General features: G+C 38.0%; 1 protein-coding gene and 1 pseudogene across 4 annotated transcripts; both read right to left on the reverse strand.

Annotated features, from left to right (window-relative positions):
* Positions 1–7,623: 7,623 nt before the first annotated feature.
* Positions 7,624–41,455, reverse strand: CPSF6 (cleavage and polyadenylation specific factor 6). 4 transcript variants are annotated; one of them, XM_086712853.1, is made up of 11 exons: positions 41,300–41,455; positions 32,850–33,059; positions 30,660–30,763; positions 27,394–27,539; positions 26,312–26,485; positions 26,071–26,181; positions 25,122–25,626; positions 22,775–22,890; positions 22,113–22,266; positions 19,193–19,382; positions 7,624–12,512 (listed from the first exon to the last, which is right to left on the reverse strand). In XM_086712853.1, exons 1-10 carry the CDS (start codon positions 41,357–41,359, stop codon positions 19,196–19,198), a joined length of 1,767 nt encoding a protein of 588 aa, XP_086568979.1. In that variant the 5' UTR covers positions 41,360–41,455; the 3' UTR covers positions 7,624–12,512; positions 19,193–19,195. The 4 variants fall into 4 exon arrangements, with proteins under 4 accessions (XP_086568979.1, XP_086568977.1, XP_086568981.1 ...); XM_086712851.1 differs by having other exon boundaries at positions 19,193–19,385; XM_086712855.1 differs by lacking the exon at positions 26,071–26,181.
* Positions 41,456–54,257: 12,802 nt separating this feature from the next.
* On the reverse strand, positions 54,258–54,605 carry LOC112863825 (mitochondrial import inner membrane translocase subunit TIM14 pseudogene; annotated as a pseudogene).
* Positions 54,606–72,089: the final 17,484 nt, after the last annotated feature.

Raw genomic sequence — 72,089 nt, forward strand, 5'->3', positions numbered from 1 at the left:
AAGCCTGTCTCCCTCTCCCTGTCTCTCAAAAATAAATTAAAATTTTTTTTCAGCCTAAAAAGGCAAGTAAAAAAGGTTTCAGTTGATTCCATAGGAAAAATAAGAGTATTATTTTTATGACTTCATTTTGGTTTGATTGTACTTCTGTGACTTAACAGGAATATTGGATCAGAAAAGAATCGTTTAGCTCTCTTTTGGATATTGGAACTTGGCTTGGATCTCTCAGTTCTTGTGTCTGCCCTTTATTGGTTGTATTTGGGTCTGAATGCATACAAATGAACTCAAGTATAAAATGGAATTACTGAATCATGACTTATTCTTTCCTTATATAAAGCTATCACTAGATGGCAGCACACTAACCTTTTAAGATGTTTTTAAGTTTAAAACTTAAACATTTAAAGTCACTGTAAAAATCACAAAACACTTAAAAATAAGACACCAGTTTTCACTTCCAAAATGGGTATATATTTTCAAAGCAACAATTATTGAAAAGTATGTGGAGAAATATGATTTTTCATATACAGTTGGAGTGAAGGTGATCAGAGGGCAACCTCATGTGTCAAAAAACCTCAAATGTTCATATTCACTGAATCAAGAATTCTAATAAACGACTTTCTGGAAAACAGAGATATACACTTAGATTTACTTAGGAGAGTCACTGCCATATCCTTCATACTAGTAAAAAATCAAGTGAAATAACCTGAATATCCAACCACAAGAACCGATTAAAACCATAAATTGAAATATCAGGCAGCCAGGCATTAAAAGTTTAAAAACCCAATTTATTGATCAGTACTGTGCATAAGTCACTTAGGCATCTTGTCCAAATGCAGATTCTGATTCCCTAAGTCTGGGATGGGGCCCGATTCAGATTTGGAACAAGTTCCCTATTCAGGTGATGCTGACATCGGTAGTCTGTAGATTACACTTTTAGACCAATTAATAAGAAAATGTTGATACTGTGAAAACACTCAAGTGACCCCATATAACCCACCTATACATTGTCTCTATAAAAGACTTATTCACAGAACATAGATGTCCAAAACCAACTACTTTTTAACTTTATTTTTTTAGTAATCTCTATACCCAATGTGGGGCTCAAACTCATGACTCCGAGATGAAGAGTAACACGTTCTTCTGACTGAGCCAGTCAGGCACTGGAGAATTTCTGCTCTTACTAATTATATGTTTACTATGAATCCGTTCTGTTCGCTTTTAGACTATGTCAATAATACTTTTTCCTGTGACTTCATGACCTTGTATTATATAAACCAATGAAATGTTGAGTGCAAATAGAATTGGTTCAATGAAAACTAAGTTTAAAATTTGGTAAGACTCAATAAAGATGAGTCACTTTAAAAACTGCAGTTGACAAAGACACACCACTTCATACCCAGTAAGATGGCTATTATCAGAAAAACAAAAAATAACTGTTGGCCAGGATGTGGAGAAACTGAAATTCTTATGTACTGATGGTAGGACTATAAATGGTGCAGCTAGTGTGGAAGTTTTGGGGTTCAGATTCTTGTACACCAATATTCACAGCAGCATTATTCATCGTAGCCAAAAGGTGGAAAAACCCAACGTCCATCGACAGATGAATAAAATGTGGCATATACATACAATGGATCATTCAGCCATAGAATGTGATGAAATTCTGATACATGCGATACAACATGGATAAACTTTGAAAACATTAAGTGAAATATGCCCGTCACACAGGACCACATAGTGTATGACTCCACTTATGTGAGGAACCTAAAATAGGCAAATTCATAGACAGAAAATATAGTAGAGGTTGTCAGGGGCTGGAATGAAGCAGGAACGAGGAGTTATCGTGTAATGGGTACACTGTTTGCTTGGGACGATGGAACAGTTCTGGGAATGGACAGTGGTGAAGCTACACTTTGTGAGTGTACTTACTATCACTGAAATGTACACTTCGAAAATGGCTAAAATGAGATTTTAAAAACTGTTCTACAATTTGAAAGATGCTGCTGAATCAGCTCTTACAACTAGTATTACAGGTTTCCCCGCTAACCAAAAATAGAGGTAAGACGGCATAAAGTGAAGGAATTACCTTTAATTTATATGGGAAACTTTTTGAGCATTCCCAGGCCCAAAAGATAACCTCAGGCTTAGGACACGTTTTGCTAGAGGATGTACAAAATAAATCAAGATGAAGCACAGATGCTCACAGTTCAAAGCATTGGCAGTTCACTGTGGAGCGTAGTTCCCCGGGAAGGAGCTTCACAGTACCACTCAGCGGCTCAGGGTGCATGCAGCCTCTTTAATGGCTTGTAAAACAAATGCTCAACACTATTTTCACCTTTTGCCTTTTTTCATCAAAGCAAAAATCTTCAGATTTCCTTAGGTTAGCAAAAACAGGCACTAATGTAGGTCTTTCACAACAGTGAAGCAGCATAAATGCAAACTTTTGCAAACTGGGGGATACCTATTTAGGCTTTGGCTAAAAGGTAATGTGGTAGACCTGCACTTGAGACATTAATTCATTCAAACATTTATTGAACGTCTATGTGCCACACGCTGATCTAAGAACTTGGAACTAAAATGAGGATTTCTGCTTTCGTGGGCTTCTATATTCTAATGAACAAACATACCATGTATTGTGTTAGGGAACATATGTTAATATATGCTTGGGAGAATAAAGCAGAGTAAAAGAGTTATCAGGTTTCTGTTCTTTAATAGAAAGGTGAAAATAAACCTCATTAAGATGACACTGTTTTGCAGATACCCAAAGCATTCCAGGCAGGGGAAATGGCCCCTGCAAAAAGGCTGAGAGGCAGAAGCATGTCTGGCCTATCTGAAAAAATGAGGCCAAAGTGGCTGGGATGCAAGGAGCAGGGAGTACAGAGTAGTATTGGGAGATCTGCTCAGAGAGGTAACAGGGGTCAAATCGTGGAGAAACTTTATATAAAGACTGGAGCTTTTCTGGTAAAAACGGAGACACTGTAGATTTTGAAGAGACATGATAAAAAATCGACATTTGTGCTGAGAAAAGATTGTACAGAAGCAAGAACAGAAAGCGGGGAGACCTCTTGGAATTACTGAAGTAATACAGGCAAATGACGAAAGCAGTGGAAGTGGTAAGTGGTCAGATTCTTGGTATTTTCTGACTATAGACAAAAAGATCTCCTGATATACTGGATGTGAGGTAGAAGACTGATTGCAAAGTTTGCACCTATGGAATGAAAATGATGCTATTGGGTGTTAGCTAATGAGAAAGACTGAGGGCTTAGCAGATGGTGGGGGAGCGGTGAAGAGTTCAGTTTTGGCATGTTGCTGGACGTGCCTATTAGATATTGAAGGTGTCTGGTAGACAGTTTGGGGAAAAGGTCTGAAGTTTGAATTGGAAATCTAAATTTAGAAATTGACAGCATACTAATACCCAAAGCCAGGAGACATCAGGGAGGCTAAACATCCTCAGAGTAACCCCAATTAAACGTCTAGGGAAGAAAAACAGCAAAAGACTAGGAAGGATGTAGGGAGTAATAAAATTTAAATGAAAGTCTCCATTTATGACTCCCAGCTTTATCTGCTTATTTATGCTAACAGATCAACTTCTGATAAAAGGGCATGTTCTCAGTATTTGTGTAAGCAGGGATAACAACTGGTAGAAGGTAACTCTAGGTAGGATCACTACCAGGTATCCTCAACGGAGATGAGAAGTTGCTCCTTCCATCTCCATCCTCCCTTTAGTGTCCATTCACATACTCAGATCATTTAGAAAGCCCAGGACAGCATATAACAGACTGCTATGGAAGCTTATAGGTAGGCAGTCTCCCAGTGGGCACAGATACACATAGCATTTTCATAAGTAATGTGAAATATGAAAGAGCTTAAAGCTTACAAATCCTGGAATAATTTGAGTTGCATAAAAATAACTGCAACAGACAAGTGTTTACAATGGATATACTATTAACTGAAAACCAGCCATCACTAAATTCAGTAACAATTAGCTCTAGCCTTCACATTCTGCAAATCACCTTCTAGAAAATTGAGCACATTCTTAGATTAGATGATTAGGAAAATTCTTTAGTTTGTATTTTCATTTAAGGTGATTCCCCACCCAACCCATCCCCTACCTGTGGAAATCCGACGAGGCAATAATGTAAAATGACTTAGTCAGTTTGGGGGATAAAAAAAACTAAAGTGATACACAATGGTACCAAAGTTTCTATACTGCACTGGGGTGAAGCCCAATTTCTTAGTCGATGCCCAAATTATACACATACATAAATATTTAATATATATAAATATATATTTAAAGTAGGTTCCATGCTCTATGCGCAGTGTGGAGCCCAACACAGGGCTTAAACTCACAACCCTGAGATTAAGACCTGAGCTGAGATCAAGAAAGTCAGACACTTAACTGACTGAGCCACCCAGGAGCCCCTAAAGAAGTATGTTCCTAAATGGTTACAGTTCAGGTATCAATAGCTTTTTAAATTAGCACTAATGGCAGAGCGGGGGCATAGTTTGATAGCATTCAGCAAATAACCGAAAAGTCATAAACACATCCTAACTTCGACTCACCATTCTGCTAGCAGTCAGGTAACTCTTCAGAGCCTACTGGCTCACTTGAAAAAGAATACTATCTATCTTTTACGGTGATTTAATAAACTAAGAGAATAGGTACTAGAGCCATTTCTAAAAATGCTGATGGCACCTTTCCCCCTATCAAACCAACCAACCAACTAACCATCAAGAGGGTAACTCTATTCTGCAGCTGGGTTGACAACCATTAAACAGAAAAGTGATAAAAACTATTATTAATGCCTTTCCCATCCCAGAACTTGACCCAACTACCTACCTTATGGGTGACTGAATGTGTTATTAAGTGGACTGCCACCACAAAAATGGAGCCTGCTCTCAGCTAGACTAAGTCCCAACAAACCTATCAACATCAGTTTATTCTCCCAAACTTAAACCACAAACCCTTGCACAATGTCCTCAACTGTTTTGAAGTCACTAGACAGGTCTTAAAATCTATACCACCTACTTACACAGCCCCCAAACTTCTGTGTGTGTGTTTTAATGTTTATTTTTGAGACACAGAGCACAAGCATGGGAAGGGCAGAGAGACACAGAATCCGAAGCACATAGCCTGACATGAGGCCCAAACCCACGAACCGTGAGATCATGACCTGAGCCAAAGTAGGACACTTAACCGACTGAGCCATCCAGGTGCCCCTATTTTTATCTGTTATCTTCCCTCCTGAGGAAGGAATGTTTCTCTTCTAATCCAAAGCTACTTCCTCTGGGCGCCTGGTGGGCCTAGTTGATACAGCACAGGACTCTTGATCACAGAGTCATGACTGCAGCCCCGTGCTGGGTATAGAGCTTAAATTTAACAACAAAAATTAGCTACTTCCTCTCCTACTGCTGATCTCAATGAGCATCATTTCCTAAACCAGAAACCTGAAGTTGTATCAGACTCATCCATTTCGATGGTTTCTTCTCTATTTTACTACAAAGTTATGGCTTTAACCCATGTCTTCAAAACTCCAAAACCATGTAACAAATTACTCTTGCTATTTCTTGGATCTCAAAAGGCACTAAATTCATACTATCTCCACATCTTTTTCCAAAACTTCCTGACTTGGGCAATGACATAGCATTACATAAGCTGTCAAAGTCATTTTTCTCACCTCCTATCTAAACATCCACTAAGTATATCAATTCAGTTTCCTAGGTCTTTCATGAAATCAACTTTTCTCTACTTCTATTATCCTATCTCCCTGTAGTTGAAGATTGCTGTAATGGCTTCACTGGTTTACGTGATCTATTCTTTTACTGATTTAATTTTATAGCCAAAAAGTTTTGAAATGCTAGTGACGGGACACTTCAAACTTCAACGATTCCACATCATGGGGGGGGGGGGGGGCAATCTTTTCTTTTTTTAAATTTTTTAATGTTTATTTTTGAGAGACAGACTGAGTGTGAGTGGGGGAGGGGCAGAGAGAGAGGGGGAGACACAGAACACGAAACAGGCTCCAGACTCCTAGATGTCAGCACAGAGCCTGATGCAGGGCTCAAACCCACAAACAGCGAGATCATGACCTGAACCAATGTTGGATGCTCAACCGACTGAGAGGGGGGGGGGGGGGGGAGAAGAGGGCAATCTTTACTGTGATTTACAAGCCCCATCGTCTTGGCTCTTGCCTTTTTCCTGAAACCCATACACAAGCTAATGATTCTCACTTCCCACTTGCGCCAATCTGGCATTCTTCCAATTCCTACTAATCTGCTCCCTCCTGCCAAAAGCCCTTTTGTGCAAACCTCTTGGACCAGAAGGGATCTCCTTTCCCCCTTCACCAAGTCTTATTCGTTCTTCAGGTCTCGGTGTTAACATTAAGGAAGTAAACCCTACTTTCTAAAGTTTTCGTATAAAGCTAAATATAGATTTTTGAAAGGTAAGATATATAATGTATATATCCCTTATCTGGCACTTACAACAGCAGTTGATGGGAACTGATATAAAAATCCAACCGCTCTGTTAGTGAAATATAAAAGGGAGACAAGATGGAAACAGAAGCACTGGAAACCATTTCTAACATTTCTTGTTTCATGGTAATGGTTAGGTAATAAAACTAGATTGGGAAAATTCTGTCTACAAATCCTTTAAAAGAAAAGGTCCATCTGGGGCGCCTGGGTGGGTCAATCGGTTGAATGTCTGACTCTTAGTTTTGGTTCAGGTCATGATCTCACAGTCGTGGTTGATCAAACCCCATGTCAGATTCCACGCTTAGTGTGGAGCTCACTTAAATACTCTCCCCTACCCTCCCCTGCTCGTTCTTTTTAAAAAAAAAAAAAAAAAAAAAAAAAAGCCGCAAGTCCACCTTTCACTAAATGAAGCCTTGACTGACTGCTATGGAGTCTTATGTGGCACTGGGTTAAAAAATGTTCCTAACAATCTTTCTTTCAGTCAAATACTCTCTGCAAGAGTCTCAACTGAATGAAAGGATGATCAATGAATGCAATCTTCTTCAAAATGTAAACATGTAAGAGTAATAGGGAAACTAACAAAACCCGAAACACAGTTTTAACGGGGGCATGGAAATGGATCCTAGTAATGGTAACTTATTTCCTCATATGGCTAGGACTGTTTATAGACTTACTACCTTCAACATACTTTGACGCATGCAGGTTTTCTAACCTGGGGCCTAATACCTGGCATACAAATCCTTACTGAAATCACAATTTGTTACTGTTTAAAAGTACTCTATATTGTCTCCAAGCTAGCTGGTAAAATAGTTTTGCTGTGATCTAGAAACATTTTTACTTGACTTGAGTCTAGGAAGGTCAATAATCCCCGAAAACTAGACAAACGTTATCTGAATCTTAGGTTTGAGAATAAGACAGCCTAGAACTGTTTTAGGTTTCTAAATCCTAATTTTAGGTTCCTAATCCTAATCATCTGCTTTAGAGACCATCAAAATGCCAATACAGAAGAAAATAACCAACTAGGAGGCTGGCTTAAAGACAAAATACAGATGAGAGTCCAACTTCTGTCATACTGTGTATTGCCAAAAAATATGAATTATTCAAACCAGACACAATGGTTAAATTATGAATCAAACAAAAGGACAAACTGTAAAGTATTATCAAAACCGTGTTTTATTTTTAATACAAGATAAATACCATGCTTGTTACTAGTGCAGTTTAAGGCCAACAATGGCCATATAGCAAACTGCTGAACAGTCACCTAAATGCTAAAGAAAGAAAAGACAGAAAATAAACATTAAACACAAAATTGCAATTACAAACATTTTAATAAAATGGAATGAGCTTTTTAATAGAAGCTAATATGGAAGTCTAGTTCTCATGGACACCAAAAAGATGTCTATTTGATCAAATATCACCTTACCTTTTGCACAGAAATCTTATTGTGAAGTCACCAGAGTCAATAGCTAAAATTTTAAGACTTTCTTTGGCCTTCTAGTATTAGACAAATTATTTACAAACCGTGATTTCAGTTAATTCATGGATACTGGGAATATGATACAATTTTTTTGTTAAGGGCTTTCCATTAAAAATTGTAAAACAACTATATAAGGCTGTACAAGGCTGTAAACTACTTTGCTAATATACCATGGGATGAAGAGGAAGAAGAGTAAGAATAGACCTTTTTTTAAGGCTAAAGTCATCAATGTTATAGATGCATTCCTTAGAATACATTATGATTTACCCCAAGGATCCTTTCCCATTAAATACCACCTGAGTACTACAATTTTCAAAGTAAAAAAATAAACATGAATTCACCATTGTATTTTAAAATAATATAACTTACAGAATGCTGAGAAGTGTTATGCAGTAACAGTGTGACCAAAAAAAAAAAAAACAAAACATCTTCAAAACGAAATGTTTTTACTAAATGCAGGGTCTGTCCAATTATGAAATTAATGCAAACATTTACACCCATGGCAGAGTTTTAGGATGCTCCCACATGAAAAACTTTCTGTAGTATTTACTATCTGCTAATACCATTTCAAGATTTGTGTGACTTCAGTTAAATTCTATCTAATATTTTAAAAGACTCCTATTCCAATATGTTAATATAGCAAGAAGTCTTTAAAACATGAAAATCTGTCTATACCTAACCAAGTGTTTGTATGTCCCATACAAAAACCACAATAGCTGCACACTCAGAATGAATGCCAACAACCTGAAATTTTAAAGAACATCGGTTAAGACAAACCTAAATCAATCGAAACTGGATACAATTGCCTGAATATTCATAAAAATCCATATTGCTTCTTTCTAATGCCAAGAAAGAAGAGTAAAAGAACTTCCTCCCAGAAGCCTAGACATTTTAACACATTTTCTATTTCAACTTACAGTGAAACTTTAATCCAGAATCTTTTGATTTCTCTAATCAAAAATCTCACATTACAAACACAAGGAATGCTATATGTAAGGCCACATCTTAAATTTATAATTTTTGGTTGAATATTTATTAAAAATTAGTCTAAGGCTTCTAAGAGTCAAGTTGCTAAAAAATGAAATAAATACTCCAGTGTTTAAACTGAAGGTTAATGTAAAAAAAACAACACACACACAGAGTAAGAACAGAAAAATAGAATGCTTTGCTACAAAAATCCCACTTAATATACTTTAGCACAAAAAATGTCTAATATGTACAATGGATAAGCGTGCATTTGAGTACATACAACTGCAGGAAACATTTACAGACAGCTATGGGATGCAAATGAACTTAATGAATAAAATTTAAAAGGCAGTTATCTGTAAAACAGTAAGACTCTCAATACTGTATTCTCAGTAAAGAATCAAAACATAAACTTCCTCTTAAAATAACAGGCTGAAGCTTAAAACACAAAATTGGAGTCACCTTATAAAATACAGAAAAATGCAATGACCATTCAGGTATGAAAACCAAAATGTTGAGAGCACTCCAACAGAAAGTTTCGTAGTAAGTAGCATTTCATTGTATAAAACAGTATGTATTTAGGTTATTGGCACATTTAAATACATGAGGGAAAGAGACGTCTTTACCCTTCCAACAATTTCCCCCTTCCACTATAAAATGTTATACAACATTCATTAAAATCCTGTGTTTGTTTTAAGAACTGACCTTAAACTAGTAAAAAACAAAGCAATATTCTCCACAGGAGAATTAAATGAAAATAATACCTTAAGCTACAATCCATAAGTTATCTGTGAACTTCAAATTGTAGTTAACTGCTTAAGAATATTCTACGGAAAGGGGCCATTAAATGGGCTAAACTATGATCAACAGCCATTGCAACTTACTCCAAATCTTGGTTATGAAAACTGACAAAATAAACACTTCCAAATTTACAATGGAATATCCTTTCCAAAATGTATGTCCTTTAACTAAAAGCAGCACATTCGATTGAGTGTTGCTTCAGAAGCAATACCACGGAGGTGCTGCATCAGTCATTCGTAACTTTACTGGCTGAAAGGAATGTCACTGCATAGCACTAATAAATGCCTATGGTTCAAAGTTAAACTCAAGTTTGTTTTCATATTCACTACAATTATTATTAAGAAATGAAAAGGTCTCTGAAACTCTCTTTCTCTCTGTCTTTTTTTTTTTTTTTTTTTTTTTTGGTGATGTATGTAATGATTTATCTCTTTGGATTGTTTTTACATGTTTAAAAAAAAAAAAAAAAAGAAAGAAAGAGTTTTTGAATAACATTAGCCCAGACAACAGAGGGGATATGAAGAATAAAACAAGGCTTGCAATTTTCACCTTTACTGCTATACATTCATGTGTTACCAGGTAGAAAAAGACTAAAAATTAATGGGCCAAACCAAAGTTGTTTCCTTCTGACATCATTTAAAAACAATGGGACTAGCAGCAAACAATTCTAGTACACTCACATTGTCTGCAACAAAAGTCACGTAATGAGATCAGCCACGTAGGGAGAAGAGTGAAACAGAATGAGCAATTAAAGGGTTCCACTGATAAAAAATGAAAAGGTAAATGAAGGATTTAATTAGTACAAAATTTCCAGTTCCATCTCAAGTTCAAGCGGTTAGATTTTTATAATTCCATTTAAAAACTCAGAGAATATCTTACTCTCATGGACATTTACTTACCTTTTAAGCTTACTATTAACTAATTTCCCTTGTAATATACTTATGTCCACACTTCTTCACATTAGGGCATTGTAATTAAAATATAATAAAGCTAAGGAATGACAAAACAACACCTATGCACAAAACAAGAAAACTGATTTTGATACAACTCTCAAATAATGTTAAAAAGGCAACTGCATTTTCAACAAGATAGAACACTTGAAGAATCTGAGAGCAAACAGTTCTGATGAATGCCAGTGATCTCATGCACAAATACTCCAATCACAAAATGTTTTAAAATAAAACTAGCAATAATACGGGTCATTTTGTGAGAACTAGTGTGATAGCGGACAAAATGAACGTGAAGAACTGCAGTGCAGATCTCTGGAGGGCTTCTACAAGTTGCACATGACATCATATCTAGGGTACCTAAATACTTTAAGCACTGTCCTGAAATTTGGCTATCTTTTTAAATACCCAATGTGTATTACCAGAGCTCTCAGATAATCAGATCTTAAAAACATTAAAAACAAATTAACTTGCTTAGGAATCCAACTCAAATTTCTGAAGTAATGATTCGGAATGACCTTCCTATACAAGTGTCCCATCAAGTTGACACTCTGCCTATGCTAATTTTGCAATTAAGAACACATGCTAGCCAAGTGCTTTTAATGTGGGTCTATATGCAAGGCAGATTTGAAAAAAATCTTTGATTAAGTAACTCTAGCATGAATCAAAAGGCTGCATGAACACACACAAGACTCCTTAAACTGTGGTGACAGGGTACACCTATAATCACCCATTACACATACAGGAGAATACAACTCGAGATCAGTAAGCATCACATCCTTCCAAAATCTATAGTAACCAGAAAATAAAACTAAATGCTCTCCTTACTCACATTTGTCTGCTGCACGGCTGTATTTACATTGCTCATGGCTTCAAAAATAAACCATAAGCACTATTAATATAAAACAGCAAATAACTGCCGCATCAAATCAGAATTGTCAAAATATTTCTTCAATGCTAGCAGTTTACAATTAAGCGTTTCAGTACATCTGTGTTGTAATTAAGCTGCATTACTGTAGCAAATCATGTATGGGTTTTTACTAAAATGTTAAAACCACAAAAATTTTTTTGACCCCTAACACATCGACTGGATTGCTATGTCTGTGAAACTTTACAAGTTTACATACCATTCAGCAAAATCACAAGCTAACTAGGTAAAAACAGCTAGAAAAGCAGAATATAGAAATATTAAATATCCATGTAATTCACCTATTCTAATATCAAAATCAAGGGCAAGAGACACTTAATTAGTATGTTTAATTCACTGAACGCAAGATTAGATTGGTGCATATCCAAAACCGCTATTGCAATGCTTTTTTAAAGGACAGTATAAATGTCATAGTAACATTATCTTTAGATATTGCTGAACACAAGACTTTCCCTGAGGTGTAAACATCAAATAACTTGAACAGCTTTACACATCAGCCCCATTGAACAGTTTATTACAACACTACATCTATTGTAATCAAAGTGGTGCTGTTTACAGACATTATCATATGAACATTTTTAACAAGAACAAACTACTATAAAAACAAGCATTTACTTGACGTTTTTTCCAATTGCTTGCACATTAGAATGGCCAAATGTATATAACCAGTAATAAAGTTGCAAAAGCTATAACTTTTTTTTAAATCACACAGGTTTCCTTCAAATAAAACAGTTAAGCAACATAAAAAATAAAAGTAGAGCTACTGGTTACCATTTATGCAGATTTGCTTTATTCAGATCTATTCCTGTTCATTTTATCCATGAATCCTTACAGGTTCAGTTCAATCACAAGAAGCAAACTGCTGGACAAGCGTCATTTTTCCCCCATGAAGACTGTTTTGTCTTGGAAGGTGTTCCTCTTCCTTCAGCTGTAATGTGTCAAAATTTGTGATGTAGATTTTGCTATTCCCCATAATACACAGAAAAACGCTGGCTTAACTATACATACACAAGTCGTGCATCTACTTCACTGTTACGTATTCTAACACAATAAAAGTTAACTGAAACAGTAGCTGCCTTCATGGTGGAGAAATGCTCCCAATTTATGTGATGATTAAAACGGACACATTCTCATTTCATTCTTCTTAGTTATTACTGCCTTATTAATTTAATGACTGAAACAGAAAGGAAAATATAGCAGCTGCTGTTTCTGTGATGATGGAAACATTTATAAGTCATTTTCTAAAGTATGCATACTACAAAAATAAATGGAAATGCTCGAATGATTTTAATGTAAATATTTTTCATTCACCCATATATCAATTCTATATAACTCATTAACAATTAAATGTGAACTGAATATAAAATGCAATAAATTATTTTACAAATTAGTTGTATTTATTTGACAGCATACAGGAACTTCTGCAAATTATAAATCAAACTGTTCCATGTTACAAAATTTATAGATAAAATTTATAAATATATAGCTCAATATGCACATTTAAATAAATATGACATCCACGTACAAATCTTCAGACGTGATACAAATTTAAAACATTAACTTTACTTTCACTCTAATGTAAAGTTACCTAACGTATTTAGATAAGCTAACCCAAAACACACTAAATAAGAATCTACAATGATAAATTTCATTGAAAACTCACATAAAGAAAAAAAAACCAATAAATTTGATAAACTGAAATTTCAAGAATACATAAATAGCAAACTTCAGGTAGAGGTTCACAAAAGCAGCATTCAATTAACTTGCATGTAAGTGATCACTGAAACACGAGGTATTTAAAATATAAATTCCAAGAGAGCATTTCAGCAAGATGATGTAGTAAAAGGTAAAAGGGCACAATATTTAGTGATATTCTTGCCATAAAAGTAATTGGAAAATACTTTCTGCTCTATAATTAAGAGTAATTAATACTGTCACAACTATAAATGTTTTATTTTATGTCCTTTCTTCCCGAACTAGGCTGTAACCATCTTAAGAGCATCAATATACATATGCATTCACATTGCCTAGGAGTGAAAACCTAAATTTTACAACCGCAAAAGAAAAAAACAACCACTAGCTGTTATAATTCTGGACTTTTTCTCTTAAATAATTTCTATTTGCCCATATTTTTCAACGAGATACTTAAACCATTGCTAATGTTACCTTTTATTATACCTTTATTTTATATTGACGAAACTTTAGGTAGAATTATTTCATGAAAAAAAAATCTAGAAAGGCAGCTTTTATAGGTTTTATTTTTATTCCTTGCAATGCATAAAAAAACCCCTGGTATTAAAGTATTAAAGAAAAGATAAGAAATATGTTCTAACCTGAAAAGATGCACTACTCTGAAATTCATAAATCTTACTACCAAAGTATGTTATCTCCCTAACCTTTTTGTTGTGATGTGAGAGATATAGAAGAGAGATCTGGTCATTAAGAGTGGAAAATTATTTAAAGTCACAGTGAGCAAAACAAAAATACCCAATCCTTCCAAAAAACATATGGCATACACTGCAACTTTATCTTATTAATCACTCCAAAGGAGAATTTTACTACATTTTATGTAGAGAACCCTGTTCGTGAAATCGTAACACACATCTTTATGCAGGACAAATGCACTCATCTTTTGCTTGATTATACTTCATAGGTAGACCTTTACTATTAATAAGTCTCTCATTTTCACCATACAGACATAAAATCTGGGGGATAGTCTGACAGTTTTTATTTCTATTTCTAAACACTTTACATTTATCCATTTGGAAATACAAATTTTACAAACTCAAACGGAAGCAAATTTGAAGGCAATACAACCCATTTCCAATAATCCAATCCCATATTATACTCTCAAATTTCTAGGACATCTACATGAACAAAGATATCAAAAAAGAGTGACAAATACATTCAATGCTCATGTTTTCAGAATACCATTTAGTCAGATATGTTAATATCAAAGCCACACAATTACTAGTTTTAGCTATCAGTTATAAAAGGAAGATCTATGTAAACAGTTGATAAGAAATTAAGAAAACAAATGGAATCTACAGCTCTTTAATGAAGTATATAAAGTTAAGCGCTAAGTAAAATCTCAATTCAGAGAAGCACCTGTATAACGAGATAATGTAAGATAAAGCCAATACTAACAACTCAAATTATGAGCATTTCTGTTAGAAACTTATCTAAGAAAATTTGTTAGCATCCGTATTCCTAAACTTGTGGCAAATTCACCTTTCTAGTAAGATTAAAATACATACTTGACACAGACCTTTCATAGATTTTCACATTAATATTGAATTAAAAGAATTAACTGAATAGAATTCTACTACAATTTTAGAGATGTGATTCTATTAACTCAGTGAAATAAAATTCACTTTTCTCTTCTGACAACTTCTCCTTAATGCGAGGAATAGGGAAGGAGTGGGCAAAAGAAATATGAAGTATCTGAATATAAAATTCTTCTTGTGCTGACTAAAACATATTATATAAAATTCTGCTTATTGGAGATATTTACAAAAACTCCCTTACTACCACAACATTTGGTATTTCCTTCTTTCTACCTGTGGACATAGTACTTACCTCATTTTAACTAAAGTCTTTCATTACACTATATATAAAACATACAGGACTGTTGCTCTAGGCAGTTCACTATGGAAATAAACTTCGCCACAAAGAAAACTCATCTTTGCCCCCCAAATTTCACAAACAAATTTTTTCAAATTAAGCTGTTTATGTGATTTAGAATTTCCTCTGAGGATTAAAACAAACTACCACAGAAGGCAAATTAGTAAATTTGGATACCATATATGGCACACGTCCGCCTTTTTGGTTATTAGGTTTTCTTTAAACAATGCTAACTAAATATTCATTCAAAACATTACTTATTCAAAATGATCTAGTTTACAAACTACAACAATGGTAGTATATTTCACATTGAGATGAAGGTGAGAGCAAGGTGACTCACATTGGCATTGAATTTTCTTTTAACAGGGAACATTAATCATTTGTAAACAAAACCTATTCTTAAACCACAATGAGCAAAAACCACACTACACATCCATTCAAGGGATTACTTCCTATCCTCTGTCACTTCAATTAAGATAGCCATGTAGTAAGATACTGCAAATACTAAAAGCAAGGAAACTCAGAGCAAAAGAAGAGAGAACTAGCATATCCAGATGAAGCAGAGCAGTTAGGATATATGGGAAAACACAAACACAAGGCTGGACAATATGAGGCAGAACTCAGATGACTTAAGAGTTGCAGAAATAATTTTTAAATATCATTTCCACCAGTATCATTCATTAATTAAAGATAACTTAATTTTCACATTAGCCTCTAAGTAACACTACATCTTAAAGACATGAAACATCTTAGCATGTAAGAAAAAACTTTTTATCTTTTGGCTTCCCTCCCCCCCCAATTAATGAGAAACTATCAATTAAAGACTGCGAACGAAGCACCCTAAATCTTGTGCAATGACAACACCAACTTAAAACATAATATATATGGGAAAAAAGCAATCTTACCAAAAATGTGGTTATTTAATTCATATCTCATACAAGATGCTTAAAATTTTTATCAAAGAAATGGATATTGATTTGAAAATATGTAAAACCTCATGGGAGGAAATGCATGAATAAAGAGTATTTTAAAAAATAATCTGGATTCATCACTCTTTGTACACAAAGAAAAACTGAATCAACAGAAATTTGCTGTGTGGCATTTTTCCAAACAAGTAATAAGAGGAATGCAATCTAAAAGAAAATAACTCAACCATGAAAGTAAAATTATTTCTATAAGAAGTGTACAATCTTAAAACACTGAACTACTTGTGTTTTGCTCAGAGTGGTCTGAGAATAGAGGCAGCAATTACAGAATATGAAATACAGTGTATTTACATACTGAAAATTTACAATACTGGTATTCCCATTAAAATATCACCTACTTGAACTTAGATACTGAATGCTTTCAGAAAATTAATACATATTTTAAATGAGAGAATGCAATTAACATTACCAACAATTCAAACACAAAAAAAAATTAAGATGGGACAGACAATAACAGCTTACCAACATCATTAAGTTTCCAGTTAAATTAAGAACTTGCCCTTTTATAGCCATTCATCAATTTAATAATAAATTACATTACTGTTTTATTTATATACACGCTTGCTTACTGACATTCACGTTAGCTTCCAAGTTACTTGTATTCCATTTAGTCCGTTTAAGATTTACATGAAAGCTCAAAAGGACTCATATTTTAAAACTTCTAAAAAGGTCAACAGACCCTATTATGGTAATAATTAAATGTGCAGGTTTGTTTGTTTAAAAGTTTTTCACTTGAATATATTTAATCCTAGACCCCACCCCTCTGATTCACAACTACATCCGCAATAAATACTGTTTGGTATTGCAAAGGTACAGTAATCCAGGATAACAGAATTTTTTGCTCTAGAAATGCTTATGTAAATTTTTGCTTGGATGAAGGCACATAACAATATTACAACTCAATTCTGATTAATGTACAAACAAAACATGGGAATTCTGGTATGGTACACATCAGTGATTAAGAAAAATGTCAACAATAGTTTGCAAGTTAGGAATTCATAGTTAATGTCTGAATGTAATGAAACTCAAGCCATGGTATAGTTAGGTGTGCCCATTACTGGAATGTAATGTTAGTTAATTCAAAGTATTTAAAATTAACAATGGACTTTTCAAGGAGTTTACTTGGCTGACTATGCTAGTTTAACTAAAACCAGGAAGAAACTAATTAACTTTGAGTCTAATCTGGTTCAGAAGTCCTTGATGGGCACATCCAATCTTGGAGAAGACTAAAGATGTATGCAAGCTTTGCTTATCATGCCTTCAGGAATTAGAAGCTTGTTGAGAACTAACAAAGTCTAAGTAAAAGCGTAACTTCTTTGTAGAAACTGTATCTTACTATAAGTGAAATGGTTGATACAATTAAGCATTTCAAGTAATAAATTGGCTATAATTCACCTTAAGCAACAGATGGACTGAGAATTTTTTCATAATATGGTATTAAGATCTATTCCGGCCAAGGGGGAAAAAAAACTACATTTTTAAAATTTAGTGTTTAGATTTACATGACACAACACTTAATCCTTACATCCAAAAGCAATATTAATTTCAATAAGCCCAGTTTTAAAAGTGAAAGATGCTTTGGCTATTAATGTTTCGAGATTTTATTAAGTTCTATAATACCATACATGGAAAACTATTTTAAAATTAACGTTTTGATAAATATTCAAGATGCATACTCAAAATGCTAGAAAAGTATTTAAACTGGTCTTTTCACTTCAAAAAGCCCTTAATATGTAAATAATGTAATAGCTTACATACCATAAAGACTTACATGCTTATTTTATAAATTGTATTATTTAAAAAGGATCTCATTTGCTAAAATATATCTATTAAAGAAAATGCTATTGTCACAGAATTACATACACTTTTAGTCTTTCATTCTGCCCATAACAATGTAAATACTAACAACTGCATGAGTAAATTTTCAGTGTTTCCCATGACTATGGAAAATAATTGTGTAAAGTGCAGTTACCTATAAGGGGTTTGTTTTCACCTAATTTAATTTGGATATGCCACCAACACATAAAGAAAAAGTTTTTGTTTACAGAATAAACTGTGTCACATGCACAAACCTTATAGTGCCTTGCCCCTACTTTTCACATGAATAAATGCTGTTCACAAATATAAAAATAAAATTACACGTGAAAATGAAGTATAAACAGACAACTTCCCACTTTATGAAAAATGTACACAAGAAATAGTTTTAAAATACAGAAAAAAAGACACAATGATTATGATTTATGAATGAAACATCAAAGAAAATTATTTCAAGGTTATTCTAACCTGGGATGCATGATTTGATACAATTTAAAATTCTTAGATATGGAGTACCCTGAACCCGTTTTAATTAAGTTTCGTATCTTCTTTGCAAATTAAAGGATATGGTTTTTTTTATTTTAAAACAAAAATTATATGCCAGGAAAAATGTCTTTTCTAAGGAATACTTTTTTAAGTACAAAAGCGCTTTCAATGCTAAGAAATCATCCTTCTGTATTATAAACTATTATAGTGTTAGGTTTTCTTCAAAAGTTTTAGGGACAGAGTTAGTTCAAGGAGAGAAACTTTCAATTTAAAAGCCCAAGCACATTTTGTGTGTGTGTGTGTGTGTGTGTGTGTGTGTGTGTGTGTGTGTGTGTGGATTAACTCCTTGTATTTTATATTTCAAATTACATGCAAACTATGTATGTAATTATGACAATTCCCATTTTTAGATTTTAGAAGTAGACATGAGTCCTCTTGATTATTTTCTTGCTAAAGCAAGGCCATTAACAATCTAAAAGTTTGAATTCAGCAATATTCAAGGGTAAAAGGTCAAATTTTTTTTTTACCTGTCATTACTTACCTGTCATTTCTCTGAGAGGTTTCCAGAAGATTAAATTCAGAACAAGTAGTTGGACCATTTAAAATGTAGGTATATACTGTATAAACAATAGCCTTGGAGTTATAATTACTGTTAACAACACATATGCTACATATAACAGGAACAAGAAATACCCACCTTCTAACGATGACGATACTCCCGTTCTCGGTCACGTTCTCGGTCCCGGTCTCGGTCCCGGTCCCGGTGTCTCTCTCGTTCTCTGCTTCTCTCTCTATAATAATCATCATGACGATCTCTACTACGGGATTTATGACGCCGACTCTTTTCTCGTGATCTACTATGGTCCCTCTCTCTTGATCGTTCACGTCTTCTAAAAGAAATTACTGGATTAATGCTCTCTGTAAGTGGATAGCAGTATTTACTACCTAAAGCAAAAAATTCCTTGTAAATCTAGTTTAGACTTAGGATATCCTGAACTTCCAGTAATGACTTACTGACTCACCTGTAAGCATGAATGAGAAATCCCATTTTTGGAGCGCCTGGGTGGGTCAGTTGGTTAAGCAACAGACTCTTGATTTTGGCTTAGGTCATGATCTCACAACAGTGGGATCAAGCCCCATGTCAGCCTCCGTGCTGAGCATGGAGCCTGCTTAAGATTCTCTCTCCCTCTCCCAAAAACAAACCAACAACCCCCCCCCCCCCCCCCACCACACAAACAGAAATTTCAATTTTAAAAATATTCACCCCCAAGTTGGGATCCAGACACACCAGGGCAATACATCTTATCATCTATTACATCTAATAGCCTGCATCAGACATGTAGTGTTTACTGAAGGAACACAGAAAGGTAAAGGGAGAAAACAACTTCAAAGGACAACTTGTTTCAAACTTAAGACTGCATAGAAGATAGTTTTTTTAGGCATAAAATTCATGAAACTATTCAATACACAATGAGATAAGTATATAAAATTACCACCCATTAACAGGTTACCTAAACCTATATGTAGTATCAAATTTAGACTTATAACTAACCCAAATATGATTTACCATGAGTGCTACTCCACTAAGAAATTTTTTTTAATATTTTAAGTTTTTATTTATTTATTTTGAGAGAGAAAGAAAGTGCAAGTGAGGAGGGGCAGAGAGAGGGAGAGAGAATTCCAAGCAGGCTCCGCACTGTCAGCACAGAGCCTGATGTGGGGCTTGAACTCAAACTGTGCGATCATGACCTGTGCCGAAATCAAGAGTCAAACACTTAACTGACTGAGCCACCAAGGTGCCCCAGAAACTTTCTAATAATATATATGTTTGCTTCAGGGGTGGAGGCAGCTGGAAGGCATGGTGGGAAACAGAATTCAAAACTTAGTATTTATGACCACTAGAAAAGACTGGGAAATAATTCACATTGTTATTAAAAAGAAACGTTTTATGAGCTACCTTCGAAAAAAACAAACAATAAAAATGAGGTAATTTAATCAAAGTATGTTTCCTAAAATACTTTTAGAAATTCTGCTAAGTTCTGAAATTCACAAAAAGGAAATCCAACTGCCTGTAAGTCGAACCATCTATTTTGTATTTTTGTAACAGACAGCTAGACTTAGCAAACATTATTAGATGCTAAGCTCCTTGATCAAGAAAGCAATTCTTACTTAGGACTTAAAAAATTAAAAAGAGGACTAGGTAAGATATGGACTTTAGCTATGACACATTTGTTTAGATACAAAGATCCTTACTTACACTGGGTCATGAAGGTAGTAATTAAGAAGTTGGGTATCATGACAAAGACAAGCTCCCTTTATCTTTTTTTTTTTTTTCCCTTCCCTTATCTTAATGAAGACTCTAACACTGGAGTACACTAAAGACAGACCTATGAATATTACATAACGATTAAAGATCTACCTTTCAAATATATGCAAAATTTCAAGGTTAGCTGCACTGCTAAAAAAAAGGAATTACCTAATTAGAAAATATGAACAGATCATTAACTTCCTTGTTCAAGAAATATTTATTTAACACCCATCTTGTACCAAACACTGTTTAGTCATTAGAAATACTGTAGTGAACAGGACAGGTAAGGCCCTTCCCTTTTCCAACATGTGTTCTAGAGAAGAGAAATGTGCAATAAAAAATAGATTACCATAAGTACTATAAAAGAAATAAAAAGAACAACATGACAGAGTAACCTGGAGAAGATCTCTCCTGGAAGTTAGACTGAGTTGAGGCATGAAGGATAAGAAGTCAGCTTTGTGAAGAGTGAGGAAAAAGGGCTCCCAGCAGAAGGAATATCAAGTATAGAAAGTGTGGGGTGCCTGAGTGGCTCAGTGAGTTAAGTGTCTGACTCTTGATTTTTGGCTCAAGTCATGATCTCACAGTTCGTGGGTTTGAACCCTGAGCCTGGCTCAACACTGGTAGTGCAGGGCCTGCTTGGGATTCTCTCTCCCCCTCGCTGCCCCTCCCCCACTCACGCATGCTCTCTCTAAATAAATAAATAAATAAACTTGAAAAAAAAAACGGTATAGAACAGTGACGTGGTAAAGAGCTAATGTATCAAGGAAAAGAGAAGGGAGACCATTGTGACTACAGAATAGTGAGCAAGGAGTAAAGTACACAATGAGGCTTCGAAGACAGGCAGGAATCACACAGTGCCTGAATGTTTACAGTCTTATTCTAAGAGTAACCAAAACTTCTTGAAGGGTTTTATTTTTTTTAATGTTTATTTATTTTTGAGAGAGAAACAAAACACAAGCTGGGGAAGGGGAGAGAGAAAAGGGAGACAGAATCCAAAGCAGGTTCCAGGCTCCAAGCTGTCAGCAGATAGCCCGAACTGGGGCTTAAACCCATGAACCATGAGATCATGATCTGAGCTAAAGTTGGACACATGACCAACTGAGCCACCCCAACGCCCCTTTTGAAGGGTTTTAAAAGCAAACACCTGACATTTGATTCAATATTCAAAACAAAAGAAAACAATCTAACTCTAGCTGCTATACGAACAGTAATAAGTAAAATCAAAGTCCTATTTTAAAGTTTCAAACACGGTATTTTTTCTATCTGTAACATAATAGTTTTAAATAGACATGACACAGGAAAGTTTTACCTTGATCCAGAACCATAAGACTTGGATTCAATTCCATGAAGGCAATCTTGCAAAGAGCTAATAAGAACTTTGCAGCGATCATCAGCAGATACTTTGGATTGTTTAATTAAAGAAATTGCAGTTACCAATGTCTCAATAGCACTCCCATAATCACCTATGAGGCAAAGGAGAGGGGTTGAAATGAAATAAATTTTGTTTCCAAAATACCCCCAAATCATTTGGGATAAAAGTGATAAAGTATTTTATAAAAGAAGAACACTAAAGTAACTACAGAAGACATCTTCATTTCTTTTTTAAGGGCTTCACCATTTGTAAAAAGCTTTTATGTGAGTAAAATTAGCACAGTTTGTTTATTATTACAGACATGTGAAGCACAGGTTATTAATTTGTAAATATGAGAATCAGTTGCCTTAAGGTCCCCAACACATTACATGTCAGGACTAAAATTTAAATCCATATATAAGAATTTAAAATTATGGGTCTATTCACTGCACTGTGACACATCACTTCCCTCAATTTCTTTTAAATAAATACAGGTAATGATTTGGAAATATGAACATAAATGCTAAATATAAATTACCAGTCTTCAAGATTGCACATAGTTTTAGGTCATTCCTAGTAACATAAATAAGAAATATTAATATAGAAAGAAATATACAAACCAGCACTGGCATCAGACACAGCTCTTGAAATAGCACTGCTTGAGATTGCCCTATTTCTATTCATGATTTCTTCAAACTCAGCTTCACTCAATGGCGTTCTTGCAGTATCCATTTCCCTTTAAAATAAAAATGAACCTTAAGTTGCACTCAACAGATTTTTCAGTTAGTTGTAACAGTATAAAACAATTCATACTAGTTGCTTGTGACAAGTGTCTTAGAGCTAGTAGTTACTTTTCCAGACTGAAGCATGCTATTTACCTTACAGAGAGAGCAAGTCTAAGCAAAATTCTTCAACACTACCTTTCAGCTGAAATAAAGTAGCAGCTTGGAAACCTTGTCTTTCTGGAGATCAGGGATAATGTATTTACAGATCTATAATATTTTTCAGTCATACAAAAACATACATAATAAACGGTCCTGAATGTTATAACATAAGGTAGTTATACATTATTAGCTCTTTTATTTATATATACATACATTTAAATGTTGACAGCAAAAACTACAGCCCTACACAATCAAGGAATTTGGTTACATTTCTGTTTGGATCCTCTAGGCACAGGGCCCAACTCACAATAGAAGGATAACAAATGTCTGATTAATTAAAAGAACTTCAGGCGGGGACAAGATCTTAGATCATCTTGTTTGCCACTGAATCCCCAGAAGAGTATCTGGCAAATAAAAGATAGTAAGTGTAAACATTTGTTGGAAAAAAGTGAATTAAATGCCAAAACTTTCTAAAGCTGCTGGACAACTATGAAAACTGTACATGTACATTACATGTCGACTATACTTCAAAAAAAAAAAAACAACTGTACATGTACAGTACAGGAAAAGGTAAGCGTTCTTCCATCTTAGTTACTAGTTACAAGGTAGGACACTGAGTTGAGGGAAGCAGCAGCAGTTCATTCCAATACAATGAGGAAACAGCTAATCTAACTTTTTACATGCTTTTAAGGTATTACTCTCATTCCCAAAACTTTATAGACATCCTGACCAAATTAGAAGTTGTTCAAAATCCATGTATAATTTCAACTAAATGCTGTGACTTGTGCCCATTCTATCCCTCTTAAAAAAAGAAATCTCATGTAAGAGGAGTTTTCTCCAATTTTCAATAAAAAATTAGTCATAAATAACCATCACCCTCCAATTCTTGAAAACCTAATACTATCAAAATTCTACTATGTTAGGAAAAAGATACGAAACTCAAATTTTATAATCAAACCAAGTCACCTAACCCACGCCTGTCCTCTAAAGGTGAACACTTAATATGAAGTCACTAACTGGAATTAAAGTGAACAGAAGAAATTATACTAGCCCAGTAGTTATTTTCTAAAGAAAACAGAGCCATTTTTGGCAGTCATAAAGATGCAACCTCTATGAACAGATAATGGTTAATGTGCTTTGTTTACAACATCAAATTTATTGCCATATGCCTGTGCAACTGCATGGAATTAGGCAGATTCTCAAATCCATTCCTTCAGGACATTTTCAGACAAAATAAAGTACAAAGTAGTTTAACAGTGATAGTTTAAAAATATAAAATCAAATGACAAACTCAGAAGTAATTAAAGAGGGCAAATTCAAATGGCTCTTAGAGATTATAAATACAGCTCTCTAAATTATGTTTTGAGTATGGATAGTTTTTAAATTACTCTGGAAGGGGGCTAAGAGATCATTTACTTCAATAATGGTTTAAAAAAAAAAAAAAAAAGAAATAATGGTTTTCACCTAGCTCTTCTCCAAGGATCACCATTAATTACTTTAATTTCCACAACTGTGTTTTACAAGTGTTTGTCTACCCAAATATACTTGTGTATCATTTAATGTTTCCATTTCAATTAAAAGTTAGTAATTTGATAGTCGGGACTCCTGATCAGCAACGAGAATCAATAGTACCTATCCAACAAATTGATCGAATTCCTAAAACGAAGAAGGAAACTTTAGTACTCTGAGTAGTATCATCAAAGGTAAATGAGATTCACTTTAAAATCTTAAAAGTAGCTTGAGGATCCCATTTGCTCACTTAAATTATCTTTATTACTATCTTTATTAACCTCTTTTAACTTAAGAAATAATGGAAAGGATCTCCATGAATTAGTGACTTGCTCTAAATCACACATCTATGTAAGTGGTGGAAGGGGATTATTCCCAACGCTGTTTAGTATGTTTTCATCATATGATACTGCCCCTTCTAAGAAGAGCAAACAATATAGAAAATGAAGTATCTGGGGAAAAGCCCATAATTAAAAAACAAAAACAAAAACAAACCTCGGCGATGAAACGTAGAGTATTTTTTACCGATCAAATAACACACCAAGTCTACTGTCATGGATACATACTGACTTACCTGCCAGGAGGCCCATAGTCACCCCTATCATACGGTGGAGGTCGGCCATATGGATCTGTTGGTGGTGGACCCCGGCTATCTGATGTAGGCATGCCGCTGTTAGTCGGTGGAGGAAAGAAAGCCGGGTTCACATGTGGAGCTGGTGGTGGGGCACCTGGAGGTGGTCCAGGAAGATGCGGAGGAGGAGCAAGAGTAAGGGGTGGCCCAAGAGGACCAGGTGGGCGAGGTGGAAAGGGGCCTGGAGGTGGAGGTGGTCCCTGTTGTGGAGGTGGTGGACCAGGAGGGGGGCCGTAGCCCGGAACTGGAGGTGGAGGGCCAGGAGGAAGCGGACCCAATGGAGGCTGCCCAAAAGGTTGTCCAGGAAAAAGAACTGGTGGTGGTGGGCGATCTCCTCGATTAGGAGGCCCAGCTAGAGGAGGAGGCAGAACCTGACCAGGAGGTGGAGGACCTGGTGGACCAGGTGGGCCTGGAGGACCTAAGGGTGGACGTGGTGGAGTCTGTCCAGCTATAGAATAGAGGAGAGAGAAGGAGAGAGAAAAAACCACTTCAATAAGGTATTTTAACCTTAATGCCAAGATTATACTTTTAAAACACAACTCATAGACCAAGATTCTTTCTCTTTAAATGAAACCCATATGGTAAATGCTACACTAACAACTATGAAAGTGAAGTACATCTTTACAATTTTAACCAGCTCAATTTATGCTTAAGAAAAATTATTGAAACAAAAAACGTTAATAAACATTACAATGCTTAGAGATAGTTTCCATCTTTCAGTGTACACACACTTCTTACAGTGAAATCACCCACCTTATATTCTACTCTGATGCCAAGCTAGAAAGTGAAACAAGGAAAAATGGTCTTGAAAGGATTTTTTAAGAGGTAAGAAAATAAGACGGATGTAAATATTCTATATATAAGTCAAGCAAGTTTGGAGAAAAATAAAGACCTTTTAGGCCAAAAATGGGTATTTCCTCTATGCTGTGCCCCATATGCCATGGAATCCTAGTTTCCAGGAACAAAGGCCGAGTTCCTTTAACAAGATGCTTGATCAAATTTCCTGGATTCCAAAAATAGCATAACAAGGAGAGTAAGTCACATTAATAATGCATTACTTGAAAAAGAGAGAAAAGGAAAAGAGGTATTAAGGTAGACACATTTTATCCATGGTAATTTAAGAAAAATTTTACCTGGAAAAGGTGGGGGTGGCCCTCCTGGTCCTGTTGGTCCAGGAAATCTGTCCCCACCGGGAACAGCCCCTGGAAAACGGCCCCGTCCTCTACCACCTTGTGGAAATGCTGCACGTGAACTGCCTCCTGGAGGACCAGCTTTACCTTCCCCAGACATTTGTCCTGATTGTGTAGCTGTAAATATCCAAATACTCATAAATAGCATTTATTAAAATAGTCCTCTGAAATGTAACCACTGTTATTTAGAAATAACTCTACTTCAAAGTTCACATATGCTATATACTAACTTGCAGATGTCTTGGGCCTGTCCAAACTACATGAGAAGTACTGGATGGAAACATTCACATCTACTTAAGTTCTTTTGAAGTCTCAAAATATCCAGAGTTAAATGTATTTCCAGTGGGTAAATATGAGTTACTTTCAAAATACCAATACTCAGCAGCAGCCAAGACTAAAATTCTCCAACACAAATCTGAATTTCAGTAAGCACAGATTATTTAAATTTCGTATCATATTCTTCAGTTAAGTCTTAACTGCTAAAACATTAAAAGAAAAACAGCCACTTCAATTTGTTAATTACACGATTATCCACCTTATCTCTTTAAGTGAGAGCATTTCTAAGTGTTGTTAATGGCCAATCTTTTCTATATTCACTTTACCAAGTGGTGAAAGATCTTGGTGCCAAGCAGAAAATCAATGAGTATTTTCTGGTTATCAGTGGTTTCTCCCCCACCATAACACACATCCACGTAACTTCCCTTCAATCTAAAGCTTAGAATGTAGTTTCTTCCTTTCTCTAGGATGGGAATGACAGGACAAGACTGGCAGAGCTATAGAACTTGCACACTGTTGTATAATATTGGGTCTGTGACATCTAGAGAAAAATGGGAGTAAGTTTCCAGTATATAGGACCATAGCCATAAACCAGTAATCAAATCAAATTTAAGGGATAAACTTTCTAAAATGGATTCTCCAATGAACTAAACATTAAAATGACTTCTCTAGTGTAACATCTAACAAATGCTAGCAACATTGGCTAAAAATGCACATCTTTTAATAAAGGCCTCTGAGGAATTGCTTACTTTTCCTGGACTGCATTTCAAATTGACTCAGGAACTGTTTATTGCATGGAGTTACAACAGGATTCTGACCATGAAGTTCTCTTTTAGGCAACAGATCCATTAACTTTTTTGAGGATGCTTCAGATCCAACACCAACAAGGGCAAACCTAAAAGATGTTTAAAGGGGCAAAGACAGAAAGTGAGGAGGGATTAACAAAGCTACTGTTATTAAAAAGGAAATGGTATGAATTTACCTTTAAGAAAAATGAAAATTTTCTTTAAGATAAAACTATACAAGTTCACACTTTCATCCTTAGCTTTTTCAAAATAACAACCTACCATACAATTCACTCAATTAAAATGTACAATAAGTGTATATTCAGAGTTTTAGAACGATCACCACAATTTTAGAGCGTTTTCATCATCTCAAAATGAAAGCCCATACTCATTAGCTGTGACTCCATTTCCTCCCAACCCCCAACTTTAGGAAAGCACTAATTCACTTTCTATCTCTATGAATTTATCGATTTTGAACATTTCATATACATGAAATTATACAATATGTGGTCCTTTATGAATAGCTTTTTTCACTTAACATAATGGCTTTAAAATTTATGCATGTTGTAGTATGTATCATTACTCAATGTCTTTTCATGGCTGAATAGTATTTCACAATATGGATACAACACATTTAAAAAAATCCATTCATTAGCTGATGGACATTTGGGTTGTTTCCATTTCTTGGTTATTATGAATAATGCCACTGTGCAAACATGCTCAACATCACTGGCCATAAGGGTAATGTCAATCAAAAACCACAATGAGATGCCATTTCATACCCACTAGGATGGCTATAATCAATAAGATAAACAGTGCTGTTGAAGATGTAGAGAAACTGAAAATTTCATACACTACTAACGGGAATGTAAAATGGTACGGTCACTTTGACAAATAATCTGACAATTCCTTCAAAGGCTAAATATAGACTTAACATAGGGGCGCCTGGGTGGCTTAGTCGGTTAAGCGTCGACTTTGGCTCAGGTCACAATCTCACAGTTCGTGAGTTCGAGCCCCGTGTCTGGCTCTGTGCTGACAGCTTGGAGCCTGCTTCAGATTCTGTGTCTCCCTCTCTCTCTCTCTGCCCTTCCCCTGCCCATGTTCTGTCTCTCTCAAAAATAAAATAAACATTAAAAAAATTAAAGAGATATATATATATTTATGTGTCTTTATACATATACTTACATACATACTTATATAATACATATATACGTATATATAATATATACAGTTAACATATAATCCAATAATTCCACTACTGGTATATATATACACCTACCAGAATTGGAATACATATGTTCATATAAAACTGGTACAAGAATATTCACAGGGGCATTATTCACAAAAGCAAACGTGGAAACAACCTCAATGCCCATCAGATGATGGATGGAATAAAAATGTGATATAACCATATAATGGAATAGTATTTAGCCATAAAAAGAATTAAGTACTGATACATGCTGAGACATGGCTGAATCTTGAAAACATTATGCTAAGTGAAAGAAGTCACAAAGGACCACGTATTATATTATTCTATTTCTATTTATAGAAAATATTCGGAATAAGCAAACTCAGAGACAAATTGTTAATGGGTATGGGATTTCTTCTGAGGGTCATGAAATGTTCTGGAATTAGTGATAACTGTAAATATACTAAAAATCATCAGATTGAATATTTTTACAATTTAATGAATTTATTAATTTAACAAATATGTATTGAGCACCAACTCCTACATGCCAGGCACAATCCAGGGCTAGGGATACAAGAGTGAACAAAACAAAATCCTTCCTCTTGTGGAGCTTACAATCTAATTGGAGACAAGACAAATAAGTAAAATACACTATAATAAAGAAAAATAAAGAAAGGAAATAAACTGGGGATAAAATTTCAATTTTATCTGCTCCTACCCTGTAATGATATGAGCAGAAGCTAATATTTTGCATAGGGTGATGAGGGAAGGGAATTCTTTCAGGAGAGTCCTTAATGAAGTGAAAGAGGGGTGCCTGGGTGGCTCAGTTGGTTAAGCATCTGACCCTTGATTTCAGTTCAGGTCATGATCTCATGGTCTTGAGACTGAGTCCTGCGTTGGGCTCTACACTGAGTTCGTGGAGCCTGCTTTGGATTCTTTCTCAAAATAAGTAAACAAACATATTAAAAAAAAAAAAAAGAAAGAAAGAGATCCATGTGGATATTTAGAGGATATAACAAACCAAAAATAAGAAACAACTGGTGTAAAACTCCTAAGCAGGAGTGTTTTTGAGGAACAGCATAGACAAACATTGCTGAAACAGCATAAGGAAGGTGAACAGTGGTAGGAATAAGGTCAGGCAGGTGGTGGGGAAACAGATCACATAGTGCCTTATAGGGCCACAGTTAAGATTCTGGCTTTTACTCTTAGTGATAGAGAGCCATTAGAAGATCTGAAAAGGCAATTATTGATGGCACTTTTTTCCAATATTTACATTTTGTAATAGCATAAGCCATAGGGGATTTGGGGTGAAAGCAAGAACACAGGTAGGAGGCTATTACAAAAGTTCAAGTAAGAGATAATAACGGCTTGGGCCAGGTAAAATAATTACTGTAACACACAAGGTATGACGGAAAGAAGACATAAGAGAGGATGTGCATTTATGGATAAGTACGTTTAACTCATTTTACCAAACATGTTCTAAAACCTGTGAATTGTAATCCTGTTCCTTCTTTTTCCACTAAAAATATAAGCACGAGGAAAAAAACCTGCAAGTATATTCACTAAAATATTAAGAGTGATTACCTATGGATGGTGAGCTTGTAGCTTTTTATTTTCCTACTTCTGGGTATCTGTTTTTTATAATATTCCTATAATGATCCTATCTCATTCATATAATTTAATAAGTTTAAAAAACTGAGCAAAACATTTACGTTACATTATTTTCCAGCTGCCCATCTTTCTCCATCCCTTAATCACAGGATAATAATGCTTCTTCAAACTGTCATTTCAAAAGTCATTTCAACCACAGAGAAAACTCAGGAAAATTAAATAGACCTAATCTGTCCACACTTCCAGTTTCACTAGTTTTAGTGAGCTAGATCACAAGGTAAGTAAAATAAGTACATATCTCTGCCCAAGAACCCTCTGCCAATGTGGATAATAAAGCGTGTGAATGGTTAACATTAAGAATAGCTACTACCAAAATTATAATCTCTAGTTACTAACGTATTAGGAAAAAAAATGAAAACAAGATTCTTACCCTTTTGACTGGCCATTTGCCCGATTTTCAAAAAATTTTATCTCCAAAATATCATTTACTCCCAAAGAATGAACTGCTTCAGTTAAGTCTTCATCTGTTGTCCACTGCAAGATATTTCCCCCTCATTAACCATCAAAATATAACCAAGATGTTTATTGTTTCAATTTAGTTTTTAAGGGTAAACTCAGAACAAACAAAAGACCATTAACAGTGCAAATCTAAGTGCAATTTTGCCAGTTGGTCTCCAATTTTTAAATGACACAAAAGCACCTGAGGACATTAACTTCATCCTTTGATAAGTTTCAGAAATTAGAAGGTATATATCCTTAGAGATAAAAGACTTTTTTCACTTTTAAAGGATTTCTGGTCTCTCCCAACTTCAAACTGCTATGACGTTACATTTTTAATAAAACCAATCTCACTTATCACTTCTCTCCCTAAAGGAAAATTACTTTGGGAAACAAAGTCCACCTTATGTTTGAGTATAAGATTTAAAAAAAAAAAAAAAAAAAAAAAAAAAGGCACATGTATTGAGTACCTATCATGTACTTTATACCAGATATTTAACTCTTAAAACCCTATATTAAGTCCTGTTAGTATTCCCATTTCACACATGGTACAAAAGTTAAAAGGCTTGTCTAAGATCACAAAAGTAATAAATGGAGGAGCTAAGGTTCAGTTTTATTTAGCAATCACACTCCTCACAACTACACTGCTACAGTCTCCAATATTATAAAATTGCTCAGACTGAATGATTACAGAGATGGGTTCATTTTTTAAAAATGTGAACATTTAAAAATAAAATGCTACTTAAGAAGGGTGACAAATGTTAATTTATAGACGATTTTTGAACTTTCAAATTATGCAGTAAATGTTTCTAAGAGAGATGAGGGGAGCCTGGCTGGTTCAGGTCATGATCTCGCCATTCCCAAGTTCGAGTCCCATGTTGGGCTCAGTGCTGACAGCTCAGAGGCTGGAGCCTGTTTTCAGATTCTCTGTCTCCCTCTTTCTCTGCCCCTCCCCTGCTCACGCACACACACGCACACTCTCTCTCAAAAATAAACAAACATTAAAAGCAGGAAAGAAACTCAACAAGCCTGAAATATAAATTAGATGCTGAAAACTTTTTTTTTTAAAGTAATCTCTCCACTCAACATGGGGCTCAAACTCACAACCCCAAAATCAAGAGTCGCACGCCCTTCCAACTGAGCCAACCAGGAGACCCTAATAATGAAAGCTTTTAAAAACCAGGGTCGTACTGTGCTTTTCCCTACAGTTCTGAATCCTGGTTTCAGACCTTATGTGAGTATTCTAGGATACTGTAAGTATAGTAGTAATAGGTTAAAAAGAATATTACATTTAAACTCAAGATAACTGAACTATATTTAACTGGAATCTCTACCAAAACAAGTTGAATGACCACAAAATTCAAAACTAGATCTAAAATTTATAATGTTCTAGGGGCACCTGGGTGGCTCAGTCAGTTGAGCATCACTTCGGCTCAGGTCACGATCTCGTGGTTTGTGAGTTTGAGCCCCACATCAGGCTCACTGCTGTCAGATTGTAAGTGCAGAGCCCACTTCAGATCCTCTGTCCCTCTCTCTGTGCACCACCCCGGCCTGCATTCTCCTAAAAATAAATAAATATTAAAAAAAAAAAAAAAAGGGGACCCCTGGGTGGCTCAGTCAGATAAGAGTCTGCCTTTGGCCCAGGTCATGATCTCACAGTTTACGAGTTTGAGCCCTGCATCAGATTCTCTGCTGTCAGCACAGAGCCTGCTTCAGATCCTCTGTCCCCTTCTCTCCCTCTACCCCGCTCCTGCTCTCTCCCTCAAAAAATAAATGTTAAAAAAAATTTTTAATAAAAAAAACAAACACCAAAAAAACCCACAAAATTTATAATGTTCTAAACATATTTGTATTTCCCTCCTCACTGCATAAACAAGTATACAGAGCAACAAATCAACAATTTATTTTATTTATTTATTAGTATTTTTTAAAATACTATGAAATTTATTGTCAAATTGGTTTCCATACAACACCCAGTGCTCATCCCAACAGGTGCCCTCCTCAATGCCATCACCCACCCTCCCCTACAAATTTTTATTTTATAAAAATGGAACAGATTAACTACGTGAACAATTCAAAATCAACTACCAATAAATTTAATTCATACATTAAGTTTACTTACCCATGTCAGATTTCCGATATACAATGCAATTCTCTTTCCAGTATACGTATAGACAACATTTGGTGCTGCTCCTTTACCCACATCATCACCAACAGTTGGTGGGAGAGTATCCATGTAATCACGGTCTTCTGGGGCATCTCCATTATTTGCAGATGGAGAGATGACATCATCATACAAATCTATCTGATCATGCCCACCATATTCAGCTTCCTGAGACACAGAAATAATGCCCTAGATTATACAACAGTCAGACTACCACTAAATAAGAATACAAATTCATTCAACTATTTTGTTTTAAAAATCCAGTAGAAAATAAAGCCCCAAAGATCTCTGTACAAATCTTTAGGCCATAGATGTAATCTTGAATGGTGCCTCGAAAGTGAATTTTTACACAATAAATGCTATTTTCCCACTGATATATGTTATAATACAGGAAATAACGTTCCTCAGGGAAAAGAATACGTAGACAAAATACAGTAACAATATAAAACTTTTCTTGGAAGTACAATATTCTGAAAGTAGAAATAACAGTACATAAATGCAAATAGATGGACTTTAAAAAACAATACAAAAATATCACAAACAAAACTTAAATCCATTATAAATCTTTAACTGCAGAAAAATACAACTATTATTTTCTATGATACTCAGAATCTTGTTTTTCAACTCTGTGAAAGATGTTAGTTTTAGAAAAAAGCACACTGAGCTAAGCCAACGGGAAGGGATGAAGAAATGTGGGTACCTAAATTATTCCAAAATCATAACAAATCAACAGGAAAAGAGAAACTATAAATAAAATGAGTAAGACTATTCAAATTAGTATCTAGTGATAGTTCCATTATTCTCAGTCAATAAAGAGTTAATGCTTACTAGACTTCTTAGATCTGCAGTCAATTTAGCAAAAGATATCTAGTCAATTAGCAAGAGAAAAGTGATATGAACAAGGATCTAGTAAAGCTCTGCCATTGAGTGTCACCAACAGAATGCCCCTTACAAGCCTAAATGGTAAGAAAAAAAAGAAACAAAAAAGAAACATATGTAAACAGCAGAAAAAGGAAAAAGGCAGGTTCTACCCTAAGTAAGTACAAGAAAAATGAAATGCAGACATTGGCAGAACACTCAACCCCACTTAAATTGCCTTTAGTAAAGGCCACAGGCTTGACTAGCCAGAATCCAAAGAAAAACTATTATCTTCCTTCCTTTCCATCACTAAGTATCTAAATCAATGTGAACTATTTTTTCTTATGAGGTAGAATATTTGAGATAATAAAAAGAGAAGCAATTACAATTATAAAACAAACTTGAGTTCAGATATAAGCTACATAAGCTATATGCTCTCATTAATATAACTTATTAAGAATGAAATGTTATATAAATGGCACATAATGAGAAGCTAATAGTTCTAATAGTTTTAAGGACTATTACAAGAATAGAGAACGACCCACAGACAGGATTTGTAATATGACTGTAAACAGATCAACAAAATATTGTTATCATAGGCCCCATGGGAACAGAGCTCAATAGCTGTTTTGTTATTCAGAAGGGCATCAGAATTAAGATTTTTTTTTTTAAAGAAAAAAGAAAAAGAAAAAAAAAACCTAAAAGGGGAAATACCAATTATACACACAGTCAAATGGATCTGAAATTTACAAAGTCATCTTCAGGTAACCTTCTGCATAACCGACTTAACCAATTTACTAATTATATAACAGCATCTTTACATAACATTTTGTTATGAGGCCCAATGTCTCTAAGACTTATTTAATAAGGAATCCAAGATCTCAAAGTAAGTTAAACAACAAAGCCATCTTTAGCAATGGGCAGAAACTAAGACCACAAGTCACTAAATTATGCCATAATTTTGTTTGTACAGCAATATCAAAATAATCTTTCTTAACTGAGTTTTTCTTAAAGTAACATGTTCCAATTGCAGTGACAGTGAAAATTAGAAAAAAAGAGGATGAATTTTTGTTATCAAGTTTCAGTGTAGCTGAAGCTTCAGGCAGCTTGGTGGCAGCAGTGGTTCCATACACTTAAGATACTAAAAAGATTCCCACAAGGGGTAGTGGGCATTTTAAACTCCTGCAATCCGGTTCTGTACTTTATCAAATGGAATTATTATTATTACTATTATTATTCAAAGGGAGCTGTGTTTCCATTCTCCTTAGCAGAAACTATAGTCACAATATATGGTCTGAGGGAGAGTCAAAAAGAATGCAAGGATTATTTAAAGGGTTATGAAATAGGTTAACACATTATTTGATTTTTCATTAGTTGTAAATCTTGGAAAATGTACACACACTTAAGTAGACAATAATTTATAAGCATAATCGCAGCTACACTGACCTGGTGAATCACAATCAATTACTATTTTTGTCCATCCACAAATTGCTATGTTGACACCAACCAATTTTCCATATTGATATGATTCTATCAATATTTAGGATCAGCCATTTTGTCTGGTAGTTGGACTGCTTCCAATTGGTTGAAGTATGATGCTAATTGAGATCAGGGTCCTGGGGTTTGATATCCACGTGGAATAGTTAGCTTCACTTTGTTTCAAGGCCACAGCCTGTACTTCTAGCCCCAACAGTATGCATTTGAATGCGGTGAAAAAATATTAATGAATCTAAATACATTTGCTACCATTACTAAAAATGCAACTCAGCATATACTCTTTTAATGTCAGTAATCTTCCTTCAGCTTCAGCATATCACATCTATCCTCATTATAAAAAAAGATAACACCACATCTACTTTCTGTTCCCACTTTAAAAAGGGAGGGAGGGCATGCATATTCTGTAACTATGCAACATAATATCACAGGTCATATAAAAAAAGGTGAGCTCTGAATGTCTACTGAACAAAAAAATAGCTTCTACTTTGTCATAGAGAAATGGTCAACAGTGTCAAGTTCCACTATGGAAAGAATCTTTTCAAATTATTACCTTTAGGAAGTTTTAATGGCATTCAAAAACCAACCAACCAACCAACCCAAATCAACACAACCCCTCGAAATATTTCAGATGCCAAACACTGCCCAGTCTTTATTTTTCATACTAATTAATCTACTAACAGAGCTGCACATTATATATAACTTCCAGTAAAATAAAAGTTCTTCGGATTTGTTAAAAAATCCAAGTGATTTTTTTCCATTTCCTACATTCTAAATTACTACAAGCATTATAAAGGCAAGGCATCCTTTCAAGATTTTATACTTCAAGATTATAGTCTACGTGATATACAAGTAGCTGTTGCCACATTAGTGAAAACATTAAAACAACATGGATAGTAAAATAATGAAAATTCTATTAGGTCCTTTTTAAAGGCAATGTTTCTTAACTTTTTCATTACCACCATCTTCTTCCTTCCAAAGACTTATCTTTAGACATACTTTCCTTATCACCTCCAATAAAATTTTAATTTTATGTATATACTGTATATACTATTACTGGGATGACCATGGAATAACAGTATTACACTCTTCACTCTCCCTAATAAGCCCAACGTGGCCTTTGGTGATCTGAAATTGTAATAATACCTTTCCTGCATTATATAAATACCAGTCATGGTACAGTAAGAGCCACTTATTTCAAAGCCCCTCTATTAAAAAAACAAAAACAAAAAAGGAAGGAATTTAATAGTCATTTCCATTTGGAGAAATATAAAGGAGGGAGAGGTTTACAGTTCGTATTTACAAAATGTATCCCATACCACGGAAGAAAAATACTAGCATGCAAAATCCAACAGCAGATAATCTAATATATATTTATCTTTATAAAAAATACATCATCTTCTGATTTTTATCTACTTACGGTATGAGGAGATCTGAAAATTCGTCTGTAAACCCTGTAAAAAGCTCAACTAACAATAAGGAAGCCAACTTGGTACTAAAAATATGCCACATAAACCACAAAGTGGACAGTTCACAGGCAGCTGATAAAGCTACACTGATAAAATGGGGCGCCTGGGTGGCTCTGTTGGTTGGGTGGCCGACTTCAGCTCAGGTCATGATCTCACAGCTTGAAGGCTCATGGGTTCGAGCCCCGAGTCGGGGCTCTGTGCTGACAGCTCAGAGCCTGGAGCCTGCTTCAGATTCTGTGTCCCCACACACCCCCCCCACCCCGCCCCTCCCCTGCACATCCTCTGTCCCTCTCTCTCAAAAATAAACATTAAAAATTTTTTTTAAATAAAGATAAACTACAATGATAAATAATAAAACTAAGAGTTCTAGTTCCCCTAATATTTCTCCCATGGTTTCTCAATCTCTACCTACCTCATTCTCAACCACAGTTTTATCTCAGAGGATATTCTATTAAACATAAATTTATCAGAGACAAGATTTCACTGACATTTGTCCAATAAACTTTTTTTCAAAATGGGCTAAACAACTGGCTAAAGCAAATACACAATGCTTAAATATAAAGTATAATGACTCATGAATGAAGGCAAGTTGACTTACGAGGATGTCTAGGTCCTTAACTTCTACATGAATTTTTCCCTAGCCACAACCTATATACATTTTCATTTTATTTTATTTTATTTTTTTTTAATTTTTTTTTCAATGTTTTTATTTATTTTTGGGACAGAGAGAGACAGAACATGAACGGGGGAGGGGCAGAGAGAGAGGGAGACACAGAATCGGAAACAGGCTCCAGGCTCTGAGCCATCAGCCCAGAGCCTGACGCGGGGCTCGAACTCACGGACCACGAGATCGTGACCTGGCTGAAGTCGGACGCTTAACAGACTGCGCCACCCAGGCGCCCCTACATTTTCATTTTAAAGCTGGGTGGTCAGATTACTAAATAAGCACTGCTATCAGTGATCTACCGGCAGACAGATCAGTAACTAAATTCTATACTGAGGTTTTGATCTCCAAACAAGCAAAACACACACTTCAATGTATACAGTGTAAACTTTCCTGAGGTTCCTAGAATTTTTTTACCCGCCCCCCCCCACCAACAAACAAGCTACAGATAAAGACACACATAAAGGAGTGGGTTTTACAATACATGACCTGCCAGAATGTTATAATTATGTAGAGTCCCTCACCCCCACTACAGAGCATTCTAAGGGTAGAGATTACTGAACTTTGTAACCCTCCTTGTTGGCATATAACAAATAATCAAGAAATGTATTTTGAACAACCGAGTTTAAAAATTTAGTCTTGGTCAAAATAAAAAAGTCTATAATTATATTAAATAGTAGGCTAGTAACTACCACATAAGAACACAAATCCCAGTTCAAACTGGACTGACATATACTATAGAGACTGAAACAGAACTGCTTTCTTCTCAACTCCAGATCAAGTAATGTAGAGGTTTGGAAGTAGTTCAAATTCTCTTTCCACTGGAGCAACTGTTCTCAATTTGGTTACATCCAAAGACCTTCAATTTAAGAACTAAAGAGCACCCATAAAATAGCAAAGTCCCTTGTGCCTTCTCCCTTTCTCCAACTTTATTCTCCATTCTTAAATTCATCTGGTGAAGAAAGGAACTCGATAGTCTCACTAAACTTATTCTCAACCGCATCCCCAAATTGAAGTTTCTTCTAAGACACTTGGATGTCCCCTATTTTTTGAAATATGAAAGAAAGAAAGCTTCATAAAATACACCTGAAAAAGGATTCATAAGTATCACTTCAAACAGAAGAAAATGGAAAATAGACTACAGAGAATTTTAAAGTATACAAATGCAATTAAACTGCACCTCACATGAAGAATAAAGTTTTTTTGAAGGTTTACAGCAGTTTAGAAGCCAAAATAAGTCAAGATTGATTATACTTAGTAAAACACTTTACTCAGCTACAGTAAGTCATAATTTACTTTAGCAACCAGTAGAAAGAAGGTTGCCAGCTCACAATAAAGTGAAAAATCAATCAGGAATAATTCTGTATTACATCTAATTCTGATCAAATTTCAGAAAAATATTTCAACGACAGTAACATTTTAAAAAAGAGGATTAACCTTGAAAACGACCAACCATCTTTTTGTGCAAGAATTACCACAGCAAGCAATAGATAACAAAGGCCAACGCTATGCAAAATAATAACAAAAACAAAGCCTCTATTTAATCCCATTAATGTATTCAAAAGTACTGTATAAAAATTTACTGGTAAAATTATACAACTATGTGTGAAATAAAATGCTAGAAGTTCAAATCAACAAAAAGCTACATTTTTAAGAGAACCCTACAAATAGTTCCTCATCAGGGCCACAAAATTTTAATCTCTTCTTACCTCCTGCTCAGTCAGCACTAGTTACTGCACAGGGATAAACAAGTCTATCACTCCTTCCAGCTATATGTATTAGAGAAATGCCCATCCCAAATTAAGTATGTGAAAGCCTAAAAAAAAAAAAAAAAATCTCTGATGGAGAGGTCCTGAAGAAAGTTCAGTTTCTAAAATTGTACCCAAATTCTTCTTTTATCATAAGGAAAAAGGCAAAGCAAATGTATTTTCTTGTAGGAAAAGCTAATGAAGAAATCTTGAACATTTAACTGTTCCTTTACTCGTGGGTATGGCCTTCTTTTAGATGGGATGTTATGCCCATTTGATAAATAAAAAGAAACTTCCTAGAGATCTTGTGTCTACTGACCTTAAAAGCATTAGAATCTGACTGTAGCACTCAAGATAATTTTCTAATTTGTCACTGACACAACTCAGGCATCACATGTCCAAAATATAAACACAATAAAAGGCACGAAGAATTTAAAACGTAACGTTTGATTACACTAACCAGTTTTTAAGGGAGTAGCACACATTTAAAGCTAGTTGAAAAAAAAATTTTTTTTTCTAATACTTAAACCTGGGGCACAAAGTCATTAGTGAAAACAAGAACAGTAAGGATTTCTAGCTTTCCCTATCTTTTAAATACTCTTCAGCCCCTAGTCACAAACAATGTAGGGGCTTTTGTGTGACTCAGTCCTTAAGCCTCCGATTTAGGCTCAGGTCATGATCTCAGGTTCCTGAGTTCCAGCCCCGCATCTGGCTCTGTGCTGACAGCAGGGAGCCTGCATGGGATATTCTCTCATTCTCTCTCTCTCTCTCTCTCTCTCTCTCTCTCTCATTCAAAGATAAATAAGCATTAAAAAAATATAGAAGTCTCTAATGTAGGAGGAAAAAAAAAAACAAAAAAGAAAAACGCAATAACCAGTAGCACTGTATTAAGCTTCTCTTACAGACCTGGAAAGCATAAAAAAACAAGCTTTTAGGTGCACTACAGTTAGGCACAATTTAATTTTTTAAAATGTGTTACTACATAAAGGCAGCAAAGATGTGAACAGCAGGTTTAGAGCTTACACGTCACTACTCTAGTAACAAACGAGATCTTTTGCAAAGATGCCCAACATCAGACATCACAGCTCCGCGGCTAGTTCTTCTAGTCAACTGTGGCTTGTGAGATACCGGAAAAACCTTGCATTCTCACTTTCTCCTACCTTTCAAAACGTAAAGCAAATCCCTGGGAAGACATCTAACATTTTGCTTTTTGAAAATCGGGTCTTATTTACAACCCTTTATTTTTACACCGTACTAAAGAATTTCGGCTGAACGTTCTTCATTTTAGCAACTCCTCTTATCTCTTGGTGAGCAACCATCTTATTTTTCCATCCAACCACTACGCTTCCAAGTCTTCCTTTTGGTTCAGGCCACCCATCTTCACACGTATTTTCATCACAAAAGCCAAGAACAACTGGGCCTCAACGGCACTGCAAGACCTGAACCACCGAAGCACGGCCCACGCACCGATTTTTAAACACGCTCGATGGTCCAAAAGTCAAACGACGACTTGTTGCAAACGTGCCCACACCTAAGCCGCCTTCAGAAAGTGTGAAGGGAGGAAGAGGAAGGCGCCACGCCGAAACCTGTCGCAAACTCGAGCAGGAGCCCAGGAAACTGGGCGCGCGGGATACAAAGGGCCATGAATGCGGCCTTCCATGAGGCGACCGTGCGCGGCCGGGGAGACAAAATGGAGCGACGAGAGGAATCGGAGCCCGAGCTGCAGGGCCGGGGAAGAGGCGGCGGCCGGCGCGCGCCCCGCCGGGCTTCTTCCTCGACCCCGCGGCGGGGGAGGGGGCGCGGCGGCGGCCCGTTCTCCCCGCCGCGCACACGCGGCCCCGCCGCCCGGGCCTAGCGCGGCGGGAAGCGCCCGCCGGCCGCCGCCAACAATGGAGCTGGTGGCGGCGGCGAGGGAGGGGCCGGCGGCGGCTGCACGGCGGCCCGCGTCCGCGCTCCGGGCCCCGTGGCGGGCCGCAGCGCCCGCGGCCCGCGAAACGATGCGGTAGAACGACGGGCGAGGGGGGCGCAGAGCCGGGATCGGACGGCGCGGCCCACAAGAGGCAAGGGCGCACGGTCTGCAAGCCGCTCCGGCTCACAGCCCACGGCGAGCCCAGGGTCAGCGTCCGGACCGCAGCGCCGCCCGCTTCGGCGGCGTGGGCCCGGGCCCTCACGTACCTGGTTGAACTCTTCGCCTACATCCGCGTAAATGTCTATGTGGTCCACACCGTCCGCCATCTTCCCTCGGCCGAGGCCGCCGCCGCCTCCTGCAGGTCTGCCCGCCGCGGCAGCAGCAGCGGATCTAGCGGCGGGGGCGGGGCGCGCTGCGTCACTTCCGAGGCCCGAGGGACGAGGCGGGGGCGACCGGGGGCGGTCGGGGGCGGCGGTCGCCTCTGCAGCCCGCCCGCTCAGCAGCGCGGAGTAAAAGCCTGCGTCCCTGCGGGCAGACGCGGCTTCTTTTGTGTGTTAGGCCTGGGGTGTGGGGGCACGTCCCAGCTGTTTCCAGAGACTGTGTTTTCACGTTGCCTCTAGCACACTCCACCGTTTTGTAATATTTTCATTTCTCAGTTTTTCTTACAATTCTCACGGCCAAGGCTTCTAGAGAGGTGGAAGTTTTATGTCCACGATTAAATACGAAGTGTAACCCAGCATTCTGTGAGCGCCTTGGGAGTGAAAACAGCGTTCTTAACTCTGCATCCTCAGAGACCCGCAGTTTTATTTGCCTAGTAAACGTTGGATTCCCGCGGATTGTTATCTTGAGTAATTTGCAAGCCACTTAGGTTTTTTTGCATGCTGTTTATGTTTGCATCTCTATCTCCTGTCACCGGCTCCTTTCATCTCCTCTTTCCCCGCTCTTTGCCCGCCGTTTTTTCCTCCTTAGATCGCAGTTGGTTTTCTAACTTGAATGCGGTCATCCTAGAGACCCCCCCCCCCCCAAACGTGGAGGCATCTTGAGGAAAGTGGCTTCTGTCTTAGAACCATAGAATGTCTGAGCGAGAAGGGAACTGGAAAAGGTGTCATTAGGTCCAAACATCTCATCTTACAAATGTGGGAACTGAGGCCAAATAACAAGGTAAGTGATTTAAACGTGATCACGTGGTCAACACCCAAAGAGCTTTTGTCATAAATACTTTAGTCGAAGATGTCTCTCCAGTTTGAAACCTTACTCCATTCTTTATTTCTTTTTCACCCAGTTCGAAGCCCACCAAATTAGAGTGTGCTTGCTAAGATACAGAAACCTTTCACGCAATGGTAAGCCAAACAATATACATTCCACCTCTACTTGGTATGGTGGAAAAAGCTTAGTTGGAGTCTGATAGACCAATCTGGTGCTGTCGATACAATTACTAGTAAGACAGTTTTACCAGCTAGATGACCTCAGTCAAGTTACCTAATCTCTTTCATGGTCAATCGCAGAATCTGTAAGCTCCAGGTAATAATTTTTATCTCACCAAGGTTGAAAGTTGATGGTGTTTTAAATGAGGTAATATGCAAAATGCCCTATCCTCTTCTTGAAAATACTGATTTTCTTTTTTCCATGGGGCTTTATAGAAGGAAAGAGCTACTCATGATAAAGGGTGAGACCTTATTTTAGATTAGTAATAGGGTAAGGATAATAATGGCCCATCATAGATGTCCACATCCCAATGCCCGGAACCTGTGAATATATTACTTTACGTTGGAAAAGGAACTTCACAGGTACGATTACATTAAGGATCTGGGATTATCCTTGATTTCCTGGTAGGTCCAAAGTAACCGCAAGGGTCCTTATAAGTGAAAGAGGGAGGTGGGTAGGGGAGATGTGATGAGAGAAGCGGTTTAGGTTCTCTCAGTACACTTAAAAATTATTCCAGGGCCTGACTTCTGCTGTTGCCTACAAAAAGTCAACTGTCAGTGAGACTGTTTCTTTGAAGGGCATTGGTTTCTGCCCCCTCTCCCGCCCCCACCCCTGGCAGCTGCTTTTAAGATTTTTTATATTAGACTTTGGACCCTTATGGGGACGGATATAGTTTGGTCCTCCTTTACCTCCCAGGGTGCTGTCCTTCTGAAGACCACCTCAAAATATGGTGTACCAGAGTCACTAACAGTTCCTAAGTTCCATATTGTGTTTCCGTGCAGCTCAACCTTGCAGCCATCTCTTTTGGAATCTGAAGTGCATAAGCTCTCTGAATGTGTAGGCCTTATCCTCTTCTACTTCTTGACCAGCTAATTCCTCACTCACTCCCTGGTTAGCCTTTTTGATGATTTTAACAGGTTGTTACAGGGTACCTGCTTACTTAGCAATGTTCAAGAAATGAAATATTATTGTAGATTACAAAAGAAAATGCATAATAATAATGAAAACAATAAGGAAAAACTCTACCACTTATTGAGTACTTTTATATACCAACCTCTTTGTTAGACATTTTATAGTCATCAATGTACATAGATGAAAGATTGGAGACTTGGGTTCTCATCCCGACATTACTGACCAGCCAGGTAACCTTAGGCAAGTTCTTTACCTCAAGTCCCCCAGTGAAGGTCCCTCTCAGTTTTGAAATGCTATTATTCAAATTTATACAGAATTCAAAGTCCAGAGTGCCTTGAGAGGAATTTGATAATGGTATTACCAGAAATGTAGTAGCTTGAAACTATAAAAATTCCTTATCTTATAGTTCTCAAGATCGGAAGTCCAAAATGGATCTCACTGGGCCAAAATCAAGGTGTTGGCAGGTCTGCGTTCCTTCTGGGAGCTCTGGAGGCAAATACATTTTTTTGCCTTTTCCATCTTCTAGAGGCTGTCCATGTTCTTTGTTTGTTACCCTCCCTTCCCACAATCATATCACTCCAACAATATAAACAATATAAAATCAAAATATTTTCAAAGAGTAACAAAGAGGTTGGAAAGGAGGTAACTAATGTTCTAAGGTTTTCTGTACATCTGTTTCTTCTCTATACAGAACTTTCCCTCCTTTTCCATACACACGTGTATGCAGCAATGGCAACCTCAGTTCCAGCGTTCAAATAAGCACCATTCAAGAAAATGGCTATCTGTCTTAGTTTCAATTACAAAATCTAAAGAGAAAGCAACTGATTAGCTCAGGTTTTATAGGAGTCTACTTTTAGTCCAATCAAGTTTGTCTAAGTGGGTGGAGTCACAGAGTAAGACGTAGCTTACAAAATCTACTCTGTGAATTAGGAAAAGGTGGAGAATTATCAGTGAAAGATGATTGCTTTGAACTAATGTGATACCCCAAAGGTGGTCTAACACATTCCACCTGTTGGATGACAACACATAGACAAAGACCTTATGGTTGGAGAAGGCAAATCCAAATCCATAAATACTAACACATATTGTCATTTTGATTACTTCATTCAAGTCAGTCAATGCCGTAATCTCTGTAGGAACGTGAGTTTGATTCTAACATACTACAGGTCATAGTTTAGCCCTATGCTCCCCAAACTTTTAAAAAATATCCCGGGCATTTTATTTTATTATTATTTTTTTTTAACAAATCCTTTTTTTTTTTTTTTTTTTTTTAGTTTATTTATTTTGGGAGAGAAAGAGAGAGAGCATGACCCGGGAGGGGCATAGAGAGAGAGTGAGAATACTGAACAGGCTCTTCAGCATCAGCCAAGAGCCCTATGTAGGGCTCAGTCCCACAACCTGTGAGATCATGACCTGAGCCAAAATCAAGAGTCAGATGCTCACCTGATTGAGCCACTTAGGTGCCCCTATACCCCTAACACTTAAAAAATGCAGCCATAGTATACATAAATACAAATATTATTTCATGTTAACATTTTAATACCATGAACACACATAAAATATATCATTTTGAAGGATGAAATAAAGATTTTTTAAATGTCTGGCTATGATATCATTATAATGATATCATAAAATGCCTCATTTTATCATTAGTGGATATAAATCCATATTTCAAATAGTCTTGAAATTTTTGGTCCTGCTCTTGTCAAATCTGATTACATCATCCTTATTTTCATCCCTTATGGGACTGACAAGAATTTATACTAGAAATACATAGGTGTTGGCTCAGACACTTTCTTGTCTATCACTTTCATTATTAGTATTAACTATGAGCCATAGTTTCTTAGAATCTCCTTTTTAAGACTCAGACACTTTGGGCGCCTGGGTGGCTCAGTTGTTAAACATCTGGCTTCAGCTCAGGTCATGATCTCATGGTTTGTGAGTTCGAGTCCCACATTGAGTGAGCATGAGTCCTGCTTCTCCCTCCTCCTCTCTTTCTTTCTCTCTCTTCCTCCCTCTGCTCCTCCTGGGATTCTTTTTCTCTGCCCCTTGCTCACTTGCACTAAATCAATCAATCAATCAATCAATCAATCAATAAATCTGACATACTTCTAAAAAAAGAGACTCAGGCATTTTGTGATGGTTAATTTAAAGTGAGAAAGTGTAATCTGTAAGTCGATATAACTGGGCTCTCATAAACAGTATCGTAATACACTACACATGAAGTGTAGTAAGTGCCTGTGTGAAGGAATCCCTTTAGAATCCTCTGTATCGGGGCACCTGGGTGACTCAGTTGGTTAAGCATCTAACTTCAGCTCAGGTCATGATCTCACAGTTCATGGGTTCGCGCCCTGCATCAGGCTCTGTGCTGACAGCTCAGAGCCTGGAGCCTGCTTCAAATTCTTTGTCTCCCTCTCTCTGCCCCCCCCCCCCCCCCGCTTGTGCTCAGTCTCTCTCTTTATCTCTCTCAAAAATGAATAAACATTAAAAATAATAATAATAAAAAGAATCCTCTGCATTGTCCCCCTCTTTCCTCAGGACTGCCCCCAATAGGGGCAATTATGTGAGAAGCAAAAAAAGTTAATGGTTCAAAGTCTCTCTCATTCATGGGCTCTTTCCATAACTTGTTTAAGGCCATCATTCCTTTCCACTCCTCTCTCCTCTCTGTCATACATCCCCCACTTTGTGTTGGATAGGTGTGTGTGGTGTGGCAGCAGCCATCTTTTTGGATCTAATGAGAAGCTGAATGAGGGGGATTACATTTAATTTGGATTTAATGGAAAATATTTATGTATAAGTTATTGGTAACCATCCTGACATAGGAATGCTTTCCAGAAACATTTTTACTGCCACTATGCCAACTCATCCAGCTTCTGTGACATGAAAATGCAAAGCCAGAGGTCATATTGTGATCTGAGTGTGTCCGGTTGTACTAGGCACTAGAAGTATGTGGGTAGTGGAAGAGAAACAAAGTTTGAAATGTATGAAGTCAGGTATTATTCTTTAGAAAATTAGTCTAAAGAGACATGCAAAATTACATGTGAAAGATTTGGTTCTCATTAATGCCTAGTCAAAATGGAAGTCTCTCCTGACAGGAATACACTAAATAATGAGGCATTTAGAATTATCAACTCACCATATATTCTCTTAATGAGAAAATCACATGAAATTGAAATCCCTGTGTCTTTTGTCCTCGATAACAATTTGCTTTCATACCTTATTTTGTATTCATAATTTTTTGTTATTTTTCTTTAAGAAAGCTTTCAAAATATGGGTATATCAATCCCTGGAAAGCCTAGATTTATGCCTGCCACATACCTTAGTAACTTGAAATCATTTGACATATGAATTGAGTGAGGACACTAGGGTCAATTCATGTAATAAGTATTAGTTAACCTTAATTTTTCAACTTTTTAAACAAAAAAATAGAATAATACTATGCTCTATCATCTTTTCATATGCCTATATATATATTTGCACACTCCAGAAACAGTTGGTTAAACCAATTGCGATGCTGAATAAGAAAGACTTATTTCAACCCCTGAGAAGTGAGGCATCACACTCTCTGCTTGTCCCTCCTTGAATCAGGTAGTTCCACATTTTTTTGTTTATTAAGAAGGCTCCATGCTTGACGTGAGGCTTGCTCTCATAACCCTGAGATCAAGAGTCGCGTGCTCTATGACTGAGCCAGCCAAGCGCCCCCAGTTCCACACTTCAAGCACTGCATTTCCTATTACCAAATTTTGTTAGACTGAACCATATCAAGGTGTAGGTTTTATAGTTCATAAACGGTCTAACATTGGCAAATTCATAGAGTCACCCTAATATATCATTTAGAACGCATTTGGCTTCAAGTAAGAGAAACAAAACTCAAATTGACCTAAACAATAAGGAAATGTATTCTGAGGATATCCGTGAACTCATACAATTGACTGAAGGCCTGAGAACCACGTTTGGAAAACAGGCAGAAACCAAAGATGGCAAAATCGAGTCAGGATCACGCTACAGAGATCAACTGCCTTGGAAGCTACTGCTGGCATTGTTGCCACTAGACAGTTGCTGTCACTCTGCTGAACTCCACCATTAATGGTTGCTTAGCTCATTGGTAGACTGCCACACCTTTGGATCACCTTCAGTCGCCTCATAACCAAATCTAAGTGTTCTTTTGTGCATTCCCTCAAGGTTCAAAGTCCAGAGCTGCAAAATAAAACTTACAGCACATGGTCAGGTGCACCCTGCCAGGGTGATCAGCTACTGACCTAAAAAAAGTTCACCTCAGCTATATATAGACTTTTGTCTCTACTCTATTGCGTAGAAACATGTTCTAATGTTAATATTTTTGGGCAGTGGGATTTTGAATATTTTTAGTTTCTAATTCATACATTTTTTGTCTGTTTTTTAATATTGCTACCACCTGTATTTATTCACCTTATAATCAAAAAAAAATTTCAACTTCATTTTTAAAATTTTTGTTTTTTTTTTCAACGTTTTTTTTATTTTATTTTTGGGACAGAGAGAGACAGAGCATGAACGGGGGAGGGGCAGAGAGAGAGGGAGACACAGAATCGGAAACAGGCTCCAGGCTCCGAGCCATCAGCCCAGAGCCCGACGCGGGGCTCGAACTCACGGACCGTGAGATCGTGACCTGAGCTGAAGTCGGACGCTTAACCGACTGCGCCACCCAGGCGCCCCTCAACTTCATTTTTAAATAGAAAAGCATAGGGGCACCTGGCTGGCTCAGTTGGTAGAGAATGGGACTCTTGATCTTAGGGTCATGAGTTCAAACCCCACGTTGGGCATAGCGCTTACTTAAAAAAAATAAAAATAAAATGTTAAAAAATAGAAAAGCATAGAATTAAGATTTTTTTATGCAGTATAGCCATACCTTGCACTCAGGAAGGAGCGTGACATTTTTTAAAAATTTTATTAAATGTTTATTTCTTTTGAGAGAAAGAGAGCACACACATGAGAGCAAGGGAGAGGCAGAGGGAGAGAGAGCGAGAGAGAGCGAGACAGAGAGAGAGAGAGAGAGAGAGAGAGAGAGAGACACAGAGAGAATCCCAAGCAGGCTCTGCTCTGTCAGTGCAGCCTGACACAGGACTCAATTTCATGAACTGTGTGATCATGACCTGAGCTGAACCAAGAACCAGACATTTAACCGACTAAGCCACCCAGGTGCCCCAACATTTAGAAACATGTAATAATAACGAATCACATACCTGATTGAAAAATAGAAACACATTGTGGCACCTGGGTGGCTCAATTGGTTAAGCATCTGACTCTTGGTTTCAGCTCAGGTCATGAGCTCACAATTCGTGAGTTCGAGCCCCGGATCGGGCTCTGCACTGACAGAGAGGAACCTGCTTGGAATTCTCTCTGTCCTTCTCTCTCTTCCCCTCCCCTTCTGATGCATTCTCTCTCTCTCTCTCTCTCTCTCTCTCTCTCTCTCTCTCTCTGTCTCTTTCTCTCCTCTCTCTCTCTCTGTTTCTCAAAAATAAATAAACTTAAAAAAAATAAAAATATATGAAGGCTACGTTGTAGTTTGCCATGAACTACTTTTTTCAGCACTTGTGTGAAAATGTGTTTTAAAAACAGACATTTCTCACCATGGTTTTAAAGTGTATTGTTTGATACAAGTGGTCTTCTTTTGTGCTTTGTAAAATGCATTAGTCTTTGTGTTTTGAATGATTTATTTCTGGAAATTACTGAAAGTGAAACGAATGTAAAATCCATATTAAGAGCTGGACTTGAGCAAAATACAGTAACATTAATATGAGTGAAAGTATTTTTCAACATCAAAAACCACTTTTTATGGAGCTAATGGGACTCAAAATTAGTAATCATACAGGTTTTTTTCCTACAACTTCTACAATAGCTAAATAAATGTATAAGTGATGACAAAATGTATTCATTCTACTATCCAACAAGTATTTTTAATGCAACTGCTGAAGGCGGCCACTGTAATAAGTAGGAATGAATGATACAAATGTAAATAAGATTTCACTATCGTGAGAAGTGAGAAGTGAGTAGTGAGAAGTGGCATGGTAAGGTGTAATGTGACAGATCTTGGTTTGAGACCCACTTCTTTCGGTTGAGACTCAATTGTGTCATTTTGGGCAAGAGTTATTGAACTTCAGTGGGACCTGTTGCAAAAAAATAGAGATAATAATATCCACCTAAAATAGAAGAATGGAAAGAATCCAACAATTACTGTGCACATAGCATTATGTGCCAGTCCCTGAGATATATACTTTATATACATCAACTCAAATTAGAAAGTATAGGTACAGTGTGAGAGATGGGTGAGCTGGTAATCCTTAGAAGTACAGATATCACGTTGGAATCTCTGGGAATATGTGTCAGTCAGAACCTGGCAGGAAAGAGATGGCACACACAATGGGGAAATGGAGTAGGATGTGATGGAATATCCATTTATGACAGTTTGGACAAGGTTGAGAGAAACTAATGGAAGATGATGAAGCACTGTAGGGCAAGCCCGAAGGGATAAAGGGAACAATCAGTTACTCAAACTCAGAGAGAGAGATCTGTAGCTGTTAGTGAAGGCTGCCTGAATCAGCTGTAGCCTTCAGGCATACAGGGGAGAGTCTGGAAAATAAGTCCTGACATTACATCTCCCTTGACCTTAGATTTGGTAGGGCCTCCCACTGGTTGAACCCAACTGGAAGTCAGAGAGTAAGAGGTACCGTTGGTATGGTCATAAAAGGTCACCCACTGGAGCAGACAGCAGGGTAGAAAGGGTGGAAAGTAGATCTGGAGAAGCAAAGGAGGGTATCTAGCACAGAAAGTATAGAAATGAGGGGCGGCTGGGTGGCTCAGTCAGTTAAGTGTCGAACTTCTGCTCAGGTCATGATCTCGTGGTTCGTGGGTTCGAGCCCCATATTGGGCTTGCTGCTATCAGTGCAGAGCCTGCTTCAGATCCTCTGTCTCCCTCTCTCTCTGCCCCTATCCCACTTGCGCACTCTCTCAAAAATAAAACATTAAAAAAGAAAGTATAGAAATAAGCAAATGTTGCTTCCCACGTATGTTCACTTATGGTATCAAAAAGCTGTAATCCACCTTATTGAAGAGCAGGAACTTCAGAGAAGGCATCTTGCCAGGCCAGTCTTACTTCAGAACCAGCCTTGTTGCAAATTCTGGGTCAAAAGTGATGAGATTTAAGTGCATTAGTCAACTCTGGGTAAGCTTTCCACATGGCCAATTCAGTGATTAAATTGTTCAGTGGTGAGCATAACCAGTTTCTTAAAATGCCTCTTCTTCACTCAGAGTCAAGAAGAAATGTTTCATCTCATTTACCCCTAATAACTAGGTAAGCTATTATGGAGCATGGGTTCTGACTATCAAGCTATTGTATCCCCAACTCCATCTCATTTTCCTAGACCCTCCCAAAATGAAGTTAATTCTGCCACTCACTCCTTTTTCTGTAGGCTGTCTTCCTTCAGCAAGAAACAAACCCAACTGCTCAGGTCATGATCTCACAGTTCACGAGTTTGAGCCCTGCATTGGGCTCTCTGCTGTCAGCACAGAGCCCGCTTGGGGATCTTCTGTTTCCTCCCTCCCCTGCTTGAATGCACGCATGCACACTCTCTCAAAAATAAATAAACATTAAAAAAAAAATCCACAACGACCCCAATTACATGGATCCAGGAACAGAAATACCTATGGTAGAGTTACAAACTGTCTCTGCTCTAGGCTCCAACAGTGTTAAGATTGACCTTGGAAGAAGCAGGCCTGAAGAAAGAGAACATAGGTGGTTATGATGGTAATAGTGATGATAATGATGATAAATCCTTATATCACACTTTTACTGTGAATTCCTTGAGGTCAGGGGATACATTTTTCTCATCTTTATTTTCCCATGGCATTTGGAAGAATGCCTTAGTTGAATAAAGTATTAAAAAATGCTGACTGAATTGAATTGTTAAAAAGAATCAACAAATTTCAGAGCTAACAAAGATGTATGAATCCAAGTCCTCTCCCCCCCGCTTTTTTTTTTTTTTTACAAAAGAGGAAACCTAATCCTAAACAGGTTGGTGGTAAAACAGTGCCACCACACAAATCTTTGAATAAACAAGTAAAAGCAGTTGGAACTGAGATATAGGGGTTTACTAGATGGTGTCGACAGAAAATGAAACAGTGAAAATTGTTGAAAAGCCTAGGTTCAGTCAATCTCAGACTTGTTGAATTTTCCTTTAAATATTTCTTAAATACTTCCTATGCTGCTATTATTATCCTGATCCAGACCGTCACCCCTACAAATAATCAACGGAGATAATCTAATCCAATGTGCTAATTTTACAGTGTAGGAAAGTGACTTGCTCTAGACCATGGTGTAAGGGATGCATCTCCTTCCCTCTTTAAGAGCCATTTTCAAGTTTTGCCTAAAGTAAGAATAGAATCCTGATCTATGGACAAACACTTTGTTGCCCTAGTTTTCCCAGCTTCCTTTGCAGCTAAGATAGCATCATGGGTTGGCTAGCAATACAACTTAGTTGAAATTTAGCTGGTAGAATATGGGAAAATTTTTGCTCTCTTAACATATAGGATAGATAAGACCTTTCTCTTCCTCTCCTTTTTTTCTGCCTTGAATGTAAACTTGATACCTAATGGAGTTATGGCAATCATATTGCAACCATGAGGAAATAACCATGTGGGAAAAAGCCTGCATGATAAAGATGCAAAAATAGAAATAGCCCATGCTAAGGTTCTGTTCTGGAGTATGATAGAACTATTGAATAACTTCAGACTCTGTCAGAGAAAAAAATTAAATTGTTATATATGTTAAATATGTTATTAAAAAAAATTAAAGGTAGCCTCCAAAATCAGAAAAACAATGTATAGCCTTCACACCAGGGAGAAGAAGGTAGTGGGGAGATGGAAAGCTTTTGCTAATCTAACAGGAGCCAGGAAAGGAGGAAATAAAGAAAAACAGAAGTATAAAAAGAAAACACAAATTAAGATAGTAGTTTATATCGGGACGGTTTACATCAGGACACAACCATTGTATATCAAACTACACTCATCAGTTAAAAGATCTAGATTATGAGTCAATATGATTTTGAGAATGCATAGGAGATACACCTAAACAAAGACAGAGAGATTAAAAATAAAGGGATACCAAAAAGTGTGACAAGCACATAGCAGAAAAAAGTTGGCATAGTTATATTAATATCAGATCAAAGAATTTAAGAGAATTTAGCCATTAATAAAAATAATGGTAGCAATGTCTTTTTTTTTTTACCAGTTTTATTGAGATACAATTGACATGCAGCATTGTATAAGTTTAAGGTGGACAGCATAATACCTTGACTTCTATATATTGTGAAAGAATTACCACAATAAATTTAGTTAACATTCATCATCTCATATAGATACTAATAAAAGAGAAGAAGTATTTGTTTCTTGTGACAAGAACTCTTAGGATCTACTCTCTTAACAACTTGCAAATATACCATACGGCAGTGTTAAGTATAGTATCATATTGTACATTACATCTTCAGTACTTACTTATAACCGGAAGTTTGTACCTAACAATGTATCTTCTTTAATGTTGAAATGAGTAAAAAAGTAAAGGGTAAAAATAATAATAATAATAATAATAATAATAATAATAATAACAGGTAAAAGAAAAAATAACTCTGTAGAGGCAACTGCTATTGGCATATTGGGTATTTTCTTTGAATATTTTCCTTTGCTTCTTTCCCTGACTGGAAGTGACTGTGTATTTTTTTATATGCCATAGGAAATTGATATATGATAATTATAGAAAAATTTAGACAATGCTTAAAAGTAAAAAGGGGAAACTAAAAATTAGCATTATAACTAGAGATAATCCTATTACCATTTCATGTGTATCTTTCCAGAGATTTTGATGCACATGTGGAAATACACATTTTTGTTTTAAAGAATGGTGTCATGATGGGGTTCCTGGGAGGCTCAGTCGGTTAAGCACCTGACTCTCGATTTCAGGTCGGGTCACAATCTCATGGTTCAGGGGTTTGAGCCTCACATTGGGCTCTGTGCAGACAGTGCAAAGCCTTCTTGGGATTCTCTCTTTTCCTCTCTCTCTGCCCCTCCCCCATTGGTGTGTGCGTGCGCTCTCTCTCTCTCTCTCTCTCTCTGTCTCTTAAAAACAAATAAACATAGGGGCACTTGGGTGGTGCAGTCCGTTAAGCATCTGACTCTTGGTCTTGGCTCAGGTCATGATCTCACCGTTTATGAGTTTGAGCCCCACATCGGGCTCTGCGTTGATGGCGTGGAGCCTGCCTGGGATTCTGTCTCTCCCTCTCTCTGACCCTCACCCCCCCTTGTGCTCTCTCTCTCTCTCTCTCTCTCTCTCCAAATAAATAAATAAATAAGTTTTTAAATAAAATAAAAATAAAAGTAATAAATACATTTAAAAAATGGTGTCATGATGTGTGCCCCCTTTTTTTGCCCAATGATATAATGTAAATGTCTTTTTATATCAAATATTCTTGTGTATCACTTTCATGCATATATATTATCCTTGTGTGACTTTACCCTATTTCTCAATGCATATTTTCATAAAGTTGAAGCAATACTATGTATCATTTTCCATCTTGCTTTTCTCACTTCTATAAATTAAGCAACTTTGCATGTTACTAAGATTTCTTTCTAAAGATAAATTTGAATGATCAAATGATATTTTATAGCTGTGGGTAACTAAATTAGCTATTGCTCTCTTGTTGAATATATAAGTTGCTCACAACACTATAAGTTTCACTTACAGATATTGCAACAGTACTTATTTTTCAGAATAATTTTTTAAAATTTGTAGCTTTGAGGCATTGTATTATAAAAAGCTGGCACTCATATATGTAAACTAACAAAGTTTATCGCACAAGTACTTCATTTCTTAGCTTGACCTAGTAAATCTTTAGCTTCATTGATTTTGGCTGCCATATAAGGAGACCCTCCCTTGCCTGGGTGATTTAAAAGCTTCATTCATTGATAAGCATCCCTTATTTTCCCTTTATTGGCAGTAGGGCTTACACCTAGTATTAATGCTGCTTCTCATTTTATCATTTTGGGTTCAAACCCACCTCTGTGATAGCCACCACTGAAGACAGATTTTGGTAGACTTTGAAAAACTTTTTTTTTTTTTTTTTGAGGCTCCATTTGGAGTTTCACGGCTTGTAAGAGAAAACGGCTTGCAGCTCCTGCAGCAGCAGTGGTCAGTCCAACTGCTACCATCATACTGGCCGTGGCTCTGGCTCAGCTCCCTGGTCTCCACCGAGAGTGCGGTGTATCCCAACCCAAAGGTGGCAGCCACCAACTCCACGCCTCTCCAGAAGAATTTTTAATGACACTTGGATCCCCTAGATTTTCCCTCAAAGTTATTATAAATACAAGGAAGGCACCAGCAAGGCATTAATTGAATGTCTAATTAACTATTAATATGTATATAATTAGCATATTTGCCCTGGGTAAGTCAAATACATGAATTAATAATGAATAATGAATTTAATGCGCTGATTATATTCTCCATAGTGTCAGTCTTCTTAAGAACTCTATGCAGATAGGACATTTATTTCTCTTTTATAAGACCTGAGCATCTTATTACAAGGTGCCACAGACTTTTCCAGTGTCTTATGTGTCTTTTTGGTATTTGATGGGTCAAATTTGTGATTTGACGCGAAGTCTTTGGTAACATGATTGTCCCATTACAACATTGTTTCTCCCTGAATCCCTGCCTCCCCAAGTCACAAGGACCAGCTGGGCTGGTGGGGAGATCTGTGGCCTGAAACTGTAAATGTTACTGGCATTGAGGGAGCAGGCTAAGCACACAGCTGAGCTGAGTGAGCTGCAGAAGAGCATTCTGGATCTTTGGACTGAGGGTGAGGGGCAGAGACAGGTATTAGAAGTCAGAATTGTGCCAGGAATTGAAAAGCCAGAGATAGAAGAATGGAGAAAAAACGTCTGGTGAAGAGTGTGCAGTCTGGGCCTGTCCACGAACCTGGTTGGAGGCTGTTCCCGCTGGTTTTATTGCATTTACCTCCCTATGGCACAAGAGGGTGTGTTCCCAGGGTCAGGAGAGGTGTCACCAACATGCTCGGCCCTGCCTCTTGAACTTATAGTCTTTAGGTTAAGTAGTGTCCCAGCTTCATGAAGGTGCACGTAGTAGTTCCTGTGGCTGCTGTAACAAATTACTACAAACCCAGTGGCTTAAAACAACACGAATTTGTTATCTTAGCATTCTGGAGATCAGAAGTCTGAAATGGGTCTCACTAGCCTAAAATCAGTGTGTTGGCAGAACAAGGGTTTCTTCTGAGGCTTTAGGGAAGAGTCTATTTCCATGCCTTGTCCATAAAAGATCAGTCTTCAGACTTAAACACATGTCTACAGGAAACCTTTGTTCGATTACTGCACAAAGGCCCCCAAGCCTGTACACAGAAGTTCCTTTTGAAAACTAAGCAGCCCTATGTAGGGCACATTCTGCAAAGTCGAGTTCAGATGTGGCCATGGAGACAAATGGACGAGAAGAACCACTCCCCCCCCCCCCCCCCCCCCCCCGCATAGGACAAAATCTGGGATCACGGAGAGGAAGGGACAAGGGTTCAGGAGAGAGGTCTCCACTGCCCCCACCCCCCGACCCCCAGACATCAAGAATACCAACTGCCAGATGGGATAACCTAGGCACTTATTTCTCCACCAGGTCAGGGAGTCTTTGCAATTACCCCTCTGCAGGGTCTGATGATTGCTGTGAACGAGAGGCTGCTGTTTTCTTCCCATTTTCCCTTTTTTCAAATAGATTGTGGAAGTTTGTGTGTATATTGGTTACCCCCTTCCTGCTCTGCAATTTATAACAGGAAGGTTGGAGGACAGATTTGTCTTTTTAGTTTATAGGCTATCAGACCATGAGAAATTATATGTGGATGTTACCAATAGGACTGAGAATTAGCCAGAGATTGTGAACTTTGAGCTGGAAGCAGAAACTGAATGGAACTTTGGTGGTTTCTCTCCCCAGAGAGGAAAAAAATGTGTGGGAATAAGGGTGTACATGGATATTTGGATGACTCAGGGGGGAAAATGGGCCAGAGACTGCTAGTTGCTTACCAATATGTCTTCTCTTCCTTCTTCATATTAGAAGTCTTCAGTTTGACACATGGCCACCCAGAAAGACAATATATTTCCCAGCCTTGCTTGCAGCGCAGTTATTCATATGATTAAGTCCTGGGCAATAGGATCTGAGGGGGAGTGATGTTTGTGACTTCCGGGTTGCACTTTTTTTTTTAAGTTTATTTATTTTATTTTGAGAGAGAGAGAGAAAGTGGGAGGAGGGGCAGAGAGAGGGAGAAAGAGAATCCTAAGTAGGCTCCATGCTGTCAGCACAGAGCCCAACTCGGGGTTCAATCTCAGAAACTGTGAGATCATGACCTGAGCCAAAATCAAGAGTGGGCCGCTTAACCAACTGAGCCACCCAGGCACCCCCTGGGTCTCACTCTTAAAGGGAGTGGCATACTCCCTTCCTCTTTTCCTTCTTGCTGCTCAAAAGGTGATGATATTGAGCCACCTGAGATCATGGAGACCAAAAGAACACCATACAGATAATAGAGCAACGAAGTAGAAGGAACTTGGGTCCCTGACACTATGGAGTGATATACCAGACTTTTACATGAAAGAGAAAAATCCTTTCCCCTGTAGGCCAGTATTATTTTCAGTCTCTATTTGTGTGGCTGAAACAATATCTTAACTTTCACAAGCATGTTGAGTTTGAGGTACCCTGGGAAGGTTCTTATAAAAAGTATCAAACATACTTGAAAGTAGAAAGAATAGTATAATAATTTCACGCATGCTCACCTTTAGCTTCAACAACTACCATTTCATCTATCTTGTTTCAGCCCAACCCACATTTCCTCCTCTCTTCACTGGAGGACGTTGACACAAATCCCAAATGTTGTATGGATCTCTAAAAGATAAGGATTCTTTTTTTTTCTTTAAAGAGTTTCAAGTGTTTTTGAGTAAAAACATATTGAACGTACCTCTTTAACATTCAGGAGATAGCTCCTGGCCTGAAGGTACTGCTCTGAGAGGCATCTCTCACGTGGAAGATATTTAAGGCCTTGGCAGCGGCTGAGATAACCCAGGGAGAGTGGTCACCTGAGCTGAAAACAGAAAAATTACATCAGTTCAGATGAGCAAAGGTTTCTTTCACTGGTGTCTTGTAGTATAGGAGTTATGGAAGACGGAGTAAATGCTCATGTACAGAAAGCTTTTATGGACACTGTTTCCATTACCCCCAGATCCATTCCTCATCTTGATTTCTTTCATCGGCTCTAATCTCATTTCCTAGATGTTATTTGTGCAGGGTTGGTCATGTATTTTAGTCACAGCTGAGGAGACCCAAGGAATGTTTATAGGTTACTGATTGTTGCAATTTCTAGGAAAGCCTCTCAGTTTTTCAGGAACAACTGGCATCTGCCTGGATGGTGTAGTGTGATGGAATGTGCTGGAACTGCTGCAGTCATTTTGTTATCATGAGAGGATTCTAGAATTACTGTAGAGACAGAGAAAGAAGGCAACACTGAGTAAAGACATGGAGAGAAACCTAGTCCTTAGTGACAAGGTTTGGACTGCAGGGCCAACCCTCTTTTAAAGCCATCACTCTGGACCTCTGAGTTACGTGAGTTAGGAGCTTAACAATTTGCCCACGTTGCTTAAATCATTTAAATCATTTTAAATGTTTCAATCATCTTAAATCATTTCAATCATTTTCCATTACTTGCAATACAAAGCATTCTTACTGATAAGAGCAGGCCAGGAGGTCAATGTTTCTCAAGACCTGGAGGAACCCTGATGCTGGTCATCTCAGTTTTAGCTGAGAGGGTGATATATTTGCATAAGAAAACGAACTAGATGCTGTCCTCCCCTGAACACATTTCTTTGGTGTTCATTAGCAGTAAACAAATATTGCTTTTTGGCAGATAGGTAAATTTCCTTCAAGCTTCTCTTAATGGCTTCTACAGGTACCCACCAGTTGGCTGGGGGTGGGCAGGGGACAGTGGTAATGGTCGCGCTTAAAGGTAGGAGTTAATAGCAGATGTGGAACCAGCTTCTGTGAAGGAATGTGTTCTGGGTAGATAAATGCAGTGAGTTGTATATAAAATGTGCCTTGGGGGGCGCCTGGGTGGCTCAGTCGGCTGAGTGTCCAACTTCGGCTCAGGTCATGATCTCGTGGTTTGTGGGTTCGAGCCCCACGTCAGGCTCTGTGCTGGCAGCTCAGAGCCTGGAGCCTGCTTCGGATTCTGTGTCTCCTTCCCTCTCTGCCTCTCCCCCACTTGAGCTCTGTCTCCCTCTGTCTCTCAAAAAATAAATAAATAAAAGTAAAAAAAAAAATGTGCCTTGGTTATGAGACAGACCTAGTTATTCTCTGCAGAAGCACAGCATGGAGCTATTGCTTTAAGACTTACTTAATACATATGACCAGGTGGACAGGAGGATGTAAAATAATGTCTTTTCAAACCGTATTCTTCAAAACAGCAGCCAAACTGGTATGAATGGTTCTTGCAGGTAGATATTTCTTTGCCATAATTTTAGAGGGAAAGGAGGGTAGATGGTGTTAATGGGAAGGTTAGAGCAGGATGAAATATTCCGTATTGATGAGGGATGACTTCAACCTTCAAGATTTTGTGTTGAAGTCATGGGACCATCATCACCTAAATGTGGTTTCATTCTGCAGCTGACTCTTCAAGTTACCATTAAGCAAAGAGTGCTCAGTGGCCGATGATGCAGATGATTACTAAAGGCACCCCTAAATGATTTTTTTATATGTAGAAGGGGGAATCTTTTTTCCTTTTTACTTTCCACTGAGGGGGGAAAAAAATGGCAGCCATGAAGACTATTTGCCAGAAAGAGTACTCACACTTTTTGACAAGCAATTTGCTTGGGAAATTAGCTGAGGTCATATATCTTTCATTAGGTAAATGGAAGACAGCACATGAATATTTCAAAAAAGCAAATTTTACCTATTTAAATTTAGCTCAGAGTACCATAGTTTGTTTAAACTTCATAGATAAGGACCTATAGAAATACAGGCTTATTTTCATTTTGAAGTACCCAGAACTGGAGTTTCAAGAAGCCAGAAGGGATTTATTATTTAATCATAAAGAATTTATAAATATTTGTGTTAGCAACTCAAGCATCTTCTTTGGAGTCTAGATTCCATGGTAATAGGATTAGTAACCACATTTGCCAATGTTGGGATGGGGAGAGGCAGCTCTCTTAGAAAAAGCCAGCAAAGGGTCGCCTGGTGGCTCAGTCCATTATGCTTCCAACTTCAGCTCAGGTCATGGTCTGGTGGTTCACAAGTTGGAGCCCACCGGGCTCTGTGCCAACAGCTCAGAGTCTGGAGCCTGCTTCAGATTCTGTGTCTCCCTCTCTCTCTCTGCCCCTCCCCTGCTCATTCTGTCTCTCTCTCTCTCTCTCTCTCTCTCTCTCTCTCTCTCTCTCTCAAAAAATAAATGAGCATTAAAAAAAATTAAAAAGAAAAAAAAGAAAAAAAGCAAAATATCCCAAGTGGTAGGACTCCCGCAGATGAGAGTAGAGAGCCCCCTGCTGGCAAGAAAGGACAGAGACCAAAATAGAGGCATTCACCTAAAGGCTGTCAGAAATAATGAGGGGGGTCAAACTGAAGATTTAAGGTCGATGAGGCAGATCACATTTATTGCCATCCTTGGCAGGAGAATCTGGAATTTGCAGAGTTGGAGGCCCTTGGTCTGTCCTGAGAGACAGGTGTAAAGGTTTGCCCACCTGGTACAAAGATTGATGACCTGAGTAGGAGTGAAGAGAATTAGGAAAGAAGTACAACTAGCTGCTGAGCCATAAACAGGAGTTACAAGTGTTGGTCTCATTGGGATGAACGAATCAGCGTAGAAACGGCAATCCAGGTCTGAGGAGAAAAGTTTGCAACCATTTCTCCACAACTGGGAGGAGTTTTTGAGATGGTAGTCTCTCAAAGTTCCTGGCCAGGAACCCAAGGTGAGTGTTCATTTATTATCTATCTTTCCAAAACACTCCCTCCCTTTCTCCAGCCCCTGGACTCATTTGTGAAAAAGCTTAGGAGCTCTGGCTTCATGATGAACCCCAGAGAGGTCACTATTTGAAATTGCTGCCTGCTGCTACTGGGGCCCCAAATTTCTGGATCCCTTAGGCATTCTATTTCCCTGAGGGCCGAGACTGGTTTTTAAAAAATCTTTTCAGCTCTGACCCTCCCTAATACGATGCCTGGCTCATAGTAGATGCTTAATCCATATTTGTGAAGTAAATGGATGAATCATTAAGCCAGGCCTGTGGGAGGTTTATAATCCGGTGATGTCTCCGAGGGGTAATTTACTTATATATTCATTTACTTCTACTTTATTTCTATTATGTCTTCTTTCACAAGGGGTTTGGAAAAGCTTATAAAAATACATATGATCAAATAGAAAATATAAATAATAAATAAAGCCAGCATCATTAGAAACATGCATTGAGCAAATACAAGTCAGTGGAGTAGAATGAATTATGCAGGCAATAGGGCTCTGTATAATTATCTGAGCCACAGATTCAGATTTGAGTTTTCCACTAAAAAATGAAGGCCAAAAATGACTCTCTTGACTACAAAGGCAAAAAATTCTAGCTTCTCAAGGTTTTCTTGGAACTTAGCTCTAAAATAAATTTCTCGTATGGAGCTTTATATCTGGGACATTGAGTGAAATGATAAGTGGGTATCCTCAATGATATTCTTACAGAAAATTCTATAGGGCTTTTCTTTTTTAATTTTTTTTTCAGTGTTTATTTTTGAGAGACAGAGATTGAGTAGAGAGGGGGCAGAGAGAGAGGGCAACACAGAATCCAAAGCAGCTGTCAGCACAGAGCCTGATGCGGGGCTCAAACCCACAAACCTTGAGACCATGATCTGAGCCGAAGTCAGATGCTTAACCAACTGAGCCACCCAGGTGCCCCTACAGGGCTTTTCTAAAGTTGTGTCTTATAGCACGAAACCTGAGGCTTCTCCTATAGTACATCTCATGGAAGTAATTCTGTAGTAGGCCAAGGAAATATGGGTTAAGACTGAAACTTTCTAAAATTTTAGCTAAATTTAAAAAATATTTATGTTTAGGAAACCCAGAGGATTTCAAGTCCTTCAAACAATTCTCCATTAAAATCACCTCTCTGAACGAGAACTTTCATAGGGGTTGGGAGCAGATCCTTAAAGTTTGCATCTTCTCTCAAGGCCTAAAAGTTCCTTGTTCTATGTTGTTCATTGAGACTAGCAGCATATACTATAGTTATCAGATGAGATTTTTTACAAGCTTTTATGAAAACTGAGGTATCTAGAGGCGCCTGTGGCTGACTCTTGATTTTGACTCAGGCCATGATCTCAAGATCATGAGATGGAGCCCCATGTTGGCCCCTGCACTGGGTGTGGAGCCTGCTTAAGATTCTCTAAGATTCTCTCTCCCTCTCCCTCTACACAGCTCCCCCCACAGTCACCACCCGTGCAAGCACACGCCCACATGCACGTGTGTGCTCTCTCTCAAAACAAACAACAACAACAACAAAACACTGAGGCATCTAACCAAAACTTTCAGACTGATGACTAGCTACCCTCTGCCCATGTCTATGGCTACTTAGCAAATGATCTTAAAACTTAGTGTTTTCAAACAACAATGGCCATTGTTATTATCTTTCATGGTTATGGGCGGTTGACTGGGCTCAACTAGGCAGTTCTTGCTCAGCTTTTCTTGTGCAGTTACAGACAGTGACTTGGGCTGGGAATCATCTGAAGGCTCACTCACATGTCTGGTACCAGCTTGAGAAGACTTGATCAGCTGGGGGCTCGAACAGCTAGGCTCCTTGGGCAACTCTGTCTAGTTTCTGCACATGTTTTCTCCAGCAGCATGGGTCCAGGATAGCTGGACTTCTTACACAGTAGCTCATAAAGAGAGAGATGGAAAGAGAGAGGGAGGAAGAGAGAGAGAGCGAGAAAACGAGATGGAAGTCATATTACCTTTTTTGACCTAGCCTTGTAGGTCATGTACGGTCATTTCTACTACATTCTGTTCATTGAGGCATGCACAAAGGTCTGCTCAGTTTCAAGAGGAGGGGATTTAGACCCCAGGAGACATTGATAGGGGAGTGGCAGAGTTTGGAAGAGCATGTGGGACCAAAAATATTGTTGCATCCATTTTTGTAAAATGTAATCTGCCACACCCTCTTCATTTCAAAGTCCACTAAGGGAGTGCCTTTAACCAAGACAAGAATGTTCTTAAGGACCCCTTTCTGAGCCTTTAATAAGTGAATAAATTTTAAGTCTGGGTTTTTTTTTTTAAATCATAGAATGTGGATAAAGTGACTTAGCATGGAAGATTTTCAAAGAAGCTTTTACCAATCACTCATCACAGACATAGAAAAAACTGCATAAGGCTCTCATGGCAAGCTGAACATGAAAGCCATTCCTAGTTCATGTCTCTAGCAGGGAGGGAATGCAGCCAGATCGCCCAATGGTTTTCTATCATTCAAAGAGCAGATAAAAGAAAAGTGTGGGAACGGGGAAGAATATAGGCTTGCTTTAGGCCCTTCAATATAGTTATCTGGTTCGTCAGGAGATAGATCTGTCAGAAGACAAATACTGACTCTTGCTAAGATGTTAAAATGCAGCTTTTGTATAAGAACCAGTAACGAGGAATTACTAATGTGTTCAGGAATCTTTCCCTAGAGTAAAGGAATAAAGCCAGAGAAGAGGTAAACTAAAGACAAACGGGGGAAGAAAATCAACTCTATAATTCATTTATTTAAGTTTTAAAGTCATGCCCGTTTAATTTCAAGAACCTGAAGTCTCCAACAGTCTATTACATATATATTTTTATTGAAGTATAATTAACATACAGTTATATTAGTTTCAGGTGTGCAATATAATGACTCAACAATTCTATACATTACTTGGTCCTCATCACAATGAGCGTCCTCTTAATCCCCTTCACCTATTATATTATTTTTGATCATTTTTTTCCATTAGGTGTAATAGTAGAGTATTTATGTTTTCAACTGTTTTGAATCTTGTGTAAAATATAAATCCAGAAAACCTCAGTTTGACATATTTTAGGGAAGAAATAGGCATAAAGTTTAAATGGAATGTTTAACAAACAGATGGCTTTGTATTTTGGAGGAAGTAATTTAGAACAGGCTTTGCATAATTTTGATAGCACAAAGTCTTTACCTGCTGCTTTATTTAAATTAAGCCTTCTAGCCAAATGGAAAACATGAGGAGATGTTCCTGGGTACTAACCTTAGGAACTGTAAATTTCAGTGTAGTCTTAGGATGATACCAGCGGGAAGAAAGGGAGGCCTCCCAGTTATCAACTGAGATTTGTGCATGTTTGTGCTGACCATAAACAGTTATGTCTCCAGATCTAGCCTCTTTATTGGTCTGACAGCAAAAACTCAGGCCTCCCACAATGTTCATGAAATTGAATTTCAGGCACTGGTTTAAATTTGAAAAAATCCAATCTGATCCTTCTGTGGTCCTTCTGTACACCACTGCACCAACCCAAGTAACAATCAGAGGAATATTCACTAGAATTCTGAGCTCCCAGAGCTCCAACTCCACGAGCCAGCCTCCCAGGTGGATGTCCTGAGAGAAGGCTCCTGAAACCCTGCCTTTTTGGAGGCTCAGTGGGGAATGCCCATGAGATAGTGTAGGAAGACCAGGAACCCGTGTTCTCAGACTGCCCCGAGTGGATACATTCATTGCTTACCCAACAGTTCCTTGGGAATAGAACCCCCAGTGGGTTTTTTTCTTGTAACTTTAAAAAAAAATTTTTTTTTAACGTTTTTATTTATTTTTGGGACAGAGAGAGACAGAGCATGAACGGGGGAGGGGCAGAGAGAGAGGGAGACACAGAATCGGAAACAGGCTCCAGGCTCTGAGCCATCAGCCCAGAGCCTGACGCGGGGCTCGAACTCACGGACCGCGAGATCGTGACCTGGCTGAAGTCAGACGCTTAACCGACTGCGCCACCCAGGCGCCCCTCTTGTAACTTTTATAGAGGGTAACACATATACACCAAAAGCACCAATCCTACGTTCACAGCTCGATGAATTATTGTACACTCATACACCTAAGTCACCCCCACATAGATCAAGATGTAGAAAATTCCCATCACTTTCCTTCTTCCTTCTTCCCAGTTTGCACCCCCGAACCACGGGGAGGTAATCACTATTCTCATTTCTATTATTATTGACCAGTGTTGACTGTTCTTAAACTTTGTATTAGCGGAAGCATATAGTATGTATTCTCTCAAATTTGGCTTCTTTCACTCAGTTTAATATTTACGAGATTCATCATGTTGTTGCATGTACAGAAGTCTGCTCTCTTTTTTTAATTGCTATGTAGTATTTTATTTCAAGCACATACCACAACTTACTTATCTATTCTTCTGTTGACTGGCATTGAGGTGTTTCCACTTTGGCTAATACAAAGCCGTGATGGACATTCTTATGCACATTCTTTGTGGGCAAAGGTACTCATTTCTCTTGAGGAAATTCCTAGAACTGGAATTGCTGTCTTAGGGTTGGCAGTGTTTAGCTCTAGCAGAAACTATCAAATTGGCTTATGAAGTAGTTATAGCACTTTACACTCTCACCAGCCATGTATAAGGATCTCAGTTCTTCCACGTCCTTGCCATCGTCATTTGGCTCTGTAAATCCTCTTAATTTAGTCATTCTGGTTGGTGTCTGGTAGTGGTTTCAAATTTGCACTTCCCTAATGAGTAATATTACTGAGCTCTTTTTCATATGCATATTGGACGTTTGGTTATCTTTGTGAAATACCTGTTCGGGTTGTATGGTGACTTTTAGTTGCGTTGTTCATTTTTTTCTTATTGATTTGTAGGAGTTATTTACATATTCTGAACATAAGTCTTCTGTCAGAAATATGTATTGTGAATATCTTCTCCCAGTGTGTGATTTGTCTTTTTATTCTTTAAATGGCACCTCTTTTTCTAGTGTTTATTTATTATTTTTGAGAGAGCATCAGTGGTGGAGGCACAGAAAAAAAGGAGGACAGAGGATCTGAAGTGGGCTTTGTACGGATAGCAGTGAGCCTGATGCAGGGGTTGAACTCCTGAATTGTGAGATCATGATCCGATCATGATCAAGCCAAAGTCAGACACTCAAACCACTGAGCCACCCAGGTGCCCCTTAATGGTATCTTTTAATGAAGTACAATTTATCACATTTTTTTTTTTTTGTAATAGTGCTTTTTAAGTCCTGGTTAAGAAACCTGTGCTTGTCCCTATGTCATTGTTTCAGTCGCATTTCAACCAGAGCAGCAGAACCACTAGGGAGATATAGATGAAGCAATTTATTTATTTATTTATTTTTTTTTTTTAATTTTTTTTTTTCAACGTTTATTTTATTTTTGGGACAGAGAGAGACAGAGCATGAACGGGGGAGGGGCAGAGAGAGAGGGAGACACAGAATCAGAAACAGGCTCCAGGCTCTGAGCCATCAGCCCAGAGCCCGACGCGGGGCTCGAACTCACGGACCGCGAGATTGTGACCTGGCTGAAGTCGGACGCTTAACCGACTGCGCCACCCAGGCGCCCCGATGAAGCAATTTATTGTAAGGAACTGTCTTATGTGCTATGGGGACTTGCTGGGCAAGTTCAAATTCCATAGGTAGGCTGAAGCTGCTGTCCACAGGCAGAATTTCTTCTTCATTAGAGAAGTCTGAGCTGTGCTCTTTAAGGCCTTCCACTGATGGAATCAGGCTCACCCATATTATCTAGGATATCTAGGATATGCCTTACTTAAGTCAACTGATTTTGAACTTTAATCACATCTATAAAATGCCAACATCTAGATTAGTGTCTGATTGTATGACTGGGGACTTTAGCTTAGTCAAGTTGACACATCAAAATGTCATCGTAGTCATTTACAGATTTTTCTGTGTTTTCTTCTAGAAGTTTTATTGCTTTACCTTTTTATTTAGTTGTATGATCCATCTTAGAGTAATTTTTGTGCATGGTGTGAAACAGGGGTCAAAGCCAAATGGGGAATAGTTATGGGGCATCAGTATGTTCAGGGAAGATGTGCTATGGTCCCGGCCCCAAGGGATGAATTGCAGATTGATCCAAGCCAATCATGGTAGTCCTATGTCTCTTTCATTCATTCAGCAGATATTTATGGAGTCCTTGCTATGTACCAAACATATCCTCAGTTCTGAGAATGCGACAATGAATAAAATAGGTAAAGTTCCTGCTGTTGTGAAATTTTCCTTTACACGTAATTGATTAGAGTTAGGTATGTGACCGCATTCTAGGCAACAGTACCTGAAGAGATACACGCTGTAGACATGAGGGAAAGGTATTACTCCTTGATAAAAGGGAGACTTTCAGCGAAAACCTCTCTGCCTTGTGCACAGGAGGACGTGATATTTGGTATTGCAGCAGTCTTAGAGTAATACCCAGAGGATGACAGAGAAGCCAGCCCAGAGCCCTGACACCTTCAAGCTCCTTAAAAAAAAAAAAAAAGTTTATTTATTTATTTTGAGAGAGAGACAGAGAGCAAGAGGAAGAGGGGCAGAGAGAGTGAGAGAGAGAATCCCAAGCAGACATTAGGGGGCTCAATCTCACAAACTGTGCGATCACGACCTAAGCTGAAATCAAGAGTTGGACACTTAACTGACAGAGCAACCCAGGTGTCCCTTCAAACTCCTTTATTGTCCAATTCTGGAATGACCCATCTCCAGGTTTCTAATGTGACATAATTAAATATTCTTATTGTTTAAGCCACACTTGGGCATTCTATCACTTGTAGCTATAGACACATATGTTTCTTGGCCTGGCACCACTGCTCTCTAACATTTGTGCCACAACTCACCTCAGTTCCTTTTATTATCCAGCTCTAGCCTTTTTTTTTTTAATTTTTTTTTAATGTTTATTTATTTCTGAGACAGAGAGAGACAGAGCATGAACAGGGGAGGGTCAGAGAGAGAGGGAGACACAGAGTCTGAAACAGGCTCCAGGCTCTGAGCTGTCAGCACAGAGCCCGACGCGGGGCTTGAACTCACAGACATGAGATCATCACCTGGGTCGAAGTCGGACGCTCAACCGACTGAGCCACCCAGGCACCCCCAGCTCTAGCCTTTTTAAAAAATTTTTATTTTTTTTTTAAGCAATCTCTACACCCAACATGGGGCTTGAACTCACAACGCCAAGATCAAAAAGTCCCGTGCTCTACCTACTGAGACAGCAAGGCACCCCTATCCAGCTTTAGCCTTAATTTTGCCTTCTACCTTAGACATTTATACTCAAACCTTCTCTAGCTCCCTTTCTAACTTGCTTTGGCCTTTAATGAAGAAAATTGATCCCTTCTGCTGAGGTCCTCTGGCCCAAAGTTTCCACCTCAACACTGTCTCCACCTCAGTTTCTCTGCCACAGCCAACCTCTTTTTCTAGTTTGACTTCCATTTCTCCAACCCTCACATATGCCAAGCCCCAGTTGCGAGGTAGGCACTAGATTATGGTTATACGGTGTTTGAGCTATGGTTGGCGCATTTCCTGATGCAAAGCCACATGAAATATACTATGGAGGAGCAGAAACTAAAAGCCTTGCCCAGAAGCCAGACTTCAGAGACTGAAGTGGACATACAGCTGAGGTGAGAGAATACACTGCCCCAGAAAGCCAGAGAAATAGCTGCTCAATGGTTTCCAGTTGCTATGTGGCCTGACTATACTTCCCGCATTGAATTCCTTGGAAGTTCCTTGAATTCTCATAATGAAACTCTTTCCTTAAGCCACCTTGAAGCGGTTTCTGTTTCTTGCAAACAAATCACATAGACTGTGGCTCTTACAGTCCCCAAAAGGGCCTTATTCTGTCAAGTGTCCAATTCCCACTGGGAGAGAATATTAGCAAGTGTTCGGGAGTTAAGCCGGGTATCTGTTATGTACACCTCCAAGCTGCGCCAGTAATACCTTCTACAGATTCGAGCCTAGGATTCTGAAATAGAGAAGAAATCCTTCCCCGGTCTTTTCTCAGGGTAGGTTCCTAAATTCCTAGAGTACCCTCTTTTGAGAAGACAGGGGAAGCATTTAACTCTTCTGTCTTAGTTTGGGTCATTGTTCCCCAAAGCAGAGCCTTGGACAAGGACTTGAGTTCAGGTAGTTCAATTGGAAGATGACTGAGGCAGGGATGAGGAGCAAGCAGAGAGTGTCACAGGGCAGGAGGAAAAAGTAAGTGGCTCATTAGTCACCTAAGTTACCACCAAGTGACTAGGGCTCGACTCCACTGGAAACTTTCTGAAAACCCGTGCAGTATGTTCCTTGGAATCCACCTGCTCTACCCACCATTGGTAGAGGTTTGTCCCCAGGGTGTTGATTCCCCTGTACTTTAGGGCTGTTTTGTGCAAGGGATAAAGCAACTCTTGTGGCTTCAGAAAAACCTCAGAGGCAGAATAGCTGGGGGTTCCAAGGGCACGCAGTGTGGGATACTGGCAGTGAGCGCGAGAACTGCTCAACTTCCGCTGAAATCAGAGCTGGGCCAAGGAGATGTACCCAAACCATCTTCTACAGTCTCTCCTTGGGGAGAAAGGTTTTATCCTAGTATCATTAGACACGACTGTGGGTCCCCAGAAGCAGGAACCTTAGAGGTAAATATGGTTATCACCTGTGACAGAACTGCTATCTGCTAACCAAAAATCCACACTCTCTTCTTCCTGGGTATTCTGCTGACCCATATTTCCCAGCCTCCCTTGCAGTTAGGTGTAGCCACCGGACCTGAGTTCCAACCAATGGAATGTGAGCAGAAGTAAGGTGCACCACCACCAGGCTGGCCCATAAACATCCTCCCGTGCATACTTGTCCATATTCTTTTCCCTTCTTTTGGCTTGTTCTTGATTCTCAGGTGACCTTCAAAACCAGGTGTTGAAGATAGCAGAGCCTCTGCCAGCTGGGTCCCTGAATAACTGTGTGTAACACAGCATCTCTTTCTTCCCCTCCTCCCATTCTTCTGGGCCGCCTCACTTACCTGGAACTGCCTTGCTCTGAGAGAGAGAATAACCTCCCATGGTGTTGGGGCCATCATGCATTTGGGGATCAACTTATTACAGCAGCTAGCTTAGCCTCACTAGTATATATACCACAACACCTTACCATTCCCCAGGCACAGGAATGATTCTTCAGGTGTCTGAACTACACTATTTATGAAAGATTTAAACATTTAGGAAGATGATTATAAAACTGATACACACACATACAAAAATTAAATGACTCCTGTCTCCCTTCTTGCCCCATTTCTAGCCCCACTTGGTTAGATAACCATTTTTAGCTATTCATTCCTCTATTTTCCTGATTGTTACCTCTAAATAATCCCCTATGTCTGGTTTTACCAATGTTAAAAAATATTTAGTGGCATCCCACTATGAAAGATGAGTAGTTATCAAAGTCGTTTCTTTAACTTAGGAAAGTGAAAGTGTTCTAGGCAGAAGAAATAATGTGGTGGAGGGACCTCACACCTGCTTTGATTATAGGAAAGACAAGCAGCATGGTGATGTGGGACAAGCACAAACTTTGAACTCAAATTTGTGTAGAATTTAGCTTCTACTACCTATTTGCAAGATTAGGGGGTTGTCAAATGAAATGATGCATCTACAGGTGTTTTGCTCTGGGTTCATCTCTAGAAATATTTTCACATACCACCACACTCTATGGTAGGTGGCAATTAATGTTAGTGTCAAATTTTAAGAACAAAGTGTTCTGGAGGGTAACCTGTACGGAGTGCCTTGTACATCTATTACTACAATGAGATCTTTAGGTTACTGAATAAACAATTCCACTCAAGTCAGCACATCTTGCTCCGGCCAAAAGAGGGCAGTAAGAGACACAGAGTGCATTTGCCTTTAGAGCGAGGAGTCTTGCTTAGCAACCACGCCAAAGTAGTATTTCAATTGTTGTCAGCCTATCAATGTTGGCCTGAGCCTGGAAGTGTATAAAATCATCCTTCTCAAATGATAGATCCATAAAAAATTACCTAAAAAAAAAGTCCACTGTATTTCTTGAAACATTTATATAATAAATTTACATTTACATCAAAAATAATGAAATAACAGGGGTGCCTGGGTGGCTCACTGGATTGAGCATCTAACCTCAGCTCTGGTCATGAGCTCATGGTTCGTGAGTTGGGCTCGTGCTGTCAGTGCAGAGCTCACTCTGGATTTTCTGTCTCCCTTTCTCTCTGCCCCTCCCCTGCTCATTCTCTCTCTCTCTCTCTCTCTCTCTCTCTCTCTCTCAAAAATAAATAAAAAAATAAAAACATTAAAAAATTAAAAAATGAAATAACATAGTAATAAACATCATCATAATAATATAATAGTATTACATATTCATTTATAAATTATCAACCTACATGTTTAGATACTTTGTTCAACCATTAGGTATCAGCCATAAGAAGGTTATGGTCCTGTTGCTACAGTGTTCTTATATGAAGAAAATAGCTCACTTTTTGTTCTCTGTACTGTGTCCAAACTGATTCTTTTTTTTTTTTAATGTTTTATTTTATTTTTTTAAGAGACAGAGAGGAACAGAGCACGAGCAGGGGAGGGGCAGAGAGAGAGGGAGACACAAAATCGGAAGCAGGCTCCAGGCTCTGAGCTGTCAGCACAGAGTCCGACACGGGGCTTGAACTCGTGAACTGTGAGATCATGACCTGAGCCGAAGTCAGTCGCTCAACCCACTGGGCCACCCAGGTGCCCCCAAAGTGATTCTTATGCTGATTCATGTTACTTAACAAATCACATCATCTAAAATCTACCACAGAGTTTTCTTCTTCAGCAAAACTCTTCTCCTCCAGTCTGTTTAAATGTTCCCACTATGGAATTTCTTAGATTGGAAAAGTAACAAACTCCTAACTGACTATTCAGTAATGGGAATTCTCAGGAATCCTTAAATTACATAAATAAGTCATGGAGGGAGTTTGCCTTAGACCGGATGAGCTACCGTGGTTGGAAAGACACACGTCAGATTTTCAGACTTGGAAAAATAAGTCACTTTTTCCATTGCTACTTGATCTTAGAATTTAGATACATTTTGATTAACTGCAAGTTCAAGTGGGAGGGTAACATGGGGGGAGCGGGTGTAAGCGCAGAAGGAAGAGGGGATTATTCTTCACCACCATTCTTGAATTTCTTTGTCAGAAGGAAGCCTGCCAGGATGGTAGTTGGGAGCCTCATCTTAAATAGGCATCAGTTGCCAGAACAATAAAACATGTGACGCACAAATGAATTTAATGTTTAAAATGAAAATAAATTTTAATATACATTTAAACATCTCTATACAATAATAAAAACTAATGTTTATCAGAAATTTTCTCAATTTTTCCACACGTATTGCTAGACTCTTCCTTGAGAATCTTCACTGACCCAATGGGTTTGCATATTTAAGTAGAAAAGGAAAACACCATCCTTCCAAATATTCAGAGTTTATTTGGTATAAGTGTTAGAAAAGAAAAGTTGCCTTTTTCAGGTAAAACTCATCAGGAGGTGGTGTTTTGATGTGGGAACAGACAGGGATCTGTGTTAGGCTGGTCTCTTGCTTCAACTCTAGTACTAATTTGACCATAGGCAAATTATTCAGCCTCTCTTTGCCTTAGCTTCCTTATCTGAAAAATAACAATAACAGCAAAATGCCCAACTCATGGGGTTA

Source organism: Puma concolor, chromosome B4, assembly GCF_028749965.1.
Source record: "Puma concolor isolate L17-30 chromosome B4, mPumCon1.1.hap2, whole genome shotgun sequence".
Classification (NCBI taxonomy): Eukaryota; Metazoa; Chordata; class Mammalia; order Carnivora; family Felidae; genus Puma; species Puma concolor.

Bases quoted from the DNA above. Each gene is read 5' to 3' on its own strand.
- CPSF6 (XM_086712851.1), bottom strand. From the start codon at position 41,359: ATGGCGGACGGTGTGGACCACATAGACATTTACGCGGATGTAGGCGAA. The intron at 30,764-32,849 runs GTAAGTAAACTT...AATATCTTGCAG, and splicing joins ATATCGGAAATCTGACATGG to TGGACAACAGATGAAGACTT. The intron at 22,891-25,121 runs GTAAGTCAGTAT...TTTATTTTAAAG, and splicing joins GACTATGGGCCTCCTGGCAG to GGAAATGGATACTGCAAGAA.